Genomic DNA, 70,261 nt, shown 5'->3' with positions numbered 1-70,261 from the left:
TGTGCTGACCTGATACAGGCTGAGGGGCTACACACCCACCATCACCCCGTGTGCTGACCCCTGACAAGCGTCCTTGAAAGCCCGCACTGTGGTACTTGTCACGGCCACCACGGGACACTGGGATTATCATGTGGTGGTCTTGCTGGGACTCCACCCAGGGCCTCTCAGCCTCATGGCCGCAGCTCTGGATTAAGAAGCTTGAGGTCCAGCAGGGCCAGGTCACTCTGGGCCTTATAGGCCTGCACCCAGTACTCGACCGCCACCTGGGAGACTGGGAGAGTGAGTGGGAGCTGGGGTACCCAGCATGGCTGCAGGGGCACCTCGGGGGAGGGTTTTCCCAGTGGTGAAGGATCTGACACTTCAGGGGAGAGAGGTCATGCTGACAAAGGCCCCCCACTGCCCGTACCGCTGCCCAGGGTGACCATCTGGAGGAGTGTGGCCTCCTCCTCACGGCAGGTGTCCACAATCTCAGGCCTGCAGGCGGGGGCCCGTCCTCGCCCCAGGAGACCCTCCTCCAGCCACACCGGTCGGTGCCCATCCCGGAAGGTGCCTCTCGGTGCCTGTTCTCGGTGCCTGTGGCCAGAGGGGAAACAGGTGAGGCCACTTACGACAGGGCACCGCATCCGTGCCTCACAGTGTACACGTGTCAGACTGTACCCCTAAATGTACGCTGTTCATTGTGTATCAAAATAAAGCTGTGAAGAAAAACGGGTGCTTGGGATCCTGACAGGCACAAATAAAACTCGAAAGGAGGATTAATCATTTCCATTTGGAGCCGGAAACGGCAGGGATGTGGGGGGAGTATTTAGTGCAGCCTAGAAAACAAAAAAGGAGCCATAAGGTTTACAGACGAGAAAACCCTATGGAGCAGCTCTACTCTGTAACACACAGGGTTGCCGTGAGTCAGTCCACTCGACCTTCAGGTTAGCAACCAAAACCAAGCACGTAGTCATAGAGTCAATTCTGACTCACAGCGACCCTATAGGACAGAGCAGAACTGGCCCCATAGGGTTTCCAAGGAGCGGCTGGTGGATTCGAACTGCTGACCTTTTGGTTAGCAGCCAAGCTCTTAACTACTCTGCCACCAGTGCTCGTTTAGGTTAGTAGCTGGGCGCCACTGAGGCTCCTTGTGTACGATAACCACTGCTATCACTACATACAATACATAGCCCACATGTGCAAACACACACGTATACAACATACACACACAAAGCATAAATGTGTGTGTGTGTGTGTGTGTGTAAACAGAACTGGAGAATTACAGACCATAATCTTCACAACGGTTCTCTCTCTTTAGGGACAATTTACGAGGGATTTTTATTTTTTTCTGTAGGTAGCTGCCTCCGTATTTACACTAAACATGTCACTTTTTGTTCTCAGAAACAAAAATATATTTTGGAAGCCCAGTAACCTTATATACACCGGGGTGGGCACTGACTTTTCACGACAAAAACTTACCGACAGGCCCTCCAGGGCACAGTTTTCTGACAGGGTTCCATGGCTCCTGGGGCAGATCTCCCACTGTGACACAAGAGAAGTAAAGAGTTTGCTACATGAGGCCCTTGGAGCGCTAAGCCCGGAGATAAAACAGCCACACCAACCCCCTCATTAAACCTCTCTCCAAGGCTAAGGACAATTCCAAACACGGAGCTGTAAATATATAGTATGATGTTGTTGCTGTTAGCTGCCGTCAAGTAGGCCCTGACTCATGGCGCCCCCATGCACAACAGAATGAAACACTGCCTGGTCCTGCACCTTCCCCACAATCAGTTTCTGTTCAGACCATTGTGATCCACTGGTTTTCACGGGCTGATTTTCAGAAGCAGGTTGCCAGGCCTGTCTTCCTAGTCTTAGTCTGGAAGCTCAGCTGAAGCACGTTCATCACAGCAACACGTGAGCCTCCAGAGACAGACGGGGGGGGGTCTCCCAAAAGGAAGGCAAGAATTCTACACTGAACCACCACTGCCCCCAGTGTGGCATTGAACATATTTAAGATTTGTTAAGACAGAAAAAAAGATTACAAGAGGCAGACAATAAAATAAATTCAAATGACTGAAATTATCATATGTAAAACATAAAAGTAAACTATCATTTTAACGTTTGTGGAGGTAGAGAGGTCAGCTGCCAGATTTCCTTGATTCTAAGATGTAGGACCCCCCATGTTATGACTTTTCAGAAATTGGGCATATCCTACAACCGGTGTGAATATTTTTTTTTTCTGCAAAAAGTTATTAAATCAGGTATACATCTTTAAAATCACCCATATTTAAGAATCAAGGAAATACAGTACTTTCAAAACCAAGTTACCACCACTACACTTTGTGTCTTCTAAACTTGGTTCCTTTTCCTTCCAGCACACCGTGAGACCACACCGTACAGTAATTACTTGTCTTCATCTTTTTTCCCCAGGTCTGTGACCCCAGCATCGCTGTAATACCAACACCTATGCCGTTTATAACGAATGGTAGATGTTAGATGAACGTTTGCTGAATAAACACCTCCGAAGGTGCTTGGGTTTTCATTTGGGTAAAGTTTTAGGACTCTTTATTTCCTTAGGAGGAAACACCTCCTCCCTATCGGCATTACGTGACAAACCAGTGACCACAGAGCAGTAAACCAAAGACTCTGTAGCAGGATCCTGATCAAAACGGGGAAAATGCTGAAGTTAAAATTCTCACAGGATCCAGACTTCCTGGAACCATTGAGGCTGGATGAACCCCCAAAACTGTTTCCCGGACATTATCTTTAAACCTTAAACCAAAAATATCCCCAGGAGTCTTCTCAAAACCAAACAATAGTTTAGCGTAACTGGTGAAAAATGTCTGCCTTGAGCATCGTGCTTTTTCAAGAACTATCTAAACCGGATCAAACCGACAACAGCAACTCGAAAGGTTGGAGAGGAAACTTAGCGGGCACTGAGTTTACATTTACGGGGGGGAACAATTTGGAAAAGGAGGGTGAGAATGGTTGCACAACTCGAAGACGCTAAATCGTACGTGTAGAGATGGCTGAATTGGTGTTTGTTCTGCTGTGTGTATTCTCAACGACAAAAAATACATTATGAAAAAAATAATAACAGCAGTAAAAAAAGGTCATCATCTTCATTAACAAGAACGCTAATCCTTGCCGACCCCCATCCAAAACGTGGGGGAGGCAGGCTCCGGCCGGCAGGGCTCTGTGACGCAGCCATTACAGGCACCTGAGATAATTCACACGATAATGAATAACTCACAGAAATAAAGAAAATCCTGAGGTGTCTGTCTGGCCAGAGCCCAGCGGCAGACAGCTCAGGGAACATTCATTCTCTAGTTTTCACCCCGAAAAAAAGGCTGCGCCTCAGAGTAGAGCCCCCCCGGAGCCATGTGTTCGCACCAGCAGGTGGCAGCAGAGACCGAGAGCTGGTGCATTGCAGCTGAGGGCCCCACCCCAGCCCTGCACCCCAGGCCCCCATTGCACCACTGTGCTAGCTCATCCCCCACCCCTGCCCGAACCCCTGCCTCGGCCTCCTTCAGAACAGGGGCGAGCGTGCCTTCCATTTCAGCAGATTGACCAACATGCTCCTGGAACCGGCTTTCCAGCCCTTCCAGGTGGGGCTCCGAGCCGAGGGGTCAGCAGCCAAAGTGTTGTTGTGGGGTCAACTCGGACTCACGGCGACCCCTGGAGTGTCAGAGTAGAACTGTGCCCCACAGAGTTTTCCATGGCTGGTTTTTCACAAGTAGATCACCGGGGCCTTCTTCCGAGGCATCTGTGTGGACTCCAGTATCCAACCTTAAGCCGAGTGCTTAACTGTTTGTACCACCCACAAAAGGATAGCAACCACCAAAATCCACAAAGATGGGAGCTCAATTTTGGGGGAGGGGAGCCCCAATATTCCTAGACACCTCGTCTTACCCTTTGATTCAGTTTCGCGTTAACGGGGAAAGGCCACCAGTCCACAGGGCAGGCCCCCTGTCCGGGGGAAAGGTCTGCTGTCCACGGAAAGCCCCCTGTCCAGGGCAAAGGCCTCCTGACCAGAGCTTCACCTGGGTCCACGTTCTCGGCGCTCACTGGTTTTCTCAAGCACAACCCTCTACATTTCCCTGGTCACATTTACTCAGATGTGACTACAGCGAATGCTACCAATAGCCCCAGTGCAGTTTCCAAGGTTCCCATTAACCTCACAAGCCCATTCCTCAAACAGCCACCGTGCCCACCATCTTTGTGGGTTTCTCCTCGCTCCTCCTAAGCCCCACCCCACTCTCCATTTTCTACAATCTGTCCGTGGAGGTTTGCATGGTTGCTGTGATGCTAACAGGCTTCGGCAGACCTTCCAGACTAAGATATCCTAGGAAAAAAAGTCTGGCTATCTTCTAAAAACCAACAAACGAAAACCCTGTGCGTCACAGCACTCTGAGGCACAGCCGATCCAGGGGATGGTGCAGGACTGGGCAGCCTTTCCTTCCATTGTGCATGGGGCCAACTCAACAGCAGCTAACGACGACGGCAAGAAAGCAGGATAACCTTTCTGTCACTCTGGCCCCATCACATGGCAGTCACTTCAGCCCAGGATCACGGCTAGCTGTTCAAGGTCCTAAATGTTTCTTTGCTATTTCTGCTTTTTAAAAAACTGATCCTTTCGGTTAAGCTGAAATCAGGGCATCATATTAAAATACAAAATAACCTCGAAAAGCAAACTCAGTTCTCCTCTTAAAGGACAGAGTTAAGTTTGAAGGGCAACGAGGGACAAGAGGAAAATTAGGGGGCCAGTGTGGAGTCAAAGGAAAAGCTGTGCCATTTTCACCTGATGGCCTTTTCCTCTCGCAGACTGTTTTATGCCAGGAAGCCGAGCAGCCCCCAATCACTCAGAAGCACCAGATTTTCTGTCCAACTCCTGGCTCCAAGGGGGGCAGTAACCCCGGAGACACTGTGACCCTACATTGTTGTTGCGCCCTGGAGTCGATTCTGACTCACAGGGACCCCAAATGACAGCAGAACCACAGGGCTTCCTAGGCTGTAATCTTTACGGGGGCATATCACCCCGTCTTTCTCCTGCGGAGCCGCTGGGTGGGTTCCAACCACCCACCTTTTGGTTAGCAGCTGAGCACTTAGCCGTTCCGTCACCAGGGCTTCCTGACCCTACATTCAAATCGAAACCAAATCCCCTGCCCTGGAGTCAATTCCGACTCTTAGCGACCCCTCCCGATCCGCCAGGAAGGCCAGGCTGTTCAGTTTCAGAAAGACCCTGTGACTGGGCCGGCTTCTCTGTAACAGGGCTCTCCTCCCACCCAGGGCTCTGAATTCTGTCCCACCCGACCCACAGACAGCACCCTCAGCCCATGGCTCCAGGACCAGCCCACTTACTTTCTGCGGGTCTGGGGCCAGGACCAGGGCGACTTGGCTCTCACACTCCAAGCTTCCCAGTGCCGCCGCCAGTAGAGGGAAGTGGCAGCAGGGGAAAGTGGCCGCTGCGTCTCCCTCGAAGGAGCTGCAGAAAACACACCACCAATAGCAGCCCCACCGAGACCCCGGCCCGAATCCCCTCCCTACACCTAGGTTGAGCAGTGCCTTCGGCCCCAGCCCACCTGGGGGGCAGCAGCTCAGACCCTGGCAGTAGGGCTCGGACTCCCCCTGGGGTAGAGGGGTAGGACGTGGACCCTGAAGCAGGGCTCAGATCCCGGGGCAGCAGGGATCAACCCCCGCACCCAACAGGGCTCAGTCCCCACACCCAACGGAGCTCAGAAGCTCAGATCCCGGGGCAGCAGGGCTCAGATCCTGGGGTAAGGCTCAGACCCCCGCAGCGTGCTTCAGGCCACTGCAGGACTCAGGTCCCGGGGCGGGGCAAGGTTCAGCCCCCTTGCCCTGTAGGGTTCCGAATCCCCTTCTCTCCACCCGACCCCCGCCGCCCTCACCAACCCCCCGCAGGGCTCTGATCCCCCTCCTCCCCAGCAGGGTTTGGATTACAAGGAAGGGCTTGGATCCCCTCTCAGAGGGCTCTGACTCCCTCCCTCCCTCCCACCCAACAGGGCTCAGACCCACCCTCCCCCCAAGCAGAGCTCAGGCTCTCTCCCAAGACAAGGCTCTGACCCACCCCTCCCCCCAAAAAGGGCTTCGACTCCCTCCCCAAGACAAGGCTAGGACCCGCCCTCCCCCCAAGAAGGGTTCTGAATCCCCCCACAAGACAAGGCTAGGACCCGCCCTCCCCCAAGAAGAGCTCTGACTCGCTCCCCAAGACAAGACTAGGACCCACCCTCCCCGCAAGAAGAGCTCTGACTCCCTCCTCAAGACAAAGCTGGGACCCACCCTCCCCCCAAGAAGGGCTCTGACTCCCCCACAAGACAAGGCTAGGACCCACCCTCCCCACAAGAAGAGCTCTGACTCCTTCCCCAAGACAAAGCTGGGATCCACCCTCTCCCCTAAGCAGAACTCTGACTCCCTCCCCAAGACAAGGCTCCGACCCACCCTCCCCCCAAGAAGGGCTTCGACTCCCTCCCCAAGAAAAGGCTGGAACCCACCCTCACCCCAAGAAGATCTCTGACTCCCCCACAAGACAAGACTAGGACCCGCCCTACCCCCAAGAAGATATGACTCTCTCTCCAAGACAAGGCTCCGACCCACCCTCCCCCCAAGAAGGGCTCTGACTCCCCCCACAAGACAAGGCTAGGACCCGCCCTCCCCCCAAGAAGCTCTGACTCCCTCCCCAAGACAAGGCTGGGACCCACCCTGCCCCCAAGAAGGGCTCTGACTCCCTCCCCAAGACAAGGCTCCGACCCACCCTCCCCCGAAGCAGAGCTCCGACTCCCTCCCCAAGACAAGGCTGGGACCCACCCTCCCCACAAGAAGATCTGACTCCCTCCCCAAGACAAGGCTGGGACCCACCCTCCCCCCAGAAGGGCTCTGACTCCTTCCCCAAGACAAGGCTAGGACCCGCCCTCCCCCCCAAGAAGAGCCCCGACTCCCTCCCCAAGACAAGGCTGGGACCACCCTCCCCCCAAGCAGAGCTCCCGCTCTCTCCCAAGACCAGGCTCCAACCCACCCCTCCCCCCAAGAAGGGCTTCGACTCCCCCCACAAGACAAGGCTAGGACCCACCTTCCCCGCAAGAAGGGCTCTGACTCCCTCCCCAAGACAAAGCTGGGAACCACCTTCCCCGCAAGAAGAGCTCTGACTCCCCCCACAAGACAAGGCTAGGACCCACCTTCCCCACAAGAAGGGCTCTGACTCCCTCCCCAAGACAAAGCTGGGACCCACCCTTCCCCCAAGAAGGGCTTCGACTCCCCCCACAAGACAAGGCTAGGACCCACATTCCCTGCAAGATGAGCTCGGACTTCCTCCCCAAGAAAGCTGGGACCCACCCTTACCCCAAGAGGGGCTTCGACGCCCCCCACAAGACAAGGCTAGGACCCACATTCCCTGCAAGATGAGCTCGGACTCCCTCCCCAAGAAAGCTGGGACCCACCCTTACCCCAAGAGGGGCTTCGACTCCCCCCACAAGACAAGGCTAGGACCCACCTTCCCCACAAGATGAGCTCTGACTCCCTCCCCAAGACAAAGCTGGGACCCACCCTTCCCCCAAGAAGGGCTTCGACTCCCCCAAGACAAGGCTAGGACCCACCCTCCCCGCAAGTTGAGCTCTGGCTCCCTCCCCAAGACAAAGCTGGGACCCACCCTTCCCCCAAGAAGGGCTTCGACTTCCCCCACAAGACAAGGCTAGGACATACCTTCCCCGCAAGATGAGCTCTGACTCCCTCCCCAAGACAAAGCTGGGACCCACCCTTCCCCCAAGAAGGGCTTCGACTCCCCCCACAAGACAAGGCTAGGACCCACCTTCCCCGCAAGATGAGCTCTGACTCCCTCCCCAAGACAAAGCTGGGACCCACCCTTCCCCCAAGAAGGGCTCTGACTCCCTCCCCAAGACAAGGCTGGGATCCACCCTTCCCCTCAAGAAGGGCTTCGACTCCCCCCACAAGACAAGGCTAGGACCCACCTTCCCCGCAAGATGAGCTCTGACTCCCTCCCCAAGACAAAGCTGGGACCCACCCTTCCCCCAAGAAGGGCTTCCACTCCCCCCACAAGACAAGGCTAGGACCCACCCTTCCCGCAAGAAGGGCTCTGACTCCCTCTCCAAGACAAAGCTGGGACCCACCCTTCCCCCAAGAAGGGCTTCGACTCCCCCCACAAGACAAGGCTAGGACCCACCTTCCCTGCAAGATGAGCTCTGACTCCCTCCCCAAGACAAAGCTGGGACCCACCCTTCCCCCAAGAAGGGCTTCGACTCCCCCCACAAGACAAGGCTAGGACCCACCCTCCCCGCAAGAAGTGCTCTGACTCCCTCCCTAAGACAAGGCTGGGATCCACCCTTCCCCCCAAGAAGGGCTTCGACTCCCCCCACAAGACAAGGCTAGGACCCACCCTTCCCGCAAGAAGGGCTCGGACTCCCTCCCCAAGACAAGGCTTGGACCCACCCTCCCCCCAAGAAGGGCTCTGACTCCCCCACAAGACAATGTTGGACCTGCCCTCCCCCCAAGAAGGGCTTTGACTCCCCCACAAGACAAGGCTGGGATCCACCCTTCCCCCCAAGAAGGGCTTCGACTCCCCCCACAAGACAAGGCTAGGACCCACCCTCCCCGCAAGAAGAGCTCTGACTCCCTCCCCAAGACAAAGCTGGGACCCACCCTTCCCCCAAGAAGGGCTTCGACTCCCCCCACAAGACAAGGCTAGGACCCACCTTCCCCGCAAGTTGAGCTCTGACTCCCTCCCCAAGACAAAGCTGGGACCCACCCTCCCCCCAAGAAGGGCTTCGACTCCCTCCACAAGACAAGGCTAGGACCCACCTTCCCTGCAAGATGAGCTCTGACTCCCTCCCCAAGACAAAGCTGGGACCCACTCTTCCCCCAAGAAGGGCTTCGACTCCCCCCACAAGACAAGGCTAGGACCCACCTTCCCCGCAAGATGAGCTCTGACTCCCTCCCCAAGACAAAGCTGGGACCCACCCTTCCCCCAAGAAGGGCTCTGACTCCCTCCCCAAGACAAGGCTTGGACCCACCCTCCCCCCCAAGAAGGGCTCTGACTCCCCCACAAGACAAGGTTGGACCTGCCCTCCCCCCAAGAAGGGCTTTGACTCCCCCACAAGACAAGGCTAGGACCCACCTTCCCCGCAAGATGAGCTCTGACTCCCTCCCCAAGACAAAGCTGGGACCCACCCTTCCCCCAAGAAGGGCTCTGACTCCCTCCCCAAGACAAGGCTGGGATCCACCCTTCCCCCCCAAGAAGGGCTTCGACTCCCCCCACAAGACAAGGCTAGGACCCACCCTTCCCGCAAGAAGGGCTCGGACTCCCTCCCCAAGACAAGGCTTGGACCCACCCTCCCCCCAAGAAGGGCTCTGACTCCCCCACAAGACAAGGTTGGACCTGCCCTCCCCCCAAGAAGAGCTCTGACTCCCTCCCCAAGACAAAGCTGGGACCCACCCTTCCCCCAAGAAGGGCTTCCACTCCCCCCACAAGACAAGGCTAGGACCCACCCTCCCCGCAAGAAGAGCTCTGACTCCCTCCCCAAGACAAAGCTGGGACCCACCCTTCCCCCAAGAAGGGCTTCGACTCCCCCCACAAGACAAGGCTAGGACCCACCTTCCCCGCAAGTTGAGCTCTGACTCCCTCCCCAAGACAAAGCTGGGACCCACCCTCCCCCCAAGAAGGGCTTCGACTCCCTCCACAAGACAAGGCTAGGACCCACCTTCCCTGCAAGATGAGCTCTGACTCCCTCCCCAAGACAAAGCTGGGACCCACTCTTCCCCCAAGAAGGGTTTCGACTCCCCCCACAAGACAAGGCTAGGACCCACCTTCCCCGCAAGATGAGCTCTGACTCCCTCCCCAAGACAAAGCTGGGACCCACCCTTCCCCCAAGAAGGGCTCTGACTCCCTCCCCAAGACAAGGCTTGGACCCACCCTCCCCCCCAAGAAGGGCTCTGACTCCCCCACAAGACAAGGTTGGACCTGCCCTCCCCCCAAGAAGGGCTTTGACTCCCCCACAAGACAAGGCTAGGACCCACCTTCCCCGCAAGATGAGCTCTGACTCCCTCCCCAAGACAAAGCTGGGACCCACCCTTCCCCCAAGAAGGGCTCTGACTCCCTCCCCAAGACAAGGCTGGGATCCACCCTTCCCCCCCAAGAAGGGCTTCGACTCCCCCCACAAGACAAGGCTAGGACCCACCCTTCCCGCAAGAAGGGCTCGGACTCCCTCCCCAAGACAAGGCTTGGACCCACCCTCCCCCCAAGAAGGGCTCTGACTCCCCCACAAGACAAGGTTGGACCTGCCCTCCCCCCAAGAAGAGCTCTGACTCCCTCCCCAAGACAAAGCTGGGACCCACCCTTCCCCCAAGAAGGGCTTCCACTCCCCCCACAAGACAAGGCTAGGACCCACCCTTCCCGCAAGAAGGGCTCGGACTCCCTCCCCAAGACAAGGCTTGGACCCACCCTCCCCCCAAGAAGGGCTCTGACTCCCCCACAAGACAAGGTTGGACCTGCCCTCCCCCCAAGAAGAGCTCTGACTCCCTCCCCAAGACAAAGCTGGGACCCACCCTTCCCCCAAGAAGGGCTTCCACTCCCCCCACAAGACAAGGCTAGGACCCACCCTCCCCGCAAGAAGAGCTCTGACTCCCTCCCCAAGACAAAGCTGGGACCCACCCTTCCCCCAAGAAGGGCTCTGACTCCCTCCCCAAGACAAGGCTGGGATCCACCCTTCCCCCCCAAGAAGGGCTTCGACTCCCCCCACAAGACAAGGCTAGGACCCACCCTTCCCGCAAGAAGGGCTCGGACTCCCTCCCCAAGACAAGGCTTGGACCCACCCTCCCCCCAAGAAGGGCTCTGACTCCCCCACAAGACAAGGTTGGACCTGCCCTCCCCCCAAGAAGAGCTCTGACTCCCTCCCCAAGACAAAGCTGGGACCCACCCTTCCCCCAAGAAGGGCTTCCACTCCCCCCACAAGACAAGGCTAGGACCCACCCTTCCCGCAAGAAGGGCTCGGACTCCCTCCCCAAGACAAGGCTTGGACCCACCCTCCCCCCAAGAAGGGCTCTGACTCCCCCACCAGACAAGGTTGGACCTGCCCTCCCCCCAAGAAGGGCTTTGACTCCCCCACAAGACAAGGCTGGGATCCACCCTTCCCCCCAAGAAGGGCTTCGACTCCCCCCACAAGACAAGGCTAGGACCCACCTTCCCCGCAAGAAGGGCTCTGACTCCCTCTCCAAGACAAAGCTGGACCTGCCCTCCCCCCAAGAAGACCTGACTCCCCCACAAGACAAGGCTAGGACCTGCCCTCCCCCTAAGAAGATCTGACTCCCCCACAAGACAAGGCTGGGACCCGCCCTCCTCCCAAAAAAGAGCTGAACTCCCTCCCCAAGACAAGGCTGGGACCCACCCTCCTCCCAAAAAAGAGCTGGACTCCCTCCCCAAGACAAGGCTGGGACCCACCCTCCCCCCAAAAAGAGCTGGACTCCCTCCCCAAGACAAGGCTGGGACCCACCCTCCCCCCAAAAAGAGCTGGACTCCCTCCCCAAGACAAGGCTGGGACCCACCCTCCCCCCAAAAAGAGCTGGACTCCCTCCCCAAGACAAGGCTGGGACCCACCCTCCTCCAAGAAGAGCCCTGATCCCCTCCCCCCCCAGTAGGGTTCGGAGCCCCTGGAGCAGGGTTCCGACGTGGAAGCATGGCTGGGATCCCAGTGCAGGACTGGTACCCACCCCCCTAAGGACTCTGACCCCCTCCCCACAGCAAGGCTTGGACCCCCGGGTTCGGATCCCCGGGCAGGGTTCGCACCCCGCCCCCAGAAGGGCTCTGACTCCCTCCCTCCCTCCCTCCCCCACAACAAGATTCGGATCCCTGCACAGGGTTTCCTCGGAGCAGGGCTGGGACCCCCGGGGCGGGGCTGGGACCACCGGGGCGGGGCCGGGGCCCCCGGGGCGGGGCCGAGGCCCCCGGGCAGGACCGGGACCCCCCGGGAGGACCGGGACCCCCGGGGCGGGGCTGCGACCCCCGGGGCGGGACCGGGACCACCGGGCAGGGCTGGGACCCCCGGGGCGGGGCCGGGACCCCCGGGACGGGGCCGGGACCCCCGGGGCGGGGCCGGGACCCCCGGGGCGGGACCGGGACCACCGCGGCAGGGCTCGGGGTCCGGATCCGCTGTGAGCCAGGGCGCGGGGAGGCAGCGGGCGGGCAGCACCGGCCCGGGGTCGGGGCAGACGCTCTCCGCTCCCGACCCTACCTGCGCCGAGGCCGTCCGGGTGGAGACTGCGCTCCCGACGGCGCCCGCCCGGCTCTGCCTCGGCTGCGGAGACTCGCGCGCCAACCCCGGGAGGACACGTGACGCGACGCGGCCACTGGGGCGCTGCCGGGCGCCCCGCCCCGCATGGCCCCGCCCCGAGCATGGCCCCGCCCCACACGGCCCGCCCCGAGTATGGCTCCGCCCCCACACGGCCCTCCCCCGAGTATGGCTCCGCCCCACACGGCCCGCCCCGAGCATGGCCCCGCCCCCTGTAGGCCCCGCCCCGGCGCGTGGCGGCGGACGCGGAATGTGGTCCCTCCGGGCCGCCGTCCGCGCGGGCCTCCGGCTCTCTAGCCGCGGCCGCTCCGGTGTCAGGGCCGCGCCGCCCGGCCAGTTGCTCAGGCTCGTCGCCTTCGGCCCCGGAGTGCTGGGCCCGGAGAGGCAAGGGCGCGGACGATGGGGCCCGCGGTCGGACGAGCGGAAAGCCCGAGCCCGGGACGAGGAGCCGGAAGATGCGGACCCCGAGGGGGAGGAAGAGGAGGAGGAGGCGGTGCTGCCGCGCAGGGAGCCTCTGCTGCCCGCGGGTGTCCAGCGCGTGTGCCTGCTCCACCCCGAGGTCAAGGGGGGCGCGCGGAAACCGCCGGCGACCCGAGGTGACGGGGGCGGGGCCTCCGGGTGGGCGGGGCCTCAAACTGGAAGGGGCCTTCCTGGCTGCGAGGAGCGGGGCGGGGCCTCGGGTGGGCGGGGCCTCAAACTGGAAGGGGGCCTTCCTGGCTGCGAGGAGCGGGGCGGGGCCTCGGGTGGGCGGGGCCTCAAACTGGAAGGGGGCCTTCCTGACTGCGAGGAGCGGGACGGGGTGGGGGGAGTCCTCCAAGTAAGACAGGGTCGGGGGCGGGCGCTGTGAGGGGCGGGGGTACAGGGGCAGGGCCAGGTCTCTGAATTGGACGGGAAGTGGGAGGAGCGGGCCTCTGGGGGCGGGGCTGAGTGGGCTCACCTGGGTGCATTTCAGAGGGGCAGGAGCAGGAGGAAGGAGGGAAGGGAGGCAAGGAGACTGGGGGGCATGGCGGTGGAGGGCTGACCCCTGTCCTCGCCCGTCCCCCAGCCGAGTGGCAGGTTGCGGAGGCCAGGTCGCTGGTGCACACGCTAGACGGATGGTCCGTGGTGGAGACCGTGGTGGTGCCCACCAAGACACCCGACAGCAAGCTGGTTTTCAGCCAGGGAAACTTTGAGCACCTGACAGGTGAGCCCAGGAGGAACGTTGTCCTCTTTCCCTATCTTTCCAGCTACGGAGAAAGTCTGGACTTTCTCGGGAGATTGTACCCACACTGGGTCCTGCAGCTGGGTCAGCCTCCCAGTTGGTAAATCGTTTCAGTATGGAAAGGATTGGCATGAGGGAGGGGCCCCAAGATGGGGATCTGCCTCTGGGTCAGCCTCTCAGCAGGTAAACCATTTGAGGTGTCTGAAAGATTGGAGCAAGGGAGGGGCTGCTGGCCATCCTCACCGAAGTAACCCCCACACCCCCTTGGGGCTTTTTAGTTGAGACCTGCCTGTGAGGATTTGTCCACTCCACGTACCTGAACTCTCCAGGTTCAAATCCACCGGATGGATGTCAGACCTGCTGTAAACTTCCCACTGTCCCCGTCAGGTCGCCCCTTGAGTGTCCCACCCACCCTGCTCTTGATCACCTGGGTTGTGGGCCCCAGTGTGACCTTTGCGGCCCTCAGATATCTGTCCCCATCCCAGCCGTCCCCATCACCATTCAGGGGCAGGCAAGCCTCCACAGACTTCCCCAGGTATCTAGTGAGGGTGTGGTTCTTATCATCTTGTCTGTTCCCAACATGAGTCACATGCTTTAACTACAATGTAGTCATGTCGACTTGGGGTGTGCATCAGACGCACATCTGTGGGGAGACCCCGTGCAGGCATCATGCACCTGTGGGGAGACCCCATGCAGGTGTCATGCTCCTGTGGGGAGACCCGTGGGGGTGTCAGGTTCCTGTGGGGAGACCCCATGTGAGCAACCTACTCCTGTGGTAAGACCCCATACAGGCATCAGGCTTCTCTGGGGAGACCGCGTGTTGGTGTCAGACATGCACCTCTGGGGAGACCCCATGTGAGTGTCAGGCTCCTGCAGGGAGATCCCATGTGAGCAACACACTCCTGTTGGGAGACACCATGCAGTCATCATGCTCCTGTGGGGAGACCGTGTGTTGGCATCAGACACGCACCTGTGGGGAGACCCCATCCGTGCAGGCATCATGCTTCTGTGGGGAGACCCCATGTGAGCAACGTACTCCTGTGGGGAGACCCCATACAGGCATCAGGTTTCTCTGGGGAGACCGCGTGTTGGTATCAGACACGCATCTGTGGGGAGACCCATGCTGGCGTCAGGCTCCTGTGAGGAGACCCCATGTGAGCAACATACTTCTATGGGGAGACCCCATACAGGCATCAGGCTTCTCTGGGGAGACTGCGTGTTGGTATCAGACACGCGTCTGTGGGGAGACCCATGCTGGTGTCGGGCTCCTGTGGGGAGACCCCATGTGAGCAACATACTCCTATGGGGAGACCCCATACAGGCATCAGGCTTCTCTCGGGAGACCGCGTTTTGGCGTCAGACATACACCTGTGGGGAGACCCCATGTGAGTGTCAGGCTCCTGCAGGGAGATCCCGGGTGGGCTTCAGGCCCCTGCGAGGAGACCCCAGACCCATGGCCTCATTCTCTCTATACTCTTCTCAAAGAGTCGTGGTCGTCACATGCACCCCCACAGGTGCTGTTTTCAGAATTATTTCCGAAACGGATGTATGTAAAAGCGTCAACCTCACTGTTCTCCTTTCATTAGAGAAAATCCGAGGATCTCCGGAAATCACGTCCGTCTTTCTGAACGTGGAGAGGATGGGCCCCCTCACAAAGGTATTCGAGAAAATGCAGCATCACAGCCTTGCCGTTCATGTACCAGGTGCAACAAGTGACTCAGGCGTGAGCTGTTATAAAGCCGAACAGATCAGGGTATAGGGCAATGGATGGTCCCACTTCCCCTTATCCAAGGACTGCCACGGTGCCACCTGAGCCATGCGCCCAGGTGTGTCCTTGTCGTTCAGCCACCAGGTGTAACAAATGACTCAGGTGGGAGCTCTGTTATAAATCTGAACGGGTCAGGGTATAGAACTATGAATAGTCCCACTTCTCCTTATCTGAGGAGTGCCACAGTGCCACCTGTGCCATCTGCCCAGGTGTGTCCTTGTCGTTCAGCCACCAGGTGTAATAAGTGACGCGGGTCAGAGCTCTGTGACAAAGCTGAACGGATCAATCTAGCAATGCACAGTCCCATGTCTCCTTGTCCGAGGACTGCTGCAATACTACCTGTGCTATCTGCCCAGGTGTGCACCCTCCTAGGTGTGCCATCAGAGGTCTTCCTGCCCTGTCCTCACAGAAGGAGCTCGAGGCGGCCTGGGGTGTGCAGGTGTTTGACCGCTTCACCATTGCGCTACACATCTTCCGTTGCCACGCCCGCACCAAGGAGGCCCGGCTGCAGGTTGCGCTGGCTGAGATCCCCCTTCTCAGGTAGACACCGGGATCCCCAGTCACATGCCCTGTGTCACGGCACAGAACAACACTCCCTTTTGTTTCCACACCTTTGACCGTTTTCTGGAGAGGATGACGTTCCACCCTTTGGCCACTGAAAAATCATATGTTTGCAATGTACAAAATATATTCACCCCGTCATATCATAGCAAAAGTGTTAATTTCAAGTCTGAAATCTAAAAATTCTACTTCATCTGTGAAATCTAGAAAACAAGTTATCGGCTCCCAAGGGTAAAATGGCAGAATGGGCACAAGCTAGATATTTCCATCGCAAATGGGAGAAACTGGAGGAAAAAAAGGGATAACAGGTACCAAGCAAGTCAGCAGGACACGCTCCATTAGCTTTAAAAGCTTTAAAAATAATCCCGTGTTTTCTGAGACAATTTACACAATAACCCTGCCCTCCAGACTCTAGGTATTGGCCACACTCTTCAGACCCTGAATGGAGGCCCGTCAGCCCTGGCCTTCACCTTCCAGGCCCACCAGGACTGCAACTCTGCTCCCTCAGCTTTAGGTGGCAACTCCACCGTTAGAAACACCAGAGGCCATGGCTCTACCCTTTGAAACTCCTGAGGTCATGGCCATACCTTTTAAGACTGAGGCAGCTCAGCTTCTTGTGTTCCTTGTCTCTTTAGCATCTGTTTCCTGTGTTCTTGGCCTCTCACCTCCTCAGGCCTCACACCCGCATCTGCCATGCTGGGGCAAGTGTTCCAAAGCTCTCTAGCTCCACCGATAAGTGCCTGGAGGCACCCGACTCCACCAGGAAGCCTCCTGCACACAGTGAGCTCTCTCGCTCTGTGGGTCGGCTCTAATGCCGTCTGGTGCTGCTCTCCTGGTTCTGCTGCTGCTGCTCCTGCTTCTGTATCCATTCACAGTTTCAAAACCACTTCTGCATTTCAGGTATCTGTTACAGCAGCACCCCACTTCTGGTACCAAATGTCTTACTCATCTAGTGCTGCTGTAACAGAAATACCGGAAATGCATGGTTTTAACAAAGAGAAATTTATTTCTTCAAAGTAAAGTAGGCTGAAAGTCCAAATTCAGGGCATTGGCTCCAGGGGAAGGCTTTCCTCTGTCTGTTGACTCTGGAGGAAGGTCCTCATCCTCGATCTTCACCTGCTTGAGGAGCTTCTCAGGTTGCAGGGACCAGGCTATTCCTGGTGCTGTTTTATTGGTGGTGTGAGGTCCCCCAGTCTCTCTGTTCCGTTCTGTCTTTTATAGCTCAAGAGATTGTCTAAAAAGACAATCCAATCTTGTAGGTTGAGTCCTGCCTCATTAACACAACTGCCGCCCATCCTTGCTCATTAACATTCCAGAGGCAGGATTTACAACATATAGGAAAATCACACAATACCAGGAATCGTGGCCCAGCCCAATTGATACACACATTTTTGGGGGACATAATTCAATCCATGACAGCACAGGACCAGGCAGCATTTGGTTCTACTGTGCATAGGGTCTCCATGAGTCTGGGGTTGACTCAACATCCACTAACAACAACACACAGAAGAAAAAGCAAGCATGGGAATCCTTGTGCTCCGAACTGCAAAAAAAACCCACAGGCTGCACTGGGCTGCAGTGTCGGCCCCTTCTTTCCCGTTCAGAGACCTCACCTGAAATTCTGGCCCCACCTCACCTGTGAAGCTGTTATCTCTGTTTTAATTGGGGGTGGGGAGGGAGGGTCATACCTCTACAGTTAACACGTCTCTACGGTTTCTATGCCAGGTCCAACCTGAAGAATGATGACACTCACCTGGACCGACAGCATGGGGGTTCTCGCTACATCATGGGGTCAGGTATGTGCGCAGTTCCTCATCCCCAGGCACAGAGAGGCGGGGCTGTGGCAGAGGACACCTTTAGGAAATGTGGAAACACCCCAAAAAATGCCTGTGAGTGCGGGAGCTGAATGTGACCCTGGTCTTATGCCAACACATCAGGGCACTCGGCCAGTATCCTCGGGTCACCGTAACAAATTATCACAAACCAGGGGTTTAAGACGACAAAAGTTTATTCTGTCACAGCTCTGGAGACCAGAAGTCTGAAATCACAGGGTCAGCAGAGCCACGCTCCCTCCGGAGACTCTAAGGAAGGATCCCCCCTCTTCTCTCCCAGTTTCTGGTGGCCCCGGGCGTTCCTGGGCTCATGGGCGCATCACTCCAATCCCTGTTCTGTCTTCACACGGCCGTCTCCCCGCTGTGGCTGTGTCTTCTTTTAAGGTCACCAGTCACTGACTGAGGGTCTACCTTACTCCAGTACCACCTCATCTTAACTGGTTACACCTGCAAAGACAGGTCTGGAGTGAATTGTGTCCCCAAAATATGACTTGGATTCCTAACCCCTGTGTGTGTTGTCTCAGTCATCTCACACTGCCATAACAGAAACACCACAAGTGGATGGCTATAACAAAGAGAAATTTGTTTTCTCATGGTAAAGTAACCTAAAAGTCCAATTTCAGGGCGTCAGCTCCAGGGGAAAGCGTTGTCTGTCGGCCTTCTCATCAGTGTTCCCCTGGACGAGGAGATTATCTGCACAGGGACCACGGGTCCGAAATCTGCTCCTAGCAGTTTCTTGGTAGTATGAGGTCCCCAGCTCTCTGTTTGCTTCCCTTTTATCTCTTGAGAGATAAAACGTGGTGCAGGCCATATCCCAGGAAAACTCCTTTACATCGTATCAGGGATGTGACCTGGGTAAGGGTGCTCTTACAATCCCACCCTAATCCTCGTTAACATAAAATTACAATCACAAAATGGAGGACAACCACACAATACTGCGATCATGCCCTAACCAAGCTGACACATACACTGGGGGGACATGGTTCAATCCGTGATGTGTTTGGATGTAGCCCTGTTTAGGAAATAGGATTTTCTTTGTTACGTTAATGAAGCCAAGTCAGTGTACGGCGTGCCCTAAACCTCACCGCTTCTGATATATAAATGAAGCGTTATAGCTACGGAGACAAGCACAAATAGTGGGGAGGGGGAGACAGTTGCTCCAGGAGGATCCCCAAGGAACCAAGGGACAGAAGCTGAAGAGACAAGGACCTCCCCCCAGAGCCGACAGAGAGAGCCTTCCCCTAGAGCCGGTGCCCTGAACTGGGACTTCTCAACCGTGAGAAAATAAATATCTGTTCTTTAAACCCACGCACTTGTGGTGTTTCTGTCACAGCAGCGCTAAGAGGCCGAGACCCTTTCTCCAAATAAGGTCTTGCTCGTAGGCTTGGGGTCAGGACATGGACATATCTTTGAGGCCACCATTTGGCCCCAACAGCTATCAGAACCCCTCCTCCGAGGCTCCTCTCAGGCCCCACTTTCTCCCGAGTAAAGGGGCTTCCTGTGACCTTGTGGGGAGTCAGTTACAAGGAGACCCACCCCCTCTAGGAGCCGTTTCTCCCAGGGCAGGAAGGCACTTCGGCCATGGCTGCGGGGAGAGCCTGCCCCTGTTCCCATTGCTGCAGACTCCTCGCAAACAAACCGGCCACGCTCCGTCCCCTGAGGCCCCCCGGCACAGCTCCCGGCTGCATCTTCTCCGCGAGTGTCTGCTCACTGACTTACCATCTTGGGTGTTTTCAGGAGAAACTTTTTTGGAAGTGCAGCAGCGTCTCTTAAAAGAAAAGGAGATAAAAATCAAGAAGGCGCTGGAGAAACTCAGGAAGAAAAGACACCTCCTACGGAGGCAGCGCCAGAGACGAGAGCTCCCCCTGATCGCGGTCGTGGGCTACACAAACTGCGGTGAGGGGATATAGCAGACAACCTACTTGCAGACATTAGAAGGCCCCAGTAGACTTTCTCACTTACAGACTCCTTATCTGACAATTCCCATTTACAACAAAAGTGAAAAATCCGTTATCTCTCACGCACATTAATGACACACGTCTGGCAGTAACGAATGTTGAGGTGCAAGGTGAGAGTAACGCTGACTGGGATGGTCAAGGCTGTGTGTCAGCTTGGCTGGGCCACGATTCTCAGTGCTTGGCAGTTTTGATGTAATTCAGCGGTTACGTAATGATGTAGTCATACTCCGTTTTCCTATAACGTGGATTTTCACGTAATGACTTGGGTTTTGGAACCTAACTATGTCACTAAGTGAGGGTGAGAAGTGAGTGTATTTAACAATTGCCAGGAGATATCACAACCAGACTCCAAAGTGTAACTTCTGTCTTCTCAGGGCCTTCAGGGGCCAAACGACAACCACCAACCCAGTTACAGGTGTTGGCTTATTTCCGCAGGCTAAGCCCTGCCTTGTGCCTTTTGTCCACTCTTGTGACCTCTGTCCCACCGCCATTACCTCTGTCCTGCCCTGTGACCTCTGCCCCACCCTGTGACCTCTGCCCCACCCCGTGACCTCTGCCCCACCCTGTGACCTCTGCCCCACCCTGTGACCTCTGTCCCGCCCAATAACCCTGTCCCACTGTGTGGTCTTCAGGGAAAACCACCCTGATCAAGGCACTGACCGGGGATGCCACCATGCAGCCTCAGGACCAGCTGTTCGCCACGCTGGACATCACGGCTCACGCGGGCTCCCTGCCCTCACGCATGACCGTGCTCTACATGGACACTATCGGCTTCCTCTCCCAGCTGCCCCATGCACTCATTGAGTCCTTTGGGGCCACTCTGGAGGACGTGGCCCATGCGGTGAGTGCTGCAGGAGAAAGTGAGGGCCTGGGGGTAAGGCCTGCTACCTGAGTGCGGAGTGCGGGGTCCGTGCTGCAGGGAAGAGTGAGGGTCTGGGGGTAAGGCCCGCTCCCTGAGTGCGGAGGGCGGGGTCCTTGCTGCAGGAGAGAGTGAGGGTCTGGGAGTACAGCCTGCTCCCTGAGTGCAGAGGGCGGGGTCCTTGCTGCAGGGGAGAGTGAGGGTCTGGGGATAAGGCCTGCTCCCTGAGTGCAGAGGGCGGGGTCCGTGCTGCAGGGGAGAGTGAGGGTCTGCAGGTACGGCCTGCTCCCTGAGTGCGGAGGGCGGGGTCCGTGCTGCAGGAGAGTAAGGGTCTGGGGGTACGGCCCGCTCCCTGAGTGCGGAGGGCGGGGTCCTTGCTGCAGGGGAGGGTGAGGGTCTGGGGGTAAGGCCTGCTCCCTGAGTGCGGAGGGCGGGGTCCGTGCTGCAGGAGAGAGTGAGGGTCTGGGAGTATGGCCTGCTCCCTGAGTGCGCCAGGCCACACAAGCGGGGTCCGACGTGTGAGATTCAGAGCGTCTCATGTCAGGGCTGTCCAGGAAAGCAGGACCAGTGTTATCTGCATATGACACAGGGATTCATCTGTGTGCAGCTGGCTGCTGAGATTGGGGGTCACAAGTTCAAAATCTGCAGTGCAGGTGGCAGCTGGGAACTAAGGCTAGCTCTCTATGGTGCAGTCATGAGGCAGAAATTTGTCTCTAGGGAAATCTCATTGTTTTGCTGTTAAGATCTCCAACTGATTGGATCAGGCCCACCCACCTTTCAGTTTGTAACTGAGCGCTTAACCACTGTGCCACCAGGGCTCCTTACCACAGGTGTAAGGGTCAGGATTTAGAGCACATATTTTGGGGTACATAATTCAATCCATAACACCTCACAGCCACGCCTAGACCAGTGTTTGATTGAATACCTAGACCAGCTGAGCAGACGAGTGAACCATCATACAAACCTTCCCCTCGCAGGGAGGGTGTACAAAACCAAGCAAAGAGCAGACACGTCTCCTGCTTGAGCGGATTTGGGGGTGCTGCTCCAGGTCTGCCCCCCAGCTTTCTGCCTCTGCTAGCAGGACGGCCTTTGGCACAGGACACATCATACTGGACTCATCCACTGTTTCATGGTTTGGAGCAGCCAGGGAGGTAAAAGTCGTGAAGGGGAGGTTAAAACCCCTTTCCTGCAGATTCAGGAAAGTGCAGCCGTCTCCTGTCACTCGAAGTCCCACAGCAAAGGGCCCCTTCCCCAGCACACGTGAGAGGTGTCCCTGTGTCCCCAGCACACGTGAGAGTTGTCCCTGTGTCCCCAGCACACGTGAGAGGTGTCCCTGTGTCCCCAGCACACTTGAGAGGTGTCCCTGTGTCCCCAGCATACGTGAGAGGTGTCCCTCTGTCCCCAGCACACGTGAGAGGTGTCCCTGTGTCCCCAGCACACGTGAGAGGTGTCCCTGTGTCCCCAGCACATGTGAGAGGTGTCCCTCTGTCCCCAGCACACGTGAGAGGTGTCTCTCTGTCCCTCACACACGTGAGAGGTGTCCCTGTGTCCCCAGCACACGTGAGAGGTGTCCCTGTGTCCCCAGCATACGTGAGAGGTGTCCCTCTGTCCCCAGCACACGTGAGAGGTGTCTCTCTGTCCCCCACACACGTGAGAGGTGTCCCTGTGTCCCCAGCACACGTGAGAGGTGTCCCTGTGTCTGTCAGGATTCTCCAGAGAAGCAGAACCAATAGGATACGCGGTGCAACCTGTGAGAGCCGGAACTCAACGGGACTGCCTCATTTTTCCAGGTCTTGCAAGTTTTCTGCCTTTGACAGGGTGGTCTTCCCACTTTCCCATCACCTGTCTTAGTGGGAAATATCTGTCTTATACTTCTGTGACAGGTTTCCCCCTTACACAGGTTCTGGCTTTCATGGGTTTACTGTATATGTAGAGAGAGACAGGCAGACAGATCGATCAATTAAATTGTAAGGAATTGGCTCAGGCAGTTGGGGGGGACGTCGGCTGGCAAGTCTGAAGTCCGTAGAGCAGGCAGGAAGCTCTAGTAAGAGAGAATGGTGCAGTTTTGAGTAAATGTTCCCGGATGAGACCTCAGAACAGAGAAAGAAAACCCGTGAAAAATCCGTGACAGCCGAATAACGTGTGGAATGTAGTCAGCAATCGGGCACCAGTATTGATTCTCTAGCGCTGTCCATTGCTCCGTGCACAGTCGTGTTACTAGGGGAAGCCTGATCGGGGGCGTATGGCAACTCTGTGCTATCCTCTCAGCTTTTCTGTAAACCTAAAACCATTCGGAGATTAAAAGCTTATTTAAAGTTTTAAACATATCCAGAAAAAGTAATAATTCTGGAGCTAAGTACCCCAAATGTAAATGGTTCTCATTTCTGGGTGGTAGAATTACAAAAAAAAATTACAAGTAGCTTTTATTTTCATCTTTAATGTGTTTTCCAAATTTTGCATCAGAAACCTGTTACGGATTGAATCGTGTCCCCCAAAACATGTTGTAAATCCTAACCTCTGTGGCTGTGGATATAATCCCATATGGGCGTGGGTTTTCGTTGTTGTATTAATGAGACAGGATTAGTGTATAGTGTGTTTTGAGTCAGTCTCTTTTGAAATATAAAAGTGTGTCTTGAGTCAGTCTCTTTTGAGATATAAAAGAGATTAAACAGGAAAAGGAGGAAGCAGAGGTAGGGGGAGAGAGATGCTAAGCCACTAAAGATCATCCAGGAGCAGAAATCAAAAGAGACAAGGACCTTCCCTTGGAGCCGGCACCCTGAATTTGGACTTCTAGCCTCCTGAACTGTGAGAGAGTAAATTTCCGTTTGTTAAAGTCACCCACTTGTGGTATTTCTGTTACAGCAGCACTAGATAGGTAAGACAAAATCTATCTTTAAAACTTAAAATTGGGCGAAAGACCATTTCTTCAAAACAAAATGATTTGAACCTTTAAAAAAAATTCACAGAAGGATAAAACATCCCAAAGCTTTGATCAAAGTACCAGTTGAGTGGGGGTTTTGGTTGGTTGATTGGTGGGTGGGTGGGTGGCTGGTGGATGAGTGGTTGATTGGTGGGTGGGTGGGTGGGTTGACTGACATTAGTGGTTGGTTGGTAGTTGGTTGATGGGTGGGTGCTGTCCGTGAGTCTGGATGGACACCCTGTGGTTGGTGGTTGGTGGTTGATTGGTGGGTGGCTATAACTGGAGGCACCAGTCACTGTCCATGAGTGTGGATGGACACCCTGTGGTTGGTGGTTGGCAGTTGGTTGGTTGGTTGATTGGTGGGTGGCTATAACTGGCGGCACCAGTCACTGTCCGTGAGTCTGGATGGACACCCTGTGGTTGGTGGTTGGTGGTTGATTGGTGGGTGGCTATAACTGGAGGCACCAGTCACTGTCCATGAGTGTGGATGGACACCCTGTGGTTGGTGGTTGATTGGTGGGTGGCTATAACTGGAGGCACCAGTCACTGTCCGTGAGTCTGGATGGACACCCTGTGGTTGGTGGTTGGTGGTTGATTGGTGGGTGACTATAACTGGAGGCACCACTCACTGTTCGTGAGTCTGGATGGACACCCTGTGGTTGGTGGTTGGCGGTTGGTTGATTGGTGGGTGACTATAACTGGAGGCACCACTCACTGTCCGTGAGTCTGGATGGACACCCTGTGGTTGGTGGTTGATTGGTGGGTGGCCATAACTGGAGGCACCACTCACTGTCCGTGAGTCTGGATGGACACCCTGTGGTTGGTGGTTGGTGGTTGATTGGTGGGTGGCTATAACTGGAGGCACCACTCACTGTCCGTGAGTCTGGATGGACACCCTGTGGTTGGTGGTTGGTGGTTGATTGGTGGGTGACTATACTGGAGGCACCACTCACTGTCCGTGAGTCTGGATGGACACCCTGTGGTTGGTGGTTGGTTGGTTGGTGGATGACTATAACTGGAGGCACCACTCACTGTCCGTGAGTCTGGATGGACACCCTGTGGTTGGTGGTTGGTGGTTGATTGGTGGGTGACTATAACTGGAGGCACCACTCACTGTCTGTGAGTCTGGATGGACACCCTGTGGTTGGTGGTTGGTTGGTGGATGACTATAACTGGAGGCACCACTCACTGTCCGTGAGTCTGGATGGACACCCTGTGGTTGGTGGTTGGTGGTTGATTGGTGGGTGGCTATAACTGGAGGCACCAGTCACTGTCCATGAGTCTGGATGGACACCCTGTGGTTGGTGGTTGGTGGTTGATTGGTGGGTGGCTATAACTGGAGGCACCAGTCACTGTCCGTGAGTCTGGATGGACACCCTGTGGTTGGTGGTTGCTGGTTGATTGGTGGGTGGCTATAACTGGAGGCACCAGTCACTGTCCATGAGTCTGGATGGACACCCTGTGGTTGGTGGTTGGTGGTTGATTGGTGGGTGGCTATAACTGGAGGCACCAGTCACTGTCCGTGAGTCTGGATGGACACCCTGTGGTTGGTGGTTGGTGGTTGATTGGTGGGTGGCTATAACTGGAGGCACCACTCACTGTCCGTGAGTCTGGATGGACACCCTGTGGTTAGTGGTTGGTGGTTGATTGGTGGGTGGCTATAACTGGAGGCACTAGTCACTGTCCGTGAGTCTGGATGGACACCCTGTGGTTGGTGGTTGGTGGTTGATTGGTGGGTGGCTATAACTGGAGCCACCACTCACTGTCCGTGAGTCTGGATGGACACCCTGTGGTTGGTGGTTGGTGGTTGGTTGGTGGGTGGCTATAACTGGAGGCACCAGTCACTGTCTGTGAGTCTGGATGGACACCCTGTGGTTGGTGGTTGGTGGTTGGTGGTTGATTGGTGGGTGGCTATAACTGGAGGCACCACTCACTGTCCGTGAGTCTGGATGGACACCCTGTGGTTAGTGGTTGGTGGTTGATTGGTGGGTGGCTATAACTGGAGGCACTAGTCACTGTCCGTGAGTCTGGATGGACACCCTGTGGTTGGTGGTTGGTGGTTGATTGGTGGGTGGCTATAACTGGAGCCACCAGTCACTGTCCGTGAGTCTGGATGGACACCCTGTGGTTGGTGGTTGGTGGTTGGTTGGTGGGTGGCTATAACTGGAGGCACCAGTCACTGTCTGTGAGTCTGGATGGACACCCTGTGGTTGGTGGTTGGTGGTTGATTGGTGGGTGGCTATAACTGGAGGCACCACTCACTGTCCGTGAGTGTGGATGGACACCCTGTGGTTGGTGGTGGTGGTTGATTGGTGGGTGGCTATAACTGGAGGCACCAGTCACTGTCCGTGAGTCTGGATGGACACCCTGTGGTTGGTGGTTGCTGGTTGATTGGTGGGTGGCTATAACTGGAGGCACCAGTCACTGTCCATGAGTCTGGATGGACACCTTGTGGTTGGTGGTTGATTGGTGGGTGGCTATAACTGGAGGCACCACTCACTGTCCATGAGTCTGGATGGACACCCTGTGGTTGGTGGTTGGTGGTTGATTGGTGGGTGGCTATAACTGGAGGCACTAGTCACTGTCCGTGAGTCTGGATGGACACCCTGTGGTTGGTGGTTGATTGGTGGGTGGCTGTAACTGGAGGTACTACTGTCTGTAAGTCTGGACAGACACCCTACGGTTGGTTGGTGGTTGGTTGGTTGTTCGGTGGTTATAACTGGAAGCAGCGCTGTCCGTGGTTGAACACCCTATGGTTGGTGGGTGGTTGGTTAATTGATGGGTGGTTACAACTAGAAGGACTGTTGTCCGTGAGACTGGACGCCGCCCTGTGGCTCAGGAGATAAGGCTGCTCCTGGAGACTCCAGGACTTGGTGTAAGAGAAGCAGCAAGAGGACACCTGGTGGAACAGGGGCAGGAATGAAGACCTGGGCGATCCGCCCACCCTGGGAACCCACCGCCTCCCACTGGGCGAGTGGGGACGTGTCGGAGGTGGAGACCCTGGGTGGGTGAGATTTGGTCTGTGCACAGTGGGAGCCAGGTGGCCTTGACCACCTGCTTCACCTGTCCTGCAGGACCTGATCATCCACGTACGAGATGTCAGCCACCCCGACACGGAGCTGCAGAAAGCCAGCGTCCTGTCCGCGCTGCACAGCCTGCACCTGCCCACCCCGCTGCTGGGCTCGGTGGTGGAGGTGCACAACAAGGTGGACCTGGTGCACGGGTGAGCCCCTGCCTCCTGGATCACCTAGTTCCAGTGTGGTGTGGTGGGGTGGGGTGTGCATGGGCCCCTCCTGACCCCTGCCTCCTGACCTCCGTCTTCTGACCCCCGTCTCCTGAGTCGCCTGGTTCCAGTGTGGTCGGGTGGGGTGGGGTGAGCGTGGGCCCCTCCTGACCCCTGCCTCCTGAATCACCTGGTTCCAGTGTGGTGGGGCGAACACCTGTCTTGCTTCCTCCTCTGTGACGTCCACACCTGTCAGTCCTCCTCAGTCTCCTCAACTCACCTGGCTGGTGGTAGGGTCAGCCCTCTTTGCCTTGGTCTCTACTCTTTCATTGATGTCCACAGATGGATTTAATGCAGGGCTGAGTTCAGGTGCCCTCACCTGACACCTCTCCACCTTTCTTCTCCTGCACTCACCTGGCCAGCCACTGGGGTAAATAAAGTCATACATCCATCCCCCTTGGTGGGGTACCCCTCGGTCTTCACTCCCCAGCAGCCGACCTTGCTGCAGGCTTCACACGAGTTTTTGCTTCACAATTTCCTTTGCCTTCATCATCCAGGACCCATGTTCCTTCTCAAGTAAACCCACGGCCAGCAGGACCCCGAGCACCCAGGGGTCGCAGCAGCTGCTCAGGGCCTTGCAGTGACCTCGGCCACACTCCCCGGCTTGGGTGTACAATTGAGTAGGGTCTCCCTCACACAGGTACAGCCCCATGGACCCTGGTTCGCTGGCTGTGTCCGCCCTCCTGGGGTGGGGGCTGGAGGAGCTGAAGGCGGAGCTGGAAGCCGCTGTCTTGAGGGCTACAGGGAGGCAGGTCCTCACCCTCCGAGTGCAGCTGGCAGGGGATCAGCTGAGGTGAGTGGGCGGCCAGCCCGGAGGGGGCGGAGATGGGGGTCTGCCGAAACAGCTCTGAACACCTTAGAAAGTGGAGGTGGGCGTCCCCTGAAATGGCCATGAATGCTTTATAAAGCGAAGGTGGGTGTCCGCTGAAATGGCTGTGAACACCTTGTAAAGTGGAGCTGGGTGTTTCCTGAAATAGCCATGAATGCTTTATGTATAAAGTGGAGGTGGGGTCCCCTGAAACGGCTGTGGACACTTTATAAACTATGTCTCATTGTCTCTGAAAAAGTCCTTCTTGCCACCGATAAGTCTGTGTTAATTACTCGCATACACCAGGTACCTAATCGGTGCTGTTTACATTCAGGCCTGCTGATACCTCCCCAGCCGCAGTGAGAGGAAGCTCTGGCTGATGGGCTTGGGATGGCTCTTAGGGTGAATGTTTATTACGACTGGGTTGGGTTTGACTGGCCTGTGCTCCTGACAACAGCAGGCTAAAGAGTGCCCCCTTCGTGTCCCAGAAACACACATTGCAGAGAGTCCCTGCTCCCCCCATGTGATTCAGATAAGGCTCACGGATGCCCCTGGTCCACCTGGGACAAGGCTACACACACACACACACAAAACAAACCCGTTGCCGTGGGGTCAACTCTGACTTAGGACAACCCCACGTGTCACAGTAAAACTGCTCCACAGGTTTTCAGTGGCTGGTTTCTCAGAAGTCGATCATCAGCCCTTTCTTCCAAGGTACCTCTGGGTGGACTTGAACCTCCAGCCTTTGGGTTAGCAGCTGAGTGTGTTCGCCATTCGTGCTGCCTCGTACCTGACTTGCTGAACTGTGTGTTCCCACTCATCAATAGCAATAGATTCTTGTTAACCACACCCTGGCTGGGATTCTCTCCTGCCCCCCGAACCCTAAACTCCGGCCATTCAACCTGAACCGGCACACAGCCCGTCCTCAAGGGCCCCCCAGAACAGGCCGGCCTCCACGGAAAACATTCTCTGACCCGCAGCCTGGTCACACCACCCTCTGCCCATTCCCCACACACTTCTAGCCTTGTTTTCTCCTCTAGAAAAGGGGAGCCCTGGTGGCTCAACAGTTAAGTGCTCAGCTGCTAGCCAAAAGGTTGGTAGTTCAAATCCACCCAGCGGCTCTGAGGGAGGAAGAACTGCTCCTGTAAAGATTAAAATAGATAAATAAACCTGTCACCATCCAGCTGATTCTGGCTCATAGCGATCCTATAGGACAGAGTAGAACTGCCCCTTAGGATTTCCAAAGAGTGGCTGGTGGATTTGAACTGCTGACTTTTTGGTTAGCAGCTGAGTTCTTAACAACTCTGCCACCAGGGCTCTCTGTAAGGATTACAGCCTAGAAAACCCTATGGGGCAGTTTTACTCTGCCCTGTAGGGATCCAGAAATCAATTCAACGGCACCTAACAACAACAGAAAAGAAAAACCCCTTTTGCCTCTCCCTAGAGACACAAGTTTCTGAGATCAAAGCTTCTCCCTACTGCAGTTGTCTGTTTGTCTGAGTCAGGCCACCTGCTGTCTGTGTCCAGATTTGTTCTCTATCTGACATTATGAAAGAACCGTCAAAGAAAAAACCGCAGCAGACAGGGTTAAAACGTGGAAGGGTGACCTTTATTCAGAGGGCAGTCGCAGAGACAAGGAAGGGATAAGGGAGATGGGGGAGACCACAGCTGTGTGACCCTCACCCCACTGAGACACATACCTGCGAGAGCGTTAGGGGGCTGGGGGCGAGGAAGGCGCCTGCAAGTACCGCAAGGCTCCAGTGTTTTCTTTCTCAGGACGGGGCCCCCTGGCTCCTGGGAGCCCAGAGGAATTGGGGAGGGAGGGACAAAGAAGGGGAGTCTAAAAGTTACTCAAACCATAAATCAGGAAGCCCTGGTCAGCCCTTTGCAGGAAGCCCTGCCGGTTTCCAGAACATAAAAGGGTGGGGGGTTTCTAACAGAGGACCTAGGTAAAATCCAAACTCATCTTAACTGCCAGAGGAGCCTGTGGTCCAGGCGTGTGGCAGGACGGGAGACATCCCATTCACACCCCTCAGACCAAAACCAACCAAACCCACTGCTGTCAAGTCGATTCCGACTCACAGCGACCCTATAGGACAGAGTAGAACTGCCCCATAGAGTTTCCAAGGAGCGCCTGGTGGATTCAAACTGCCGACCACTTGGTTAGCAGCCGTGACACTTAACAACTACGTAACCGGGGTTTCCACACCTGCCCCTCAGAGGTGACCACAAAACGCACCTGACCACCAGTCAGCAAACCACCCACCCACCTACAAACCACCCACCTACCCATCATTCACCAACCAACTAACCACCTGCTCACCCACCAACCATTCCCCCACCAACCAACCACTCACCCACCAATCATTCACTTACCAGCCACCATCCAACCAAACCACCCACTCACCTGCCAGTCAACCAAACTACCGACCCATCAACCAGTCACCCATTTACCTACCAGCCAGCCACCAACCGACCACCCACTTACCCACCAGCCACCATCCAAACCATCCACTCACCCACCAGTCAACCAAACTACGGACCCATCAACCAACCACTCATCTACCTACCAGCCAGCCACCAACCAACCACCCACTCACCCACCATCCAACCAAACCACCCACTCACCCGCCCACCAGCCACCTATAAACCAACCACCTGTCCACTCACCAGCCACCACCCAACCAAAGCCCCCACTCAACGGGCCCTTAGGTCAACACTTTGGGGTATTTTTATCCGCAGCTGGTTGCACCGGGAGGCCACCGTGCAGGCTGTGGACGTGATCCCCGAGGATGGGGCGGCTGACGTGACCGTCATCATGACCAACAGTGCCTATGGAAAATTCCGGAAGCTTTTTCCAGAATAAGACACCGCAGCCTGTGGGGTTGTTTGGTTTGAACATGTGAGATGGAGCAGGACGGCCGCTTGTCCCACTCACCCCCCCCAGCTCCCCCCAGTGTATTTGCTGCTGAGTGAGCCTGACGTGCCAATGTGTTCACACTGAGGTGGGCCGGTCACACCAAGGTGGGCTGTTCACCCCGAGGCGGGCCGGCCACAAACCAAGCAGCTGCCATGGAATCGATGCCAACTTACGATGACCCCGCGTGTGTCAGAGTAGAGCTGGGCTCCACAGAGTTTGCAGTGGCTGGTTTTGCAGAAGTAGATTGCCAAGCCTTCTGAGGCATCTCTGGGTGGACTCGAACCTCCAGCCTTCTGATTAGCAGCCAAGTGCTTAACCATCTGCGCTACCCAGGGATTTCCCGCCAACCTCGGGACCTGCTAATTCTAGATTATTCCACGTCGAGAGCCCACAAGTCGTACGAATTAGTTTTCTCTCTGGAACAATTGTTAACGAGACTTTAAGTGCTGTCTGGCTTTGTTCTTCTCTCCGTGAACCAGGGTTTCTGGTCCTGCCAGCTTGTCACTCCTCGGCTCGGCACAGCAACCTTGGTGACTGTCTCCGGCCGAGCGTGCGTTAGAGACGCCGCCAACTGCCACGCTTAGCTTTCCTCCAGTGGAAAGATCATTAAAAGTAAGGCCTGTCGACCCTGAAATTCCTCTCCACAAAGGCAGAAGACCCCGACTCACGGCGCCCCCGGCGTGTGTCAGAGTAGAGCTGTGCTCCATAGGATTTTCAGTGGCTGAGTTTTCTGAAGTGAATTGCCAGGCCTTTGTTCAGAGACACCTCTGGGTAGACTGGAGCCTCCAGCCTTTTGGTTACCATTTGGGAATAACAGAAAACAGACCTCTGCCTCTCTCCTGAGCACCAAATGGAGTGTGTGGACTTCCTGAAAGTGGACAGAGGCTCTATTTTTCAGGGCTCACTTGTACTTGCAGCTCCCGCAGTGCCTGCTCACCACCCTCTCCTGAAGCCCAACTTTCCTAACCCTTCGTCCTGCGCAGACTCAATTTTGGAAGATGTGGCGGACTGAAAATAGCCCCCAAAGATGCCCACGTCCTAACCCCCGGGATCCGTGAACATGGTACCTCACAGGCCAAGGGGACTGTGCAGGCGTGACTGATGTAAGAATCTGGAGATGGGGACATTGTCTCGGGTGGCCTGGGTTGGCCCCCAGAGCAATGACAAGTGTCCTTCTGTGGGGGAGGCAGGAGGGTCTGACTCATAGCAACCCCGTGTGACAGAGCAGAACTGCCCCATAGGGCCTAGGCTGTAATTCTCATGGGAGCAGATCTCCAAGTCCTGCAGAGCTGCTGCGTAGGTTGGGACCACCATCTTTCAAATGGCAGCTGAGCACTCAACTGTTGCACCACCAGGGCTCCTTGGGCAATCTCTAGAAACAGGAAAAGGGATTCTGTCCCTGGAAACTTCAGAAGGAAGCAGCCCTGCCACACCTTGATTTTAGTCAATAAAGCCCGTTCTGGCCTCAGAACTGTGAGGATAAATCTGTGTTTTAAATCACCTAGCGCCCGGTCCTTTGTATGGGAGCCAGGACACCCACACAGCAGGACTTCTTGGGGTGCAGGACAGACGGGATGAGAGCCCCCTTTCCTGGGAGCCCGCCAGGTCCCACCCCACGGCAGCCTTGAGACAGGCTGTGCTCCGGACAGGGGGCCACTTACCTGGACCCCATGGGTGAAGTGGGACGTGGATCGCTCCACCACCAGGACAGACGGGTGGGACCCTGGGCCTTGGCCCTGGTCTGGGCATCACGGCCCCCACCTCCTCCAGGATGCAGACGCCCAGGTGTGCGGGGGACCCAGGTGTGCACAGACACTGGGTGCACAGATGCTGGGTCCAGAGCCTGGGTGCTGGCGGGTCAGACCTAACTGGAGCCTGTCCACTTCCAGTCGGCCAGAGGTCTTGGGGGCGGGGTGAGGTAGAGTGCCGCCCTGGGTGTCGCATGAGAGGCACCAAGGAGCAGTTAATACCGAGCATCACTCTGAGAGCTCACTCAGCAATTTAACCCCCATTGCCCTAAGCATTGTTTTCTGTAGGTCGGCCCCTCTGCTCTGTCCCAGAGGCTTTGTCCAAGTCGTTGGGGTTGAGGAGAAGCCCAGGTGGGCCAGGGCGTCCTGCCATTGCCCAGAGGTGTCCAGTGCATCCCCCTGGCTCCTGTCTGACCTCTGTGGGCTCAGGGGCTGAAGGCTCCATCTTCCTCCTGGCCAGCTTCCAGGTGGTGTCTAGTCACCCCAGTCCTCCTCTTGGCTCCTCGCTCTCTACCAAGGACCCCCCCCCCATTGCCCAGGGTCCCCCTTCCCAGCAGGGGGACTCACAGAGGGGCAGTGAAGGATCAGCCCCCCAGGGCTGCCTGACGCTCAGAAACCCACAGCAGGGAACTTACCCAAGAGGGGTGGTGATGAAGGGGAGGGGGAAGTGGGGTCTCATGGGACCCCAGAAGAGAGGAGAGCGTGTCAGACTTCATGTGGGATACGACCGGGCACGAGAGCCCCACTCCACCCCACAGCCCCACCGTGACGACTCCTGAGATGTCTCTTCCTACAGACTGACTTCCCCCTCCCAGTTCCAGGCTCCTTCTCCACACACATACCACACACATGTATACAGCACACATGTACACACACACCACATACCACCACACATACACACATGTATACATCACACGTACGAACATGTACAAACCACATGTATATACCACATGTATACAACACGACACACATGTACACACACCACATACCACCATACACATGTACACACATCACATACCACCACACATGCATGTACACACACACACACTCCTAAGACATCTTTTTCTGTGAATGGGCTTCCTCACCCCCTACCCCTCTCCATCTTAGCTGTCTAAAAAAAAAATAGGAATACCACAAGTGGGTGGGTTTAACAAATGTATTTTCTCACAGTGTAGGGAGTCTACAAGTCTGAATTCAGAGTCAACTCTAGGACATGGCTCTCTCAGCTCTGGAGCAAGGTCCTTGTCTCTTCAGCATGTACGTCCTGGTTCCTTAGAGACCTCCATGTGTCTTGGCATCTCTCTTCCCCCGTCTCTGCTTGCTTGTTTAATCTCTTATATCTCAAAAGAGATTGACTCACCACACACCCTACACTAATCCTGCCTCATCCACGTAACAAAGACAACCCGTTCACAACCAGGATTATAACCACAGGCATAGACACGGGATTTACAACACATATTTGTGGGGGACGCTATTCAATCCGTAACAACTCCCAATTCCAGGCTCCAGCCGCACCCACAGGAGCCTGGGGTCATGAGGGCCAACCTGCGTAGGTGGGAGAGTTCTCACGGGAAGACCCCCACGGGGGCCCGAAACACAACTCTATCATGAGCAGGGCAAGGTCATTCAGAGAAGAGCCCAAGACACACGACCACGGGCAGTCACTCACTCAGTCGGCAGCGTTTGTTGAGGGTTACAGAGAAGCGTGCTGGGTCTGCAGGGCCTGGAGGTGGACGGGATGCAGCGCCTTTTCAGGGCCGGAGCCTGGGCAGGTGAGGCCACACCCCACCAGAGAGACACGTCCCACAGGACAAAACATCCCTCCAAATGCAAAAGTCTCAAAAGTTCATCTTGAATGTTAAACACAGAAACTCTGCTTAACGTGCCTGTGGAAGAGCTTAAAATATTTAAAAGATTAAAAAATATGATCCATTCCTTGAATTTGTATCACAAAATAAAACAAAGAGGAAGGAGGCACAATTTGATTTTAAACTCAAAAAAGTACCAAATCACTGAACGTGTCCTAATGATCCTTCTCGAGTGTTAAAATGACAGCTTCCAAACATGCTTTGGTTGTCTGTTTTGTAAAAAAAAAAAAAACCTATAAGCATACCTGGCTTTAATTTCCTTTAATTATTCTGTAGAATTGAATGATTCATGTTGGATAGTTCCTGCCGCAGATTTAGAGAAAACTGACGGTCATTAAGTCACAGACTTAATGGTTCTTCATCTTCGACTTGTCTTTCTTGAGCATCAAGTTCCTATCTTCTGGGGAGCCTGACCCAGCAGAGTCATGGGTCTGAGGTACTCAGTGGGATATGGTCCCCAAAGTTTGTCTTTCAGGTACTTTCATTTAAGGGATCAAAAACAAAAACAGGTTTTCTTTTGGAAAATGAGTAATTGGATTGGAAAGAGAATTTATTCCAATATGGATTAAATAGTCATTTTTAATACTCTAATAAGAAAACCTAGTGTCTGATGTCCTTCCACTATAGGCAGAATGTTCTAGAACAGGAGTCATAAAAGAATTCCTAGCTCCCCTCTTAAGACAGAAGTGAGATAAGAACAGTGGTCACTGTCCACGATTTGTCCAAGAACTTAAATCACCAATTCTAAAAATCTACATGGACAAAATGAGGTATTTCTGGGACCTTCCAGTTTTGAAGCCTGGAACCCTGATGTCAGAAAGCAGAGCAGAACCTGTCTGGAAAATGGCCAGTCTCCCACAAGGCCTTGAGGCAAAAGGAGGGTTAGAAAGTTGGAAAACTGACAAACACTGATCTGCAGCCTTGGGAGGAAGGAGAGAATCACAGGTGTGGTTAAGAGGGCAAAAATAGGAGAGTGAAGACAAGAGGTTTGAATTCCAGTGTGCACCAGAGGAGCAGTGCAGCCAACATACCTGCGTCTGGAGTGACTGGGCAGAGAAGAGGAAGGTTGAGGAACCTTATCTGAAGTGGCCAGGTGAGAGAGGAAACATGGGGAGGGTCCAAAAGCGCAGTTATGAAAATGAGAAACAACTTGTAACAGCAACGTCACAGCATGGGCTTGGGGCAAGGCCTTTTATATGTGTGTTATACCTGCCCCACCTGTGTTCTTACCCCAGTGAAGTCATGAGCAGTGTCCAAGGGGCGGCCATGAGGACAAGAAACAACTTGTAACAGCAAGGTCACCACATGGACTTGGAGCAGGGCCTGTTATACGTGTGTTATACCTGCCCCATCTGTGTTCTTACCCCAGTGAAGACGTGAGCAGTGTCCAAGGGGCGGCCATGAGGACAAGAAACAACTTGTACCAGCAAGGTGACAACGTGGGCATGGAGCAGGGCCTGTTATACGTGTGCTATACCTGCCCCATCTGTGTTCTCACTCCAGTGAAGACGTGAGCAGTGTCCAAGGGGCAGTCATGAGGATGAGAAATAACTTGTAACACCAAGGTGACAACATGGGCTTGGAGCAAGTCCTATTATACATGTGTTATATACCCGCCCCACTCATTTCCTTACCCCAGGGAAGACGTGAGCAGTGTCCACGGGGTGGTCATGAGGACAAGAAACAATGTGCAATAAGGTCACAACATGAGCATGAAGTGGGGCTCATTATTCCTGTGTTACACCTGCCCCACCCATTTATTACCCCATGTGAAAACATTACAGAAAGGCCTCTGGGAAGTGTGGGGGAGCATGTACTCAACACCATTCTAACCCTGCCAGTCATTTCCACCTTTGTAATAAATGTGAACATTCCATTCCATTCATTTCTGTTAACACTTGGAAAAAGTGAAATAAAACCAGCCAGCCCTTAGGAAGCCTGCTGGGCTGGGAAAAAACAGCCTGTGATTTCATTGGAATTTTTTTTTTTTCTTAATAGGATTCCAACATCTTCAGTCCTATCCAACCAGCATAATAATCTTGAGCACTCTGTGTGTTAGCAGGCCCTTGAAGCTATCCAAATGCTATGCTGAAACTCTCAAAGCCACCAAAACGAGGCAGCCTAGGGAGGCTCTCTCCTCAGCAACCACAGCACAGATGAGTTGGACCCCAGAAGATCAGAACTCTACACTACAGGTCCTTTTCTTCCTTCCAAGATGCTGTCATGTCATCCTTAATCATCTGCGTATATATTTAACCCCTCCCAGTGGAGAAACTGTGACCACTGGTGGTGAGAGGCTCCATGCCAGGGAGGCAAGAGGAGGCTGAGCAGACCCCACGCAGACCCCACGGGACCCCAGTCCTCCTCACCGGCATTTGGTCACAAAAATGGTGGCATACTTGTAGGACTAAGGGTCAGCCTCGGAGCCGCTGCATACTGGACTTCACAAAAGGGCCTGATAGCTGAGGATCACCACGTACTGGACTTCACCAAGCAGCAGGTCAGCACCTCAGCAGCTTGTCATTGAGCCGTATGACGTTGCTGACGAAATCGTCTGCACCGATGAAGTCGCCGGCGATGATGTTGGTGCAGCAGGAGCTGGGCCCTGGACACTGCTCTCGGACCCAGGCACCCAGGTACGGGAGGCTGGGCAACGTCATGGTCTTCAGGGACTGTGATGGGTGCACGAGCACATATCCCAGATTCTCAGTGAGATTGATGCCGGCCACAAACAGTTTGTCTAGAACAGTGAGGCGGTGGAGGGAATTAGGCAGTGTTTTTTAAACTCCACTGCCCACTGAGTCCCTCCTGCTTGTCTCCCCAGTTTCCCATCTTTGGAGGTTCAGATTTCTGGACAGAGACTACCACGCACAACATAGTGACCCACCTGGGCGCCCGACGCTTTTCATGAGCTCCAGGTAGCGAATGAGGTCACCCGTCTTCACCTTGTTCCCCCACCAGTACGGGATGCCCAGCCACAGCTCCCCGTGTCTGCTCACCGAGCCCTCATCCTCATAGGAGATGACGACCTGGTGGCCGCGCGCCCACAGCTGCCGCAGGGTGGGCACCTCCTGGGGGGCACTAGGGTTAGGGACATGGGGCAGGAAGGTGGGGGGATGGGGGTGGGAAGGTGGGGGGATGGGGGAGGGAAAGTGGGGGAATGGGGGCGAGGGGGTGAGGGGGCAGGAGAGGAAGGTGGGGGATGGGGGCGGGAAGGTGGGAGGGAGCGGGAGGGTGGAGAGGTGGGAGTGGGAGGGTGCAGGGGTGGAAGCGGAAAGGTAGGTGGCTGTCGCCAGACACCACCCTGCTTCACCAACTCCTGAAGGTGCCGGCACCTCTGTAAACATGCACAGCCCAGCCCCCAGCCCAAGTGACTCATTTAGAGCAAACACCACGCAGTGGGGGAAGTTGAGCTAGTAAGAATCAGGAATCAAGGAGCTTGCACTGTGGGCTCTCAAAGGGGTGAGTCAGGCTTCCACCCCTCTAGCCCTCCACTAGTAACCTCAGTCCACTATCAAAGTCCCTGAGCTGCTGATTGGTGCATCCCAAACTGAGTCTCTGGGGGTGCAAACGTGACTTCACCTGCCAACCAAAATGTTGGAGGTTGAGTCCACCCAGAAGCACCTCAGAAGAAAAGCCTGATAATCTACTTCTAAAAAATCAGCCACCAAAAACCCTGTGGAGCACCTTTTTACTCTAACAGGGTCACCAGGAGTCAGAGTCAACACGTCGACTGTTTTTTTCTCCGCTAGGAGCACTAAGAGGCTAGTTTTCACAGCTGTGCTCTCTGCTCTTTCTTAGCACCCAGACACTGGGGACTGGGTTTCTCTTTGTTAGTCTTATGGGATGCAATTGGACAAGTATCAATTGTACAAGATCTGAAATTAATTAACACAACTTCAACCTCAACCAAGACTGATCGTGGGCTTAATTCTTCATGCTTCCTAGAGATCAAATGGGAGTCCCTGGGGGGTCAAATGGTGAACATGCTCACCTGCTAAGCAAAAGGTTGGAGGTTCGAGTCCACCTGGAGGCACCTCAGAAGAAAGACCTGGCTATCTCTTTCCAAAAAATTAGCCACTGAAAACCCTGAGGAGTATAGTTCTATTCTGATACACACGGGGTCACCATGAGTTGGGGTCGACTTTGGTACTGGTAGGTACTAAGGAAAGGCAACATCATGACCACCAACAAAATGGAAAATGTACTACAGACACGCAGCCCCCAGTGGGTGGGTGTGAAGCAGCAAAGAGCTGAGCCGATTTCTAACAAGTCATCCAAATCAAAAACCAAACCCATTGTCATGGAATCGGTTCTCACTCATGGCACCCCAGGTGTTACAGGGTAGAACTGTGCTCCCTAGAATTTTCTTGACAGTTACCTTTACAGAGGTAGGTCACTAAGTCTTTCTTCCATGACGCCACTGGGGTTTGAACCTCAACCGTTAAGTTAGTTGAGTGCTTAACCTTTTTGCACCACCAGGGCCCTCAAGAAGCCCTAAGGGTAACCCAAAGTGTGAACACACAACCCTTCCACATGGTTCTGTCCGCCTGTGTCTCCAGAAATTTTATAAATACGGGGCCAGCCTCCAGTCATACCCTGAACCTAAAAATGGCCCGTGCCAGGCCAGCCAGGTGCCCTCTTCACGGGAGAACCCAGAGGATCCATTCACCTGCCTGACCGCCACAGATGAACGCAGTCACCCCACAAACACACAGGAGTCTGCTGCCACCCCAGTAAATCCCTGCCGCCTTCTTGCCCAATGTGGGAGGAGAAGCAGGCTGCACCCCGGCTCACCCCGCGGGGGCACAGCACGTGCCCGAAGATGTTCTTGATGCAGGTGACCAGGTACTCGTGCAGATCCTCCGTCATCCCCTCAAAGTTCCTGCAGGCCAGGATGACTACCTCCCGGGGGTGCTTCTCCAGCCACTCAGAGATCTCGGTCAGTGTGTCCTGGGAGGGGGGTTGGGGGCAGGGCTGTGACAGGTGCCGGGAGGGTGAGGGAGCACACCTGCACCCCAGGGACCTCCACAGCAAGCCGCAGTCTCTCATTCCAAGCTCACTCACAGACATGTCCAGTCCTGAGGACAGACGGACAAACAAAGTACGGGGGGCGGGGCAGGCTGGCTGAAGGCACAGTGCTGCAGCAGGGACAACCGCGCAAAACTGCAATGGGCTAGGGAGGAGGGGCGGTGGGGAGGGTGGGGACTGTGTGTGCCTGTGTGTGTGTGCGCCTGTGTGCACGTGTAAGTATGTGCATGTGTATATGTACGCATGTACGTGTGCGTGCGTATACGTGAATGTGTGTGCACGTGCGGACATGAATATGCCTGTGTGTACGCATGTGTACACACACCTGTGTGTATTGCGTATGCATGTGTGGACATGTTTGTGTCTGCATGCCTGTGTATATGTATACATGTCTGTGTGTTCATGCATGTTGGTGTGCGTGTGCACGTTTGCTACGTGTGTGCTGCATGCACACGTGCGTGTCTGTATGCACGCATGCATTGTGTAAGTGTGTGCATGCGTGGGCACATGTTTGTGCGTGCACGTGCTACCAGACAGAGTTTGGCGGAGCCGTGAGGTCTGGAACCTCAGGGGTTCCAGCAGGGGTGGGCGTGAGGTTCTAGGAGCGGTGCCCCCAGGTCCCGACGGTCAGTGGGGCCTGCCGAGGGGCACAGGGAGCACGGGCAGGATTGAAGCAGCAGGGTGACTCGGTTATATGGGGATTGTAGAAACAACCCTCGGGCAGCTGGTCAGAGAATGAGCTGGAGAAAGCGCCAGGACCCTCTCCGTGAAGCCCAGGAGGCACCTGGGAAACCAGGTATGAACAGCAACCTCTGCAGAAAAGAGGTAGGCTTGGAGCGGATGAAGGAAGGAGAGCGGCCTGGTGGACAGCAAGGGACAGGGGCCCGGTCACCAGCCCCCAAACCCGCCACGGCCATGGGACGGGTGTTGTATCTGAGTCCACGCCTGTCAGCACCCTCAGAAATGCATCGATGCCAGACCAGCTCCCGCTGCTGAAAACAGCCGGCTCTTCGTGCACCCTGCCCCCACAGCCTCGCTTCGGTGGGGGGTGTATCTGCAGGTACACACGCACACACACACAAACGCCTGCACACACAGCGCGCATACACACATGCAGGTGCACACACACACACACGCACCACATACCACACCCAAGACGTTTTCCTGCTCCTGCAGAGCGCCAGCCCTGCCACAGACGGTGACCTTCCCGCTGTCCCCAGGGGACCGCCCCCGCTCTGCGACAACCTTGCTCAGTGTTTGGTCCCACAGTCACGCCCCCGCAGCTCTACCAGCGCCATCGCGCGCACATCCCTGTCTGTCGTCCGCCCCCACCCCTCCCGCGTCCTCCCGACCGCCCACCCCTCATCCCCCGCCCCTCACCCCCACCAGCCCTCAGGTACACCACCTGCACGTCCCTGACCGCGCGGCGCCCGCCCCCCATCTCTCCGGACTCCCCGGGTCCCCCGCCCCCGCCCCCTCACCGCGCCCACCGCTGTCACGTACACCAGGTGCACGTCCCCATCCGGCTGCCCCCCACCCCTCCCGTGTGCCTTCCGGCCCCGCAGCCCGCACCCCTCCCGTGTGCCTTCCGGCCCCGCACCCCTACCCCCCATCGTGTACCCCACGTGCACGTCCCCGTCCGGCTGTCCCCCACCCCTCACATGTGCCTTCCGCCCCCGCACCTCGCACCCGCACCCCCGTCATGTACACCACGTGCACCTTCCTGTCCGGCTGCCCCCACCCCTCCCGTGTGCCTTCGGGCCCCGCACCCCCCACCCCCCACCAGCCCCATTGTGTACGCCAACGTCCCTGTCCGCCGGGCGCCCCCCACTCACCCCTCCCCTGCACCCCGCCGCACCCCTCACCCCCCACCAGCCTCATTGTGTACACCACGTCCACGTCCCTGTCCGCCCGGCGCCCCCCACTCACCCCTCCCCTGCACCCCGCCGCACCCCTCACCCCCCACCAGCCTCATTGTGTACACCACGTCCACGTCCCTGTCCGCCCGGCGCCCCCCACTCACCCCTCCCCTGCACCCCGCCGCACCCCTCACCCCCCACCAGCCTCATTGTGTACACCACGTCCACGTCCCTGTCCGCCCGGCGCCCCCCACTCACCCCTCCCCTGCACCCCCCCGCACCCCGCACTCCGCACCCTGCACCCCCTCACCCCCCTCACCTCCACCAGCGCCGTCGTGTACACCATGTGCACAAAGTGCAGGTTCTTCTCAGGGCCCCCCGCCATGTGCGCCACCCGCAGGTCCAGGTACCGGACCCCCGCGTCCAGCTGCTCCGTGATGTTCAGAACCTGCAGACAAAGAGCAGCGTCCCTCTGGGCCAAGGCCGCTGGCCAGTCATCATCCTGAGCCGGGACAGCTGGGCTGACCACCAGGCGCGCAGTGTGAGAGGCCGCGGCCGGTGGGGACAGTTGTCACCACACACGTGGGCTGGGGTGCTGAGGGCCTGCACTGGGGACCCACCGTTGGGTGACACTGGACGCATTTACCGCAGACGCGTTCTTCAGTCCTGCTGGCGGTGTCCCTGGAGCCGGTGTCCCCCCATACGGATCTCCGGGCTCTCTGCAGGGCCCCCCACCCTCCTCCTCCTGTCACCGAGAGGGACCATCAGGGACCCCAGAACCTGACGAGGCTTCCAGCAACCCAGAGCGGTCTCCAGGGGGCCATGGGGACCCACGGGGACCCGGACCCAGGAGAGCGTGGGGGAGGAGCTGTGGTGGCCCAGGAGGGGCCCCACAAAATAGTACCCCAACCCCAGTGCCAGAGAAGCAAATTCAGGTAAAGGTGGAATAGAGGAAAAGGAAATGGTACCAAGTCTGCTGACGAAAGAATAACAGAAAAGCAAAATTAATACTAGAATAAAAGAAAAGAACGGCGTGTGTCCTCTACAGGAAATATTAATACTAAAAGGCCAAAATTAACACAAAGATGGATTAAAGGAAAAAGAGGTGGCACACACCACTCCACACAAAATATTGGGAGGAAACGCAAGAATTAATATAAAGGCAGAATAAACGACAAGAAAAGGACACTATTCCCTCTCACAAAATAATTACAGAAAAAGTACAAAATAACATGAAAATAAAAGAAAGGAAAACAAAATGGTGCTATGCTCCTCTTTGGGTACTTCCTTGGGCCTGGGGTCTGTATTCCCCACCCCCCACCACCAGCGACAGCCCGAGACAGGCCCCTGGCACCCATACCCACCCGTGCTCAGGGACAAGACCACAGCCAGCAGCAGTGCCCCCTCCCCAGCCTGGGGTAGCCCAGGGGTACACACTGCAACACCCATTCCTCTTCATGCCACATCAACGCCAAACTGCCCCCCAGTTCCTGTAACCCCCATTTGCATCAGGGCAGGCTGGGTGGGGGTCAGGGAACCACCCAGGGAGTAAGGGTATGGGGTCCCGTCTCCCCACCAGGTGAGCGTCCCGGAGCCCCTACCTGTGTGACCGACCACTTGAGGATCACGGGGCGGGTGACGCAGGGCAGCACCTTGCTCAGGAGCTGCAGCAGTTTGGGCTCCCTGTGGGAAATCGGGGACTTCTTGTTCAAGCAATAGGTCATGGTGTCGTGGCTCCCTGGGTGCAAGACACGAGGGGACATTTCACCTGAGATCCCCCACCCACGCTTGGTTGTAGCTACATGTGAGGAGTCAAGTAGCGGTCTGAATTATGTCCCCCCAAAAGATAAAGTCCTGATCCTGGTACCTGTGAACATGACCTTGTTTGGAAATAAGGTCATTGAAGATGTTATCAGTGAGGCTAACACCCCGTCATACTGGAGCAGGTTGGGGGCTAATCCCATCTTGCTGTTGTTGGGTGCCAACTCATGATGACCCTGTGTGACAGAGCAGAGCTGCCCCATGGGGTTATCTAGGCTGTAATCTTTACAGGAGCGGAACTCTGGATCTTTTCTCCCGGGAAGCCACTAGTGGGTTCGAACCACCACCAATCTTTTGGCTAGCAGCCAAGCGCTTAGCCATTGGGCCACCAAAAAAGCAAAGCCTTTGCCGTCAGGTCGATTCTGATTCGTGGCGCCCAGGGCTCCTTAAATCCCATCTTAGTAGTGTTGTTATAGAAGAGAAGAGACACAGAGACAGACACACAGAGGAAAGACAGCTACATGACGACAAAGGCAGACATTGGAGTGACATGTCTACAAGCCAGGGAATGCCAAGGACCGCCAGCAACCACCAGGACCTGGGAGCAGGGCAGGGAATAGGTCCTCCCTCAGGGCCTCGGAAGGAATCAATACAACTGACCCTCTGATCTCAGACTTCCAGCCTCCAGCGCTGTGAGAGAGTATAGTCCGCTCACCTGGGATGGAGAGGTGGTGCAGGGGCACATCCCAGAGCCGAGGACACAGCTCTGACATCCAGTTAGCATTGGTGCAGCACCGAGTCTGGAACCTGCCGGAAGTGCTCACCTGCCAGCCCATTGGAGGTGAACCCTGGGCTCTCGGCCTGAGGAAGGAAAGGAGGTTTGCAGAGTGGAAAAGGGTACGTGTTTTATAGGGTTGCTATGAGTCGAATCTCCTCAATGGCAAAGGGTTTTCACACAGGGCTTGTGGCTTGAAAAAAAAAATCACCAATAGATTTCCTCAGGGAGACAAGGATGTGGTCGGAAGTGTGGAGGGATGGAGGAGAGTCTGTGGGAGGCAGAGACCCGTGAGAGAGGAGGGGGGAGATAGAGACAGACAGACAGAGACTGAGAGAGAGACATAGCAGGGAGGGAGGAGAACAGGGGAGAGGAGCAGCCAAAAATGTGCAATTGCTTCCTTGTCAAATTCCCACCTCTCTGCTAACAGGTGCGTCCCAGACATGTTAGGAATGTCACCTGTCCATGTTCTCACCCAGCGGAAAACTGGGTGTATGTTGAAACGTTCATTCACACTCCAAATACTGTTGTTTTGGGTTTACGGCTCCACACTTTTGCGGCACCTTCCCTCCTGGGCTTGTCAAGAGCACAGATGAAGGGAAGTGACCAGTCCTTAAGTTACCCTCTAGCCGCTGTGTCCCGAGCACGGCCATGGGTTAAATCTTCGCGTTCATATCTAACTCCCACCCACGGTGAGCAGATAGGTAGGGTGTGTGCCTAACCGCCCTGCACAGACAGGGGGCTGACGACGAGGGTGCAGGGAGCCAGGCCGCCCCACCCCAGCCCACACCTCTTTCCAGAAGGGTTGCCTCCTGCCCCCTCTGTCTTTCTTCGGGACCCTGTTCTTCTTGGGAAGTGCTCAGTCCACCCTAACCTCGGACAACTTGGGACCTATCCACCAGTTACCTAACGCTTCTCGCTGTGCCTCAGCTCCCTAACGGTGAAACGGGATGGCAACACTGCCCGCCTCCTGGGCCCTCTGTGAGCTAACACGTGCTGGAGCCACTCAGAACGAGCCCACCTACCCACTTGGTGTGTTAGCTGTTCCCAACACCGCGTGACTTCTCTCCTGGGGAGGGCAGAGTCCCCTCTAGTCAGCAGGTGGCCTGGGTCCCCTGACTGTCTCCAGCTATAGAAAGCCCCCTTGATTCCGTGCAGAGCACACCAGACACAACACCCTTGGTTCTGTCCTGCCACTGAGCAATGAGAAGCTGTTCCCCTCTGGGTCTGTGACCAAACACCCATTTCCAAGGAGTCAACTCTGAGTCATGGTGACCTAGTGTGTGTCAGAGTAGAACTGTGCTCCACAGTGTTTTCAATGGCTGATTTTTCTGAAGTAGATTGCCAGGCCTTTCTTCTGAGGCACCTCTGGGTGGATTTGAACCTCCAACCTTTTGGTTAGCAGCTGAACATGTTCACCATTTGACCCACCCAAGGGCTCCCATGATTCTGTACTCTGATAGAATATCTCCAATACAATGAGATGGAGGGTGGATGCAGGATGGAGGATGGAGGGGGATACAAGATAGAGGGTGGAGACAGGATGGGGGTGGAGACAGGATAGAGGGTGGATAAAGGATGGAGGGTAGAGGCAAGATGGAGGGTGGAGACAGGATGGAGGATGGAGACAAGATGGAGGGTGGAGAAAAGATGGGGGTGGGGACAGGATGGAGGATGGAGACAAGATGGAGGATGGAGACAAGATGGAGGGTGGGGGGATACAAGTTGGAGGATGGAGACAAGATGGAGGATGGAGACAAGATGGAGGGTGGAGACAAGATGGAGGATGGAGACAAGATGGAGGGTGGAGACAAGATGGAGGGTGGAGACAAGATGGAGGGTGGAGACAAGATGGAGGAGGAAGACAAGATGGAGGAGGGAGACAAGATGGAGGATGGAGACAAGATGGAGGGTGGAGACAAGATGGAGGGTGGAGACAAGATGGAGGAGGGAGACAAGATGGAGGACGGGGGTGGAGACAAGATGAAGGGTGGATATAAGATGGAGGGTGGAGGATGTAACATATACTATTGCCATTGAGTTGATTTCAGCTTATGGTGAACCCATAGGACAGAGTAGAACTGCCCCATAGGGTTTCCAGTGCTGTAAATCTTAACAAGAGAAGGTTGCAACATCTTTCTCCCGCAGAGCGGCTGGTGGGTTCACACTGCTGGCCTTTTGGTTGGCAGCCGAGCACGAGTGCTTTAACCACTGTGCCACCTGGGATCCTTATACAATGTCATGCATGTTGTTGTTGTTAGCTGCCATCGAGTTAGCCCCTGACTCATGGCAACCCCATGCACGATGGAACTACACGCTGCCCGGTCCTGAACCACCCCCATGATTGGCTGGGGATCGGACCGCTGTGATCCACAGGATTTCATGAGCTGATTTTCAGAAGCAGATTGCCAGGCCTTTCTTCCTAGTCTATCTTAGTCTGGAAGCTTGGCTGAAACCTGTTCAGCATCGGGGCAACACGTAAGCCTCCCCTGACAGAAGGGCGGCGGCTGTGAATAAAGTGCACTGAGTGGGAACCGAACCTGGGTCTCCAGGATGGAAAGTAAGAATTCTACCACCGAACCAATGGTTAGTGCTCAGCTGCTAACTGAAAGGTCTGCTTCAAGCCCACCAGCCACTCCGAGGGAGAAAAGACCTGCTCATCTGCTCCCATAAAGATTACGGCCTAGAAAACCCTATGGGGCAGTTCTACTATGTCCTATAGGATCACCATGAGTCGGAAAGGACTCGATGCCACACAACAACATATAACACGTATTATATTATGTATGCCAACTATGACCTATAATACATATACATTCCGTAAACTGTTCTGTATTATATAATTTTATAATCCCAACCAGTGCCGTCGAGTCGATTCCGACTCATAGCGACCCTATAGGACAGAGTAGAACTGCCCCATAGAGTTTCCAGGGAGCGCCTAGTGGATTTGAACTGCTGACCCTTTGTTTTATAATGCAAAGGAATATCAGATAAAACAAAAGGGATAGCTATAAAAAGACGACCACCAAAACCACAGGAATTTAAAGGGGGCCCCCGTCTGCCAGCCTGTTAGTTTGACTATAGAAATTGGATTTTCAGTAAGAGCTGACATCATCAGGTCTCAGAATGTGGCAATTTTTTTAGCATATTGACAGGGACATGCAATATTTTCATTTTTTTCTTCAATTGATATTTTCATGTTATAAAGAATCACATCACACTTGGTGCTGAGTGGATTGGGCTGGATCTGAGGTCTGCTTTCCGCTGACTTCACAGCACAGAGTCTCAGTGAGACACGCTCACATCTAAGGAAAACATCAGCTGTGTTGCTCCATGGCAGGGAAGCCTTCACAACCCACACAGACCAGGTGGGGACGCCGTTCAGAATATCATCGTGTCCTGGGTAAAGGCAGGGCTATCTAGTCAGATTCCGCTTCCATTCTAATCCTGCTTCTACCGCTTTTTGTCTCTGTGACTCGGGAGAAGTCGCTGACCAACTCTAACCCTTGGTTCCTTTGCTGTAAATTAAAACAAAAACCACCAGTTGGTTCCAACTCATGGCTCCCCCATGTGTGTGAGTAGCACAGAGCTCCACAGGGTTTTCAGTGGTTGATTTTTCAGTAGATTGCCAGGCCTTTCTTCCAAGGCTCCTCTCAGTGAACTCGAACCTCCAGCCTTTCAGTTAGCAGTGAATGTGTTCACTATTTCCCCCACCCAGGAACTGTTGGGGTCTGTAACAGAGTCCTTTAAACACCGACCAGCGTGCCTGCCCTTGATTGCGCCTTCCCCAAGGCAAACCTGCAGTTCCCTGGCCCTTTCTCAGCCCTCTCTTGTCTTGTCAATGTCCCCCCAGGAGCTGAGCACAGGATCTGGTGGGGGGCCGTGTGGTGTCCTAATTCAGGATGAGCCAAACGTTCCGGCAGCCTGGAGATAGGACTCTGCCCCGGAGCCTGCACCCAGGTGCCTGCCGTGCTGGGCGGATCGGGGCCAAGGCTTATCCTGCACGACCCCCCGAGGACTGACCATGGACTGAGGCCAGCACCACCCCTCAGGACTGATCATGGGTCAGGGCCAATGCTGGGCCTGTGAACCCCCTCCCAGGACTGCCGGCAACCAACAGCGTCCGGAGTGAAGGTTTGGGCAGGTCCTGGCTGGGATTCGGTGGGTCTGATGTCCCTAGACGCACAAAGGTTCCTGGAAATTCCGCAGGGTTCACCCTCTCGCTTCAAGTGAAGACCTCTCACCCCCTTTGTCCTAACCTTCAAGTAGCTGAGGCCTGGGTGCAGGGCCGGCCATCACGGGCTCAGGGAAGTCAGTGATTAAAGGTTCAGAAAGGGTGAACCAGTGTTTAAACACAGCCGCGATGAATAATTAGATCATAACCTTGCAATTGAATAAATTACATGAAAAACACAGGTTGCAGGTACTCATAGCCCACCGCTCTGCACTGTGATTTACTGACAGCTATTCTCTTGCCGTTCTTCACTCCTGTAGCATCTGCAGGAGGCCCTTGTGGTGCAAAGGGTGAGTGCGCTCGGCTGCTAACCCAAAGGCTGGAGGTTTGAGTCCACCCAGAGGCATCTTGGAAAAAACATCCATTAAAAACCCTGTGGAGCACACGTCTACTCTGACACACACAGGGGCACCATGAGTCGGAGTCGACTCCGCGGCAGCTGTTTTTTTCTTACAGCATCTGCCTGTGGAAATACTACACGACGGTGAGCCCATTTCCTCCCAGCTCCACGCTCAGGCTGGTAGCTTGAAATTGGTCAACGTGGGAGTCTTTACACCACAGCAATTGGCAAACGTTACAAACCAGGGCTTGATTTAGGATTGTGTTGTTGATTGTGTGCGTGGACAAAATGCCACTGATCCAGCTGAAAAGTCTACTGTGCCTGTTGGTGTGTTGCCAAATGTTTTGGTGTGTATCTTTTCAGCACAATAAAAAGAGGAAAAGAAAAGAAAAAAGTATGTTGTGCCTGGAGCCATAAACCCGTGACCGTTGATTCTGACTCATGCTCACCCTATAGGACAAAGTAGAATTGCCTCATAGGGTTTCCAAAGAGCATCTGGTGGATTTGAACTGCTGACCTTTTGGTTAGCAGCCAAACTCTTAACCACTGCACCGCCCAGGCTCCTTCATGCATTACGTTGCAAATAGCAAAAAAAAATTGAGAAAATATTCTTTCAATATTCAAAGACCCAGTTCAGCAAAGAAGTCCTCAGGTCATTGTGGAACGAGGTAGGGTTTGTTATACGTTAAGTTCGTAGTCTTACTAATTCAGGATGAAATGTCAACCAACATTCATGTGGGAACCACACTTGTTCGTCAAGTGCAGCAGTAGGTTGAATGTGGATACAAGAGTTTGGGAAAAGTCAGCCAAAGCTTTCTGGGTGAATCAACTAGCTGTACGGAATTTACAATAAAGAGTGTCATGGATGGAACTGTGTCCCCCAATGTTTGTGTTGGAATCCTCACCCCAATAAGACAGGCCTAGAGCCATTTTCTTAAGATCATTGTCTCCTCAGGACAGCCCCTCACCCAGCCCATTTCCTGAAGTTGCTTTTCTCCTCAGAATTTCTTTGAAAAGAATCAGCCTCCTGCTATCCGGAATCGGCTGAAACAGTCCCTGCCCTCCATTTCGGCACTTCAGATGACCTTTAGATTATTAAGTGCCTCATGCGTGGTAAATCCTCCGCCCCTGATCGGAGAGCTAACGTGCTACCGAACAAAAAAGGCTAACTTCCTCCTGTGTGGAGAATCGAACCCAGGCCTTAGAAAACGTTTACTCATTCTAAAATGTTCCACACCTGCATGCGTGCCATTTTGTATTCTGAAACTGATCCTGCCCACATAAACTAACCTCCAGAAGTTACCTGGGAGGCAGTCTCGGATGGCACGCACCTCGACTGTCTCCTTGCTTGGCCAACCAATAAAGTTGCCTTTTGTTCTCTCTAACTCAGTCTCTGTCATTTTGGCCCGGGACGGAGTTGTGCTGAGCAGAACCCAGAGTTCCTGGCAACACCTATACCTGTGGAAAGGAGACCTGGTAGTCCAGTGGTTAAGCACTCAGCTGCTAACGAAAGGTCAGCGGTTCAAACCAGCCTCTCTGCGGGGTGAAAATGTGGCAGTCAGCTTCTGTAAAGGTTACAGCTTTGGAAACCCTTTGGGGCAGTACTACTCTGTCCTATAGGGTTGCTATGAGTTGGAATCAACTCCGTGGCAGTGGGTTTTTGTTCCTACCTGTGGAAGGAGTCCCTGGATGGTGCAAATGGTTAAGAACTCTACTATCAGCCAAAAGGTTGACGGTTTAAACCCACCCAGAGGCGCCTTGGAAGACAGACCTGGCAATCTGGTTCCGAAAGGTCACAGCCTTGAAAATCCCATGGAGCACAGTTCTGCCCTGACGCACGTGGGGTCACTGTGATTTGGGATCAACTAACAACAACGATGACGACGACGACAACGGAAACCCTGGTGGTGTAGTGGTTAAGAGTTCGTCTGCTAAGCAAAAGGTTAGCAGTTCAGATCCACCAGGCACTCCTTGGAGACCCTACGGGGCAGTTCTACTCTGCCCTATAGGGTTGCTATGAGTCAAAACCCACTGGATGGCAGTGGGTAGTATAACAACAACATAGCAGTGGGTGTAAGCCCATTTGGGAAAGGGCTCTCTCTGTTATGTTAATAAGGCCGTATCAGCATTGGGTATGTCTTAAGGCATGCAATCACTTTTGACATATAAAAGGGTGGATTAGGCACAGAAGGAAGCAGACAAAGGGGAAAACCCACCCTATCTGAGGACCAGGGAGGCAGAGCAGTCTACAAGCGAGACACTCCAAGCTGGACCGGCTGGAGAAGCTGAGACAAGGACCTTCCCCCAGAGCCGACAGAAAGAGAGCCTTCCCCTAGAGCTGTCACCCTGAATTCCGATTCTAGCCTCCTGGACTGTGAGAAAATAAAGCTGTGTATGTTAAAGCCACCCACTGAAGTATTTCTGTTATAGCAGCACTAGCTAACTCAGGCACTAAGAGGACATCTTATATACAGCAAAACCTGCAAGGGTCAGATCCTGTGTATGGTGGAAACCTGTCGGAGAAGGAAAACGCAACTATTTTCCACTAGAACAAGCAATAGCAAAGTTACAAGACTGCACCCTGTCATAGGTGAAAAACTCGTGAGATCTGGGAAAACAAGGCAGCCCTGTTGAGTTCCGGCTCTCACAGGTTCCACAGCATTATCGTTTGTTACTTGTGTGTCCTCTGTCTCTGTTTATATAATAAACTATGTGCCTCATCAAACCCAAAAACCCATTGCTGTCAAGTCAGTTCCGATTCATAGTGACCCTAAAGGGCAGAGTAGAACTGCCCCACAGAGTTTCCGAGGAGTGTCTGGTGGATTAGAACTGCCAACCTTTTGATTGGCAGCCGTAACTTTTAACAGGGTTTCCCTGTGCCTGCACAGGCAAACTTTTCTGTAGAGTTGGTTGTTGACCATTTTCCAGCTCACCACAGGCCCTTTGCACACCCCTCAGTCCAACTCAGGCCCCGATGTCTCACCTCAAACGTCGACTGGACTTAGAAACAAGAGATGTGAGTTCTCCAAATCAGCACCTCAATTCTCCGACCAATAGGATAAAAACAGCCGCTTTGTACCCGGAAATGTCTCCTCGGCTTGTGCAGGGCTCCTGTGAGATGAAGGAGGAGGCTTCCAGTGACCACAGCTGGCAGGTGTCCTGATCTTTATTGCAAAAAAGCCCTGAGACCGTAACACAGGATCAAAGGAGCCAGCTACTGAGCATGTGTTCGTGCATAGGGCCGCCCCATAAAGCTTTGTGGAGAGATGGTCTCAGGGGACCTCAACTCCTCTCACACCTCAGAATGAATGAATGAAGACAGCGGTGACCCGGTGGGTCATCACACACAGGGGCTCCAGGTCTCATAACAACATTCACCGGGCAAGAAGGAAACCCCACACCCTATAAACAGTTGTCATCAAGTCCATCCCAACCATGGAGACCCATGTGTGTCAGTGGAGCTTCTCCTCCCAAAACTACCAAGCGGGGTCTGTGTCCAGCTCACACAACAGGGGATGGAAGGAAAGAAAGGTGCTGGGGTCAGGGGGGAGCTGGTGGGTTGGGGGTAGCTGCCCCAGGCCACAGACTGAATCCTCAACCACATCTCTGTGCTGTGGGTCATGCCCTGTCCCTCCTGACCACCGAGGGGTCCTGTCACCTCCTGTCCCCCACCTCTCCTCATAGGACAAGACCCCAGGTACCTGTCCACCTCCTGTCCCTGATCTCTCTCCCATCTCTCCTCACAGGTACAGGAGTCTGGAGTCACCTGCTGCCACAAGGCACCTGCCCCCTTCCTGTCCCATCTCTGCAGGCAGCAGACTGTCCTTGTCAGAAGGAAAGTCCTCCCCACAAGCTTTGACACAAACACTGCACCCGCCAGCCCTAATCTTCCCAGGTACACTGACCTTGCTCACCTGCGCACTCCTCCCTCCTCCCAGAGCTGAGCCCCGGGGTCGTTTGCATTCCCACAACCCTACAGCAAGTACCCAGCCAACAGCTGTTGCCCCGCTTCCTGGGGCCTCGGAGCCTGGCCCCTTCCCGGCACACCTGGGCTGCAGCCCTCCCCGCTGACCCCTTTGCCATGGGGCCTCCTACTCCCTCCATCTCAGAACCCGGGAGCCTAAGGAATGTGGGTCACTTTCCAAAACGACGCCCAGAGGGTGGCCCGGCCAGGCACCCCCAGGACGTCCCCATCCTGAGTCCGGGGAAGCTCTTGGTGTCCTGTCCCCGTGTCCCTGTCCCCGTCCCGCACGTCCCGATGTCGGGACCACGGGGCAGCAGACTCAGTAAACAGTTGGAGGGTGAGCAACCAGTGACTGCGCCCGCCCACATTCCCGTCCCGTCCCGGCCCTGTCTCTGGCCCTGTTCCCGGCCCTGTCTCTGGCCCTGGCCCCGTCCCGCACATCCGGATGCCTGGACCGCGGAGCGGGAGACTCAGTAAACAGCTGTGGGGTGAGCAGCCTGTCCCTGGCCGGCCACCCCCGCATTCCCGGCTGCGCTCACTGCGCTGAAACGCCCTCCGCCCCGGCTGCTCGCTCCCTGCGGGGACAGGGGAGCCTTGAGCCCGAGGCCAGGCCCCTGTCCAGCTCGCGGTCCTGGGCCCCAGTGGCGGCGACCCAGCCTGTCCGGTCGCTCCCTGTCCCGGCCCTCGTCCGGCTGCCCGGCCCCCTCCAGCCGCCCGGGTGCAGGGGATGAGCGAGGCCCTTGGGGTCCCCCTAGTGTCCACCGCTGTAGGGGGCAGAAGCCGCCCTGCGCCTCCCGGCGCCCGGCACCCCAGCACTCTGCGCCCCTGACGCGCACGCGGGCGGCGCTCACCTCGGAGTCTGCTGGGTCCTGGTCGAGTCCCCGGTTCCTCCTGCTGTCTCTGCCGCGGGGCAATGGCACTTCCTAAACTCCACGTCCGACCGGATTGGCAGCCAGAAACTGGGCCGGCAGGGCCCCAGGGAGGGAGTGGCCTTGAGGGGCGCACGTGTCCCGACCTGCGACAGGGCCACGGAGCTGCTGTGACATCCGCCCCAACCGGTTCTCACTGGCCGGGACTGGGCGGCCCAAAGGTCGGTGGAGAGTCCCACGGGGACTTGGGGGTCAGAGAGGGGACGCTCACGGGAAAATGGGTACAGACTGCACCCCCAGCTGCTGGCCCTCGGTGACCCTGTGGTCACACTTTCACTCCAGTACTTCTGTTGCAACATCCCTGGGCAGAGTGGCCTTTGACCTCTGAGCAAGTCTGATGGGAACTGGCCAGAAGGTGTGCCCCCCTCAAGCTGCTCCTGAGAGCCGGTGGCCCCGGGACAAGTGTGGCCTGTGCCTGTCTGTGGAGTGGCTTCCTGCCTGGTACGGCCTCTACCCCTTCACCACTTGTTCTCCTGGGCTGACCCAGGGGTGACCCAGCTGAGGTCCCTAGCTTACCTCCACTCTCCTTCCCCCTCCTCCCAGTGAGGAGGCACAAACGTTTCCTGTCCACCCTCTCTCCCAGTGAGCACTGGCCTGCAGCCGGGTTTACACAGCAGACCACTGGGGTGCCATGGTGTGAGGGCCAGGAGAGCTGACCTGGGACCTGGCTGGTCCTGGGTGGAATCCCCCTTGGGCCACTGGCTCCTGTCCAACCCCCTTTCTGTTCTGGATGTCCTCATTCTGGGCCACCCGGGCTGCCAAACCCCTGGAGCTCGCTCCCCTGTGTGGTCATCTACCAGCTTGCAACCCCCACCCTCTCTTTCTCCTCCACCCCGTCACCATCCTAAGGCAGGCCCATCAGCTCCCCAACCTGCTTCCCTTCCTCCCTGGACCTCCCCTCCCTCCATCCCTTACCGCCTCCCTCCTTTCCTCTCTTCCCCCCACCTCTCCCTACCTTATTCCCTCCCTTCCTTTCCCTCCTCCTGGGTGGTGATAACATGGACCAGGAGGTGATGGGGACCTAGTCAGTGTCCCTGTGTGTTGTCTGGGTGAGGATTCGATGCATCTGTGTGGTGATGACAAGGACCAGGAGGTGATAGACACCTGGTCAGTGCCCCTGTGTGTTGTCTAGGTGAGGACTGTGTGCATCTGGGTGGTAGTGACAAGGACCAGGAGGTGGTGGGGACCTGCTCAGTGCCCCTGTGTTGTCTGGATGAGGACTCCGTGCCCCTGGGTGGTGATGACAAGGACCAGGAGGTGATGGGGACCTGATCAGTGCACCTGTGTGTTGTCTGGGTGAGGACTTTGTGCCTCTGGGTGGTGAGGACATGGGCTGGGAGGAGATGGGGACCTGGTCAGTGCCCCTTGTGATGCCTGGGTGAGGACTATGTGCATCTGGGTGGTAATGACAAGGACCAGGAGGTGATGGGGACCTGGTCAGTGCCCCTGTGTGTTGTCTAGGTGAGGACTGTGTGCATCTGGGTGGTAGTGACAAGGACCAGGAGGCGGTGGGGACCTGCTCAGTGCCCCTGTGTTGTCTGGGTGAGGACTCCGTGCCCCTGGGTGGTGATGACAAGGACCAGGAGGTGATGGGGACCTGGTCAGTGCAGCTGTGTGTTGTCTGGGTGAGGACTGCACACCTTGGAGATGACCTGAACTACGAGGTGGTGAGAACCTGGATGGTGCACCTGTCTGTGTATTAAGCGCTCTTGGGTGACGTGATAACAGCATCCTCCCTTAGTCAGGCAGTGTACCTGGGTGGGTCACGCCAATTCAGTGGTGTGCAGGGCTTGTTTGCCTGTGTCTGGAATACTTCCTCATTTCCTGAGTCCCGATTATTCTAGAATGTGGTTTAATTTAAGTAGGCCCAGCGTGAGCACCAGCCCAAAGTTAGCTTCACTGGGACTTCCCCATTGGCAATGCTCTGTGCTTTGCAAATAGCATGACAACCTCTTAAAGAGCTCAGATTGGAGCGGCAAAGCGTTCCTTCCAGGTACTTTCCAGCACAGGAAGTGGTGCCCACGGTTCAGAGAGTTCTCACGACCCTCACCTGCTCTCCAGCATCTGGCTGCCTGTTTGTCAGACCTGACCTGACCTGACCTGACCTGACCCTCCGGGACTTGGCAATCCCAGCACAAGGTTAAGGGCGGAGGGTGTGTGGGCAGACCTGTGAATGTCTATCCGCAGGCCAGCAGGCGCAGATACCACGGACGTACTCAGTCTCCAACTACAGAGGCTACCTATCAGCTCTGGGGGTTCCCACTGCTCTCATGCCAGGTGTGAGCAACCTGCCAAAGACTGTTGGCATGGGAGGATGTGGGAGGGGCTGCTAACTCATCGGGTTAACCTGCTGGGCTAACCTGCATGGAGCTCAGACAACATGTGGGCGGAGACCTGGGAGCCCCGGGTGACTAACTCCCTGCCTATGTGACTTCTGCAGGTGACCATACTCACCAGGTGTTTTGTTTTTTTTTTTTAATCTAGTCTCTTGTCTCCTCATTGAGGATTGTTGTTGTTAGCTGCCTGGGTGTTGGCCTGGATTCATGGCAAAACCAAGCACAACAGAGCAAAACACTGCCCGGTCCTGCGCCATCCCCATGACCGGTTACAGATCGGACAGCTCATGAGTCATAGGATTTTCATTGGCTGATTTTCAGAAGTAGATTTCCAGGCCATTCTTCCTAGTCCTTCTTAGTCTAGAAGCTCAGCTGAAACCTGTTCAACATCACAACAACACCCAAGCCTCCACGGACAGAGGGGTGGCAGCTTCGTATGAGGTGCACTGGCCGAGGATTGAACCTGGGTCTCCTACATGGAAGGAGAGGGTTCTACCATTGAACTGCCATGCCACTGCCTCCTTTAAGGTTGCATTGTTGAGGATTGTGTCGTTTGTTGTCGTTAGGTGCTGTTGAGTTGGTTCAGACTCACCGCGACCCTATGTACCACAGAACAAAACACGGCCTGGTCCTGTGTCGTCCTCACAATCGTTGTTATGCTTGAGCCCGTTGAGGGTCTTCCCCTTTTTCGCTGACCCCCTGCTTTACCAGGCATGATGTCCTTAAAGTGAAATAAAATCCACAGGGGATGATCTACTGAGAACTGCCTCTTCTGACCTCTTTACCAGAAAAAGAAGAAAGGAATCTCTTCTTTTTCCCCTTTGACCCATCCCCGCTCCACTCCCCTCACCTTGCCACGCCATCCCCAGTCCCACGTTTGTACCCTGGCCCCAGGTCCACCAGCCACAGTCAGAGGCGTGAACAACTCACAGCAACCCTATAGAATAGAGTAGAACTGCCCTCATAGGGTTCTCTAGCGGCGACTGGTGGCTTTGAACTGCCGACATTTTGGTTAGCAGCCCAACTCTTGAACCACTGCACCACCAGGGCTCCGTTTAACAGGGAAATATGATTTCTTCCTCATTTTTCTAAATGTTGGTAAAAATGTATATTTAACAAAACATTTGCTAATTCAACAACTTCTGCATGAACAATTCAGTGACATTAATTACATTCATCGCGGCTATCGCCACTGCCTGCACCCAAGGATGAAAACTTGGAAACTCGGGGCCCTGAAGCAAAAACTCCCCCTTCCCCCTGGGAGACACTGACTTTCCTCAGTAACAACCTCGCCCTAGTTCCCACCCATTGGAAGAGGGGTTTTGTTTTCTGGCCTTTGGCTCCACAACCACAAGGAAACCCAAATTGCAACCAAATCCGATGCTGACCCCTTAAAGCTTCCAGAAAAGTCACAACGCGTTTCCCAAAAGAGACTGGAGCTCTCCAGGCTCAGCCTGGAGAGGCTTGTGACCTACAGCCCTGTTTCTGCCGAGACAGCTCTTACCTCAGGCTTTGGACAGTAAGAGAGAAAGAGGAACTTGGAGTCAGGGAGGGTGCTGCAGCCCTGAGGGTGGGGCGGAGCTGACTAAGCCCTGGGAGCCTCTCCACCATCCCCCACCCCATCCCACCCCCACTGATGGGGGCCCATCACACAGGCCCAGGGTGCAGCCCCCTGAAAGGGGGTTCCTGCTCGAAGACACTGTCACTGTCAGAGGGTGGGACAGGGAAGAGGCTGTGGGAGGCTGCATAGCGGCCCTGGTATAAGTGTCTTGGGGCTGCCATAACAAAAATATCACAACCTGGAGGCTTAAAACCAGAGGGATTTATTGTCTCAGTTCTGGAGACCGGAAGTCTGAAATCACGGTGCAGGCAGGGCCGGGCTCCCTCCAGAGGCTCCAGGGGAGGATCCTCCTCATCAATCCCAGCTTCAGATTCACCTGACATCAGCAATGATATCCCTCGTTCCAAGTCCTCTTCTGAATCCAGCTTGAATTTCTGGCAGTTCCTGTGTTTTATTGACTATGCGAAGGCATTTGACTGTGTGGATCATGACAAATTATGGATAACATTACAAAGAATGAGAATTCCAGACCACTTAATTGTGCTCATGTGGAACCTGTGCATAGACCAAGAGGCAGTCGTTTGAACAGAACAAGGGGATATTGCATGGCTTAAAATCAGGAAAGGAACACGTCAGGGTTGTATCCTTTCACCATACCTATTCAATCTGTATGCTGAGCAAATAATCCAAGAAGCTGGACTATATGAAGAAGAACGGGGCATCAGGATTGGAGGAGGACTCATTAACAACCTGCAATATGCAGATGACACAACCTTGCTTGCTGAAAGTGAAGAGGACTTGAAGCACTTACTGATGAAGATCAAAGACCACAGCCTTCAGAATAGATTACACCTCAATATAAAGAAAACAAAAATCCTCACAACTGGACCAATGAGCAACATCATGATAAATGGAGGAAAGATTGAAGTTGTCAAGGATTTCATTTTACTTGGATCCACAATCAATGCCCACGGAAGCAGCAGTCAAGGAATCAAACGATGTATTGCATTGGACAAATCTGCTACAAAAGACTTCTTTAATTAAAGTGTCGAAAAGCAAAGAAGTCATTTTGAGGACTAAGGTGTGCCTGACCCTAGCCATGATATTTTCAATTGCTTCATATGCATGTGAAAGCTGGACAAAGAAGAATTGGCACCTTTGAATTATGGTGTTGGCGAAGAACACTGACTATACCATGGGCTGCCAGAAGAAGAACAAGTCTGTCCTGGAAGAAGTAGAGCCAGAGTGTTCCTTGGAATCAAGGATGGTGAGACTTTGTCTCACATACATTGGACAAGTTATCGGGAGGGATCAGTCCCCGGAGAAAGACTTCACGCTTGGTAAGTAAAGCATCAGCAAAAAAGAGGAAGACCCTCAACGAGTTGGATTGACACAGTGGCTGCAACAATGGGCTCAACCACAGCCACGATTGCAATGATGGTGCAGGACCGGGCAGTGTTACGTTCTCCTGTACATGGGGTTGCTACGAGTTGGAACAGGCTGGATGGCACCTAGCAACAACAGGGGGAAGCAGCCTCCCTCCCATGTGAATGCAGGTTGAGGGGCAGGTGCTGGGGAGGTGAACATTCACCGTTGTCCCCCAAAGCCCATGGTTTCAGGGAGTCCTTGGGAAGGCGGGATGGGGGCCCTCTAGCCTGAGTCCTAGCCAGGAATTGACCTTTACTCCCTAAAAGGCCAGCACTCAGAGAAGACCCCCTATCCAACCCAGGGGCTCTGATGAGGGTCCAAAATGGCGTGGGTAAAGGAGAGCCAACACTGGAGTTGCAAACATTGTGAACAGAGGCAGCTCCCCGGAGAAGGCTCCAGAAGAAGCCTGTCCTGGGAGTGAACTTGGCCAATGCAAAGACATTCACTGTGGGCAGATGGTGACGGGGGCAAGAAGTCCAGAGCCCTCAGGGAGAAGTTGCACACTGGGTGGGGGCCAGGGGGAACTCGCCCAAAGAGGGGCCCTGAGACCCCTTCCTCAGGCAGGTCAGGGGCTGTAGACCACTCAGAGCCCACCACCCCACTGAGCCCCCAGCATGCCATGCCCAAGATAACCCCACAGAAACACACGTGCGTTCTCACTATAAGACAATGACGTGCCGTCACGTTGACCCCAACTCAGTGACCCCACAAGTGTCAGAGTAGAACTGTACTCCACGGGGTTTTCAATGACTGACCTTTCGGAAGTAGACCTCTGGGCTCCTCTTCAGAGGCTCCCCTGAGTGAACGTCATCCTCCAACCTTTTGGTTAGCAGTCAAGCATGTTAACCGTTTGCCCCACCCAGGGACCCTAAAACCAAACCGGGTGCTGTCCGGTTGACCCCAACTCATGGCAACCCCATGTGTGTCCCAGCGGAACTGTGCTCCATAGGGTGTTCAGTGGGTGCTTTTTCAGAAGCAGATCACCAGGACTTTATTTCCAGGCTCCTTTGGGTGGGTCCGAACCTTGGGTAGCAGCCAGTCATTAGCCATTTGATCACCCATAGATACCCACCATAAGGTGCAAGGGGAGAATTCCAGGGGAGACTCCGATTCCTACTCTTACCTTCTCATGGTCATATATACACTCAGACCCGTGGCCTCCAGGTTCTCAAAGTAATTGTGAACCACCACCACTCCCCCCCCCCCCCAGTTAAGCACCAACCTCGGCCTCTGTTCCTTCAAGACATCACCCCTTGCTCCCCTCAAGCCAGGCTCTGTGACCCTCTCCTACCCCAGCTGCGCCTGCCAAGGCCACCGTGACCCCACAGAACTGCTGAGTGATGCTGATGTCCCCCAGAGCAGTCCTGATGTGAAGGAGGGGTCCCTGGGCCTCTCCATGGGGCACAACTTGATGAGCGCCCTCAGTGAAAGACAATGGAGCTGAGAGGGGCGACGGGTAAACCAGAGTCAGAGTGGGTGAAAATTCCACCTCACAGTCCCCAGAAATGGCTGTCATCAGTCACATTCCAGAACCTTCTACACAGCAGCCAGTCTGAGCACCCTCATGAGGACAAGAACAACAGGGCTGAGAGAGGGGAAGGGTCAACCAGGGTCACAGGAGGTGACAGTACCACCTCACAGTCTCCAGAAATGGCTGCCTTTAGTCACATTCCAGAACCTTCCACATGGCAGACAGTCCTGGATGTCACCTGGCTGAATGCCGTCATGCTAAAGAGGAGTATCATACAGAGAGTCCTTTGGGGATGGTTCATGGGAGCTGTGGGTGGGCAATATCACAGGTGGAACTACAAGACCTGAGAAACAGGAACCCCAAAGCCACACCTCAAGACCTGGATCCAGAGTGGGAGGACGAGCAGGAAGAGGAATCCCAAAGCCACAGGTCACGGCCTGAACCCAGAACAGGAGGACAAGCAGGAAGAGGAACCCCAAAGCCACAGGTCAGGGCCTGGACCCAGATCAGGAGGACAAGCAGGAACAGGAACTCCAAGGCCACAGGTCAGGGCCTGGACCCACAGCAGGAGGACGAGCAGGAAGAGGAACCCCAAAGCCACAGGTCAGGGCCTAGACCCACAGCAGGAGGACAAGCAGGAACAGGAACTCCAAGGCCACAGGTCAGGGCCTGGACCCACAGCAGGAGGACGAGCAGGAAGAGGAACCCCAAAGCCACAGGTCAGGGCCTGGACCCAGATCAGGAGGACAAGCAGGAACAGGAACTCCAAGGCCACAGGTCAGGGCCTGGACCCACAGCAGGAGGACGAGCAGGAAGAGGAACCCCAAAGCCACAGGTCAGGGCCTGAACCCAGAACAGGAGGACGAGCAGGAAGAGGAACCCCAAAGCCACAGGTCAGGGCCTGGACCCAGAACAGGAGGACGAGCAGGGACAGGAACCCCAAAGCCACAGGTCAGGGCCTGGACCCACAGCAGGAGGATGAGCAGGAACAGGAACCCCAAAGCCACAGGTCAGGGCCTGGACCCAGATCAGGAGGACAAGCAGGAACAGGAACTCCAAGGCCACAGGTCAGGGCCTGGACCCAGAACAGGAGGACGAGCAGGAAGAGGAACCCCAAAGCCACAGGTCAGGGCCTGAACCCAGAACAGGAGGACGAGCAGGAAGAGGAACCCCAAAGCCACAGGTCAGGGCCTGGACCCAGAACAGGAGGACGAGCAGGAAGAGGAACCCCAAAGCCACAGGTCAGGGCCTGGACCCACAGCAGGAGGACGAGCAGGAAGAAGAACCCCAAAGCCACAGGTCAGGGCCTGGACTCACAGCAGGAGGACGAGCAGGGACAGGAACCCCAAAGCCACAGGTCAGGGCCTGGACCCACAGCAGGAGGACGAGCAGGGACAGGAACCCCAAAGCCACAGGTCAGGGCCTGGACCCACAGCAGGAGGATGAGCAGGAACAGGAACCCCAAAGCCACAGGTCAGGGCCTGGACCCACAGCAGGAGGACGAGCAGGGACAGGAACCCCAAAGCCACAGGTCAGGGCCTGGACCCACAGCAGGAGGACGAGCAGGGACAGGAACCCCAAAGCCACAGGTCAGGGCCTGGACCCACAGCAGGAGGATGAGCAGGGACAGGAACCCCAAAGCCACAGGTCAGGGCCTGGACCCACAGCAGGAGGATGAGCAGGGACAGGAACCCCAAAGCCACAGGTCAGAGCCTGGACCCAGAACAGGAGGACGAGCAGGAAGAGGAACCCCAAAGCCCCAGGTCAGGGCCTGGACCCACAGCAGGAGGACGAGCAGGAACAGGAACCCCAAAGCCCCAAGTCAGGGCCTGGACCCACAGCAGGAGGACGAGCAGGAACAGGAACCCCAAAGCCCCAAGTCAGGGCCTGGACCCACAGCAGGAGGACGAGCAGGAACAGGAACCCCAAAGCCCCAAGTCAGGGCCTGGACCCACAGCAAGAGGACGAGCAGAAACAGGAACCCCAAAGCCATACGTCAGGCCTTGAACTCAGAGACGAAGGGTAAACGGGAATAGGAACCCCAAAGGCACACATTAGGGCCTGGACCCAGAGTAGGGGAAGAGCAAGGTCAGGACGCCTAGATGTCTGCTCTCCTCTGCTGCTGTGGGTGTATGGCCTTGGGTGAGCCTCGGCCTCCTCCTGCTCTTACATGACCTGGACAGTGCTTCTTCCCTGGACAGTGAGGAGAGCTTGACGCTCCAGCTCCAGGGGCCTGTCAGAACCGCTCCAGAAACAAGGCCCTCGTGCACTTTTACGAGGGAGCTACTTGCCGCTTTGTACCTTCTCAGGCTTCCGGAACGGGGCTGTAAAGAGGTTTTATGACTCCGCTCGGGTGTCTGTCAGCTTTTAATGTTGTCTGAGCTGTTTATTAACCATCTCTGGGCTCTCAGAGGTTGTCTGTGCACAGCCGTGGCCGGGCCCTACACGCGTGCTCGGGGGAGAAGGTGCTCTGGACTCTTCAGTGGGAGCATGTTTGCTGAGTTGGCACCATTTTTCAAGCAAGATTCTGTATTTGGAATTATTTATGGTGTTTGTGGAGTTGGTTACCATTTTTTAAGGAGCCTTCTGTATTGGGGTTGTTTGTGGATTTTATATCGGGTTGTTTGGGGAGTTGGTACCATTTCAGGAAGGATTCTGTACCAGGGTTGTTTACAGTGTTTGTGGAGTTGGTACCATTTTCGGGAACGATTCTGTATTGGGATTGTTTGTGGTGTTTGTGCATTAGTGACCATTTTCAAGGAGGCTCCTGTATTAGGGTTGCTTCCCCTTGCCCCCCAAGGGACTGGTGCCCACCTCACCCCTCCCCATATCCTCACTGCACTGGCCTGGAACCCCTTCTCCTCACTTCTGCATCCCACCCTCTCACATGCTCCTCGAGAACACGGGCAAATGTGTCCACACTTGCTGGGTCCCATGCAGAGGGACGTTCAACTACTCAGCTTAAGCAAATTACGCTTTTAGATTCCATCACGGGAAGCTTTAAGCATGATGAAATCAGTGCCTTTGGTATGACAAACCTTGGTCTCACCATCATTCAGCTGCACAGTTGCCAACGTGGCCACGCTGTCTCATCCACCTGCACCCCACCCTTTCCTCCATCTGCACCCCAGTTCTCCTCCATCTGTACCCCACTTCTCCTCCACCTGCACCCTCCTCTTCTCCACCTGCACCCTCCTCTCCTCCCCAGCACTCGGCCCCTCCACCCCACCCCAGACCCATACTATAGAACCCATCCCAGACACCACATAATTTTTACAAATTTTTTACATTGGTGGAAGTACACACAGCCAAAGATAACACCAGTTCGACAATTTCTGCATGTACAGTTCAGTGTCATTGATCACATTCCTCGAGTTGTGCTACCATTCTCAGTATCCTTTTCCAAATTATTCCACCACCATTATCTTAAACTCACTGCCCCCTAAGCCCGGGCATCAGAAAATTTTATTAGTGAATATTCAGCAAGTATCTCTAAAGAGAAGAATTAAAAAAAAAAAAAAAAAAACTAAATAAACAGTCCCACTGTTCCGTTCTTTTTATTTTTTTAATTATGACGTTATTTATCATAGCGAAGGAGGTTAGCCGTCCAAATGTCCATCAAGAGCTCCAGTTGTTCAGTCAACCTTGACTCATGGCCACTGCATGTGTGTTAGAGTAGAAATATGTTCCACAGGGTTTTCAGTGGCTAATTTTGGGGAAGTAGATTGCTAGCCCTTTCTTCCGCCAGTATTCCATTCTTGTCGTTGTTGCCGTCAAGTGGGCTCTAACCCTCGGCTACCCCAAGTACAACATAACTAAATGCTGCCCAGTGCCATGCCATCCCCATGATCGTTGGTATGTTTGATGTAAATTAGAAAGACTTTTAAAATGGAGTTTGCTCATAGAATTCTGGATTTTCAGCAAAATATCTTCCCAATACCCAATTTTTCAGGAAATTCTTTCATTCTTTAACTTGGGGTACAAGTGGCCCACAGGTGCTCTGTGTTTGTAGTGGCCTGTGCTCACTCCCTGGGGTGCCCGGCTCCCCACAATCTTCCTGGGCATGAGATCGCCACCCAGGTGCCCTGGGGGTTATCTTCTACGTTGTTGTTGTGTACTATCCAGTCAACTTTCAACTCATTGTGACCCCAGATGACAGAGTAGAACTGCCCCATGGGGTCTTCTAGGCTGCAATCTTTACAGGAACAGATAACAGGTCTTTTCTCCCGAACAGCCGCCGGGTGGGCTCCAACTGCCAACCTTTCGGTTAGCAGCCCAGTGCTTAATCATTGTGCCACCAAGGCTGCTCCTCCTGTGTTGTTGCTGAGTCAACTCCGTCTCCTATAGATCCTGTAGGACAGAGTAGAACTGCCCCATAGGGTTTCCAAGGCTGTAAATCTTTACGAAGCAGGTGAGCGCTTACTGATTGCACAACGAGGGCTTCCTCTCCTGTGTTGTGTTCATCAGTTATTCCCACTCAAACAAACCGTTTGTGTGTTTGTTCACCTCTTTCCCCAGCACCCTTCATCTGACCGCCCCACCGTGGCCCAGGGTCGGGGTGGATTTTCTGGCCTACCCTGCCCCTGGGACCTTCTCCTCTCAGCAGCCTGAGGTCTGTTTCCAGCTCTGAAATCACCACCACACTCCGTGTGTCAGGAAACCTCAGGACCCCTTCTCGTTTGTAATTAGTCAACATCCTGAGGTCACAGTCAATTATGGTCACCCCAAACGGCCTACCTGCTCCGTCTCCGCTGACACTACTCTTTCCCACATCCTTAAAACCATGTAATCTTTTTTTCTTTACAACAAACATAACTTCCTCTGGCAAATGTTTTTAGTCTCAAGATCAAAGTCAGTAGTTCTTGGCGCAATGAAAACAAAGCTTCCAAAATTATAGGGAAGGTTTTGTTCCCAAGCAAGCCAACTTAGATGGAAACTCCATCAAGGTGGTAAAATACAGGGAAAGTGATGGCTTAAACTTCACAGTAGCGGGTACACAAATAGTCACAGAACGTTTCTTTATCAGCTGTTATGGACTGAATTGTGTCCCAAAAATACGTGTTGTAAATTCTAACCTTTATGACTGTGGTTATGATCCTATTTGGGAATGGGTTGTCTTTGTTATGTTAATGAGACTGGATTAGTGTAGGGTGTGTTTTGAGTCAATCTCTTACAAAATATAAAAGGAACAGATTTCAACGATCAGAGGTGGGGGGAAAATAGATGCCAAGCCACATGGACATTGCCAAGGAACCAGGAAACAGAAGCTGAAGAGACAAGGAACTTCCTCCAGAGCAGACAGAGAGAGAGCATTCCCCTCAAATTCAGACTTCTAGCCTCCGAAACTGTGAGAAAATAACTTTGTTTGTTAAAGCCACCCATGTGTGGTATTTCTGTTTTAGCAGCAATAGATGACTGAGACACCAGCCTTAACAGCCAGCTCAGCGCTTTTTGTCTCAGATACCCTGGCGTTATGTGTTGAATTGTGTCCCCCAGAAAGGTACAATCCTAACCCCAGTACCTGTGAATGTGACCTTATTTGGACATAGGACCTTTGCAGAAGTTATCAGTTAATATGAGGATAGACTGGAGTAGGGTGGGTCCTAATCCCATCGGAGTGGTGTCCTTGTTAAGACAAGGAGAGGAGGCACAGCAACAAAGACGCAGAGGGAGGACTCCATGTGAGGATGGAGACAGAGATTGGAGTGATGAGGCCACAAGCCCAGGAACACCTGGGGCCACCAGAAGCTAGAAGAGACAAGGAAGAATCCTCCCCTAGAGCCTCTGGAGGGAACACGGCCCTGGCCACACCTTGATCTCAGACTTCTGGTCTCCAGAACTGACAGAAAATAAGTTCCTTGGTTTTAAGCCCTCCAAGGTGTGGTCCCTTGTTGGGGCAGCCCCAGGACCCACTCACCAGGTCTACAGGATCCCAGGCTCTCTAAGTTCTTCTTAGCTGGGACTGTCAGCTGGCAGCTCCGATGGACACTTTATTGTTTTCCCCTCCCCAAAGGAGAGCTCTTACCTGGCAGAATGCCAGGCACACACCAGGTGCTCAGTAATTGCTGGGGAGTAGCGCCTGAAACTCAAGCCAGAGAATGATATTCCTGGAATCTTACTGAGATTCCCTGAATCCCATCCAGGTTCCCCAGGGACATACCCACCTGCATCTTTCACAAGGTGCTGGGATGTGGAAGCCCCTTCCTTCCACACCACTGGCCCATTTGCAGGTCCCCGCAGTGTCTATATGCAACAGCCTCGCAGGACAACCTTTCCAGAAGCTTCCTAAACTCCTAAATACCTGTGTTACAGTCATTTCCATTTTCTTGGAAGGTGCCTCTGGGGTGGGGCCAGATTTGAGCCTGTGGATTCCACAGAAGGAAAGCATGAGTGGGTGATGCCGGTCAGTTTGACAAATGGATGGATGGATGGATGGATGGAAAAATGGATGGATGGGTGGGTGGATGGATGGTGAATACATGGATGGAAAATAGTATGGATGGTGGATGAGTGGTGGATGGATGAACGGACAGATGGACGGACGGACGGATGGATGGGTGAGTGGGTGGATAGGTGAGTGGGCGGGTGGATGGATGGACGAATGGATGGATTGGTGGGAGGGTGGGTGGGGGAGTGGATGGATGGGTGGATGGGTGGGTGGGAGGTAAATGGATGGATAGAAGGATGGGTAGATGGATGGATGGATAAGTGGGTATATATGTGGGTGGGTGGGTGGGTGAGTGGAAGGATGGATGGGTGGGTAGGTGGATGGATGGGTAGATGGATGAATAGGTGGATGAGTGTGTGGATAGACGGGTGAGTAGGTGGATGGATGGGTGGATGATGGATGGATGGGTGGATGAGTGGGTGGGTGGGATGGGTGGGTGGGTAGCTGGGTGGATGGTGGATGGGTGGATGGCTGGATGAGTGGATGAGTGGATGTTAGCATGAATGAGGGAGTGAGCTGCCTGCCCATCAGAGGGGCCCAATTTTGGGGTGAGGGGCAGCTGGCAGTGGTCTGGATGCCTGAGGGGGCCTCAGGTGTGAGCTACGTGGCAGGACCAATGTTAGTCCCCTGAGATCCCAATTCCAGGGGAGCAGCAACACCCTACCTCACGCCCATCCAGGGCTCATTCTTGGCAAAAGAACAAGGAAAACACCAGGGTAGGTTTCAAAACGGCCTTGGGTAAAATAGCTGAGATCAACTTTTTTTCTTTTTAACTTAATAGCAGGTTTGAAATCTGTTGGGCAGAAAGCCAGCGGACACCTTTGAAGAGTCTTCACACAAAGCCTCCACTGTGTCCACTTCTCTGGGAGGCTCACAGTCTGTCGTGGTTTTACTGTGCTGTGAGGCGGGCTGGGGGCAGGGGCGGGATGGAGAAACTCCATCGCCTCTGCTGACTGGGCGAACCCAGTGCTAAGTCACACACACACACAGGTACACACACAGACATGTAAGCACACACACCACACACACACACAGAGACATGTAAGGACACACACCACACACACAAATACACACAGAGGTACACACACAGACATGTAAGCACACACACAGATACACACACGGACACGTAAACACACACACACTCATATACACACAGACATGTAAGCACACACACCACACACACCTGTACACACACACAGATACACACATGGACATGTAAGCACACACAGTCACACACACACACAGACATGTAAGCACACACCACACACACACGGGTACACATACAGACATGTAAACACACACACAGGTACACACACAGACATGTAAGCACACACACACTATATGCATGCGCACAGATACACGTACACAGAGACAAGCAGACACGTTCACACACACATTGTTGAGAAAATAAAAGTAAAAACCAAAACTACTCCCAACCCAGAAAACCTCTCCACAAAAGTAAATGAGAAAGAAAAGAGTTTTTCATTGATTGAGCAATTCACTGAAGAGACTGAAGTGCCAATAACAGCTTTCACCTTGTTTATAGCTGAGTGGATACAACCCACCACATCCATGTTTTCAAGATAAAGTTGCTAATTTTCTGTTTTCTTCCAGTCCAGAGCGGGGTGGGGCCGCCGGGAGCCAGCTCGTCTCCTCCCAGGAAACCAGGAGGCTGTTAGCTGTGGTGAGTGGATCCCGCTGAGGGCGGCCGGTGGGTGCAGAGTAGAACTGCTCCGCAGGGTTTTCAAGGCCATGACCTTTCAGAAACAGATCGCCAGGCCTTTCGTCCATGGTACCTCTGGGTGAAACCGCCAACCTTTCGGTTAGCAGCCAAGTGCGTTAGCCATTCGTACCACCCAGAGAACCCCTTAACTGTTCTAGATTTACAGTAAGGTTGACGTCTGGTCACACAAGAGCCATCCTCACACTTTCCTGGTCTTTTTTTTGCATTTGAAATCGTATTTTCATTCCACATCCTCAGAGAATGTTATTTCAAAGTAATATACTTTCATGTCTAAATGGATATTTCAAAAGTGGTTTTATTTACTATGACCATACATCTCTAAGGGTTAAATTATTTCTGGGTTATTATGATAATTATTACTAGCTCCAACTGATTCAAATAGCACAAATATGATTATACACTTCAATAAATAATTATTAAACAAAAATAAAAATGTATTTGAACAGCTTCTTTTTGTAAAGTGGAAGAAATTTCTCTTTTTTCCACAATTGATTCATATATCCAGGGTTGACATGACTATACTGCTAGGGAGAGAAAAGACTCGGTAAATTAGCAGCCAAGCTCTTAACCACGACACCACCAGGTCTCCAGTTAAAATTATATAGAACTAATATAAATATATAATATAATATAATATAAAATTATATAGAATTAATATAAATATATAAAATTATATAGAACTAATATACCAAGACATCATGCTTGGTAAAGTAGAGGGTCAGTGAAAAAGAGGAAGACCCTCAATGAGATGGATTAACACAGTGGCTGCAACAATGGGCTCAAGATAACGATTGTGAGGCTGGCGCAGGACGGGGCAGTGTTGTATTCTATAGTATATAGGGTCACTATGAGTTGGAAGCGACTCAAGGGCACGTAACAACAACACCATAAAGACCATGTTTATTTCATGAGTTACTAAAACAAGATAAATCAAGACGCTGCTTCTCGTTCATCTACTCAATGTACAGTAAAAAAACAAACCCACTGCCGTCCAGTCGATTCCAACTCATGGTGACCCCATAGGGTTTCCCAGGCTGCAAATCTCTACTGAAGCAAACTGCCACATCTTTCTTCCTCGTAGCTGCTGGTGGTTTCCAACTGCCGACGTTTTGGCTAGCAGTCGACTGCTTCAACCAGTGTGGGACCAGGGCTGCTTACAAAAAACCCGCTGCCGTTGAGTTGATTCTGACTCAGCAATCCTATAGGGCAGAGTGGAACTGTCCCTTGAGGCTTGCAAGGAGCAGCTGGTAGAATCGATCTGCTGACCTTTTGGTTAACAGCTGTAGCTCTTAACCACTACGCCACCAGGGTTTCCCAGTGTGTAATAAAAAAATAGTTATGTGTAATTAGCTAAAATCCTGAGGTATTTTTAACACCTTTATGGAGGCATAATTGACATATAATAAAATGTACATGTTTAAAATGTACAATTTGATATACTTTGGAATCAGTGTATACTCGTAAAACCGTCACCCACCCATCACCCCAGAAGTTCCCCGTTCCCTTTGTGACCCCCTTTTCCCACTCCCGACGTCCGCATCTCCAGGCAACCACTGCTCTGCTTTCTGCCGCTACGGATTAGAAATGTGTGTTTGTGAGTGTGTGTGTGGGCACCTGTGTAAGGACGTGAGCGTGTGTGTTTATGTGTGTGTGTCTGGTGTGTCTGTAAGAATGCGAGTCCGTGTTTTGGTGTGTGTGAGTGTGGCCTCGTAAGGATGTGAGTGTGTATGTGTGTGTGTGAGACAGAGTATATCTGAGAGTGTGAGTGTGTCGAAGTTTGGTTTTCAGCCTTGGTAATCAGTAAATAAGAAGGCATAAAAAAATTTTTTTTAACCAATAGTTTTACCGAGATCAAACTTTAATGCAATAGAAAGGTATCTACTGAGAAAATAAGAAGGTCAGACCAGCAGGCAGCCTAGATCCTATTTATTAACAGAACCAATATAAGCATTTCATAAGATTAGGTAAGACGAAGATGAACAGCAAGCGGAAGGATCGTTTTATGGCAGGTAAAGTGCACTTTCACTGCTTCTTTACTTAATCGTTACCTCCTAAATGCTCCTTACCTGAAAGCGGTCATGACGAGTTAGCCCCGTGGTTTCTCTCAAAGTATCTGAACACTCTGGAGTCCAGGACAGTCCCTCAGCCAACAGCCCTCCCTGTGTGGACCCTTTTCCGAGGCTCTCTTATCCCTAGGGGAACCCTAGTGCCATAGCGGTTAAGAGCTACGGCTGCTAACCAAAAGGTCACCAGTTCAAATCCACCAGGCGCTCGTTGGAAACTCTATGGGGCAGTTCTACCGTGTCCTGTAGGGTCACTATGAGTTGGAGTCGACTCGATGGCAATGGGTTTGGTTTGAGG

General features: G+C 54.4%; 2 protein-coding genes across 5 annotated transcripts; one reads left to right on the top strand and one right to left on the bottom strand.

Annotated features, from left to right (window-relative positions):
- Positions 1 to 12,540: 12,540 nt before the first annotated feature.
- On the top strand, positions 12,541 to 31,871 carry LOC104847316 (putative GTP-binding protein 6). Its single transcript, XM_064277851.1, has 10 exons — positions 12,541 to 12,886; positions 13,336 to 13,473; positions 15,078 to 15,148; positions 15,669 to 15,799; positions 17,546 to 17,616; positions 19,390 to 19,548; positions 20,243 to 20,451; positions 26,464 to 26,612; positions 27,313 to 27,465; positions 30,223 to 31,871. Exons 1-10 carry the CDS (start codon positions 12,541 to 12,543, stop codon positions 30,344 to 30,346), a joined length of 1,551 nt encoding a protein of 516 aa, XP_064133921.1. The 3' UTR covers positions 30,347 to 31,871.
- Positions 31,872 to 34,224: 2,353 nt separating this feature from the next.
- On the bottom strand, positions 34,225 to 52,948 carry LOC135228829 (PI-PLC X domain-containing protein 1-like). Of its 4 annotated transcripts, XM_064277852.1 has the most exons (8): positions 52,835 to 52,948; positions 51,003 to 51,130; positions 43,386 to 43,531; positions 42,511 to 42,647; positions 41,229 to 41,357; positions 38,817 to 38,972; positions 36,907 to 37,090; positions 34,225 to 36,759 (listed from the first exon to the last, which is right to left on the bottom strand). In XM_064277852.1, the coding sequence occupies exons 3-8, from the start codon at positions 43,504 to 43,506 to the stop codon at positions 36,521 to 36,523; spliced, it is 966 nt and encodes a 321-aa protein (XP_064133922.1). In that variant the 5' UTR covers positions 43,507 to 43,531; positions 51,003 to 51,130; positions 52,835 to 52,948; the 3' UTR covers positions 34,225 to 36,520. The 4 variants fall into 4 exon arrangements, with proteins under 4 accessions (XP_064133922.1, XP_064133925.1, XP_064133923.1 ...); XM_064277855.1 differs by lacking the exon at positions 51,003 to 51,130 and having other exon boundaries at positions 52,835 to 52,897; XM_064277853.1 differs by lacking the exon at positions 52,835 to 52,948 and having other exon boundaries at positions 51,003 to 52,582.
- Positions 52,949 to 70,261: the final 17,313 nt, after the last annotated feature.

Source organism: Loxodonta africana, chromosome X, assembly GCF_030014295.1.
Source record: "Loxodonta africana isolate mLoxAfr1 chromosome X, mLoxAfr1.hap2, whole genome shotgun sequence".
Lineage (NCBI taxonomy): Eukaryota > Metazoa > Chordata > Mammalia > Proboscidea > Elephantidae > Loxodonta > Loxodonta africana.
Note: the sequence above shows the minus strand (reverse complement) of the source record. Positions and strands in the feature narration are given on the sequence as shown.

Bases quoted from the DNA above. Each gene is read 5' to 3' on its own strand.
- LOC104847316 (XM_064277851.1), top strand. From the start codon at position 12,541: ATGTGGTCCCTCCGGGCCGCCGTCCGCGCGGGCCTCCGGCTCTCTAGC. The intron at 15,149-15,668 runs GTATTCGAGAAA...CTGTCCTCACAG, and splicing joins GGATGGGCCCCCTCACAAAG to AAGGAGCTCGAGGCGGCCTG. The intron at 15,800-17,545 runs GTAGACACCGGG...TTTCTATGCCAG, and splicing joins GCTGAGATCCCCCTTCTCAG to GTCCAACCTGAAGAATGATG.
- LOC135228829 (XM_064277852.1), bottom strand. From the start codon at position 43,506: ATGGGCTGGCAGGTGAGCACTTCCGGCAGGTTCCAGACTCGGTGCTGC. The intron at 42,648-43,385 runs GTGAGCGGACTA...TCTTGCACCCAG, and splicing joins GCACCACCTCTCCATCCCAG to GGAGCCACGACACCATGACC. The intron at 41,358-42,510 runs GTAGGGGCTCCG...CTTTGTCTGCAG, and splicing joins TCAAGTGGTCGGTCACACAG to GTTCTGAACATCACGGAGCA.